At 36.1% G+C, this 72,089-nt stretch overlaps 4 protein-coding genes and 1 pseudogene across 5 annotated transcripts; 2 read left to right on the top strand and 3 right to left on the bottom strand.

Annotated features, from left to right (window-relative positions):
* Positions 1–5,157: 5,157 nt before the first annotated feature.
* On the top strand, positions 5,158–7,069 carry LOC110650004 (NAC domain-containing protein 43). Of its 2 annotated transcripts, XM_021804782.2 has the most exons (4): positions 5,158–5,484; positions 5,593–5,879; positions 5,965–6,543; positions 6,631–7,069. In XM_021804782.2, the coding sequence occupies exons 1-4, from the start codon at positions 5,301–5,303 to the stop codon at positions 6,757–6,759; spliced, it is 1,179 nt and encodes a 392-aa protein (XP_021660474.1). In that variant the 5' UTR covers positions 5,158–5,300; the 3' UTR covers positions 6,760–7,069. The 2 variants fall into 2 exon arrangements, with proteins under 2 accessions (XP_021660474.1, XP_021660473.1); XM_021804781.2 differs by having other exon boundaries at positions 5,159–5,484; positions 5,965–7,069.
* A 32,599-nt stretch (positions 7,070–39,668) lies between these two features.
* Positions 39,669–40,890, bottom strand: LOC110650007 (uncharacterized protein At5g39865-like). Its single transcript, XM_021804784.2, has one exon. The coding sequence runs from the start codon at positions 40,803–40,805 to the stop codon at positions 39,807–39,809; it is 999 nt and encodes a 332-aa protein (XP_021660476.2). The 5' UTR covers positions 40,806–40,890; the 3' UTR covers positions 39,669–39,806.
* Positions 40,891–42,280: 1,390 nt separating this feature from the next.
* On the top strand, positions 42,281–44,717 carry LOC110650008 (protein IQ-DOMAIN 17-like). The gene is made up of 5 exons (XM_021804785.2): positions 42,281–42,638; positions 42,734–42,976; positions 43,065–43,310; positions 43,403–43,540; positions 43,630–44,717. The coding sequence occupies exons 1-5, from the start codon at positions 42,513–42,515 to the stop codon at positions 44,395–44,397; spliced, it is 1,521 nt and encodes a 506-aa protein (XP_021660477.2). The 5' UTR covers positions 42,281–42,512; the 3' UTR covers positions 44,398–44,717.
* Positions 42,300–52,105, bottom strand: LOC110650006 (growth-regulating factor 8-like; annotated as a pseudogene).
* A 7,503-nt stretch (positions 52,106–59,608) lies between these two features.
* LOC110650005 (protein BRANCHLESS TRICHOME) lies at positions 59,609–61,024 on the bottom strand. The gene has a single exon (XM_021804783.2). The coding sequence runs from the start codon at positions 60,847–60,849 to the stop codon at positions 59,866–59,868; it is 984 nt and encodes a 327-aa protein (XP_021660475.2). The 5' UTR covers positions 60,850–61,024; the 3' UTR covers positions 59,609–59,865.
* Positions 61,025–72,089: the final 11,065 nt, after the last annotated feature.

Here is a 72,089-nt window from a genome sequence, read left to right as displayed (position 1 = left end):
TTCATATTACTAAGGAAGGCTTTATCAGTCTATGAATAACACAGTGGAAGAAGTAGGGGCTACCATTGAAGTGGGTAAGGATTTAGGTCTTACTTTTGACGGAGATGATGATTTTCTTATCAACTAATTTGTAAAGCACATAGCTAAGGATTTGAATATTTGCACCAATTAAAGATCTATATGGTTTGTTTCAAATGTTCTCCTATGTGGGATACTAGCCCAGAGGGCAATTTTAGAGGGCCTTTAGTCTGTTGAATCAATCTTTTCTTTTGATTTGCCTTGCTAGTTTGGTTCTTTTTGTTTGGAGTTTCATCCTCGCGTGAAATTGTTTATGATATGTCACAAGTATGAGAGTTATAAATAAGTTGTTGGATTGTTTTTAAAGGTCCAGGTGTTGGTTTTTGGCATGGGATTTTATGACTTAGATAAGTGGTTTTGGTCTGCGTTTAGATGGATTATGTCTTGTTGCTTAGTATGGAAACTGTGTTTGGGTTGAAATCTTGTAGGTGTTTTATTCTGTATCTTTTATTTGTGCTGTACTATTTGTCCCTAGCTGATATCTTTTGTTTCCGCAGTGATTTCTAGTTCACTTGGTCCAAGATCTTATGTTGCTGCCATTAGTTTTCATTTGTTATCTTGGTCATCTTTTGGTGCTTTAACTCTAGATTTTGAACCTCTCTTTGAGTTAAATCCTCAAGTATCTTGCTCATAAAACCCAACAGTCGAGTAGTGCATTTTAATTATAAGCATAGAGATGGTGATTATCAAGGGATTTGTAGGCACAATAAATGATCTATTTGTTATGAGTTCTAAAAATTAAGCGTTTTGATTTTGTTACTTCTCTTAGTTTTGATCTTTGGCATATCTGCTTTTGGAGGTTGTTGAGCTCTTTTAAGTTGGGTGTATTGTGTTTGCGCGCTAGGGGTCAGTTTTTAGAGCTGACATAGAGTATTTATATAGAGTTAATTATATTAATTTATATAAATATTTACTCTTTTAATTAATTTCAATTACATTTTTATAGTTTATTTAGCTAAAAGTTAATTTCTCTCTTTTTAATTTATATTTGTTCTTTTTAGGAAAAATTATAAAGATTGGTGAAAATTGGGCAAAAAATCTCACCTCCAGCCATGAGATTCACATGGTAAGCTGTGGGATTGAATAGATAAGCATGGACTCTTGTGGGATGAGTGTAGGGCACATAGCCAGTCATGAAAATGCATCCTATACTCATGGCTTGTCATGAGATAGTCTTTAAGGGCAATTTCTCACCTAATAGGCTTGTGATACATCACCAAGTGAAGGGAAAGAGTCAAAATTAGAGTTAGTTAGAGATTTTCTGAAAAAAGAAGAGGAAGCGACATTTTTTGAGAGTGCTCTCTTAGCACCCAAACACTCTAGAAATTCATTGTAGAGAAAGAGCAAGAAATTGAAGAGGGTTTTCTTGTAGCATTTAGAGGCTAGAGCAAGGGTTGTTCATCAAGCACACTTAGAATTTATTCATTTTATTCTTTTTCTTTTGTTTCTTTTATTTGAACTCATTTGTTAATTTGATGTTTGTATTTACTTTTATTGATTTTGAGTTGATACTTGAGAAAATGAGTGTCTAAATATTTTAGCTAGGGATTTGATGTAGCTTGACTTGACTTAATCTCTATATTTTGATCTAATTTTCCCTACTTTGCTAATAATTATTATTTTTGAGTTTAATGCTTTTGAGTATATTGGCTAAATACTTGAATGATGTTAGATTTATAATTTATGGTTGGAAAATATGATTATGAGTTTGATTAGATAACAACTATTATAGATTTCAATTAAGAGTGGAAACTAAGATTGGGTCTATGGGATTCTGTTGAAATAGTCTTTTTCTTAATGTTCTGATAAATTGAGTAATTCTCTATTGGGAAATAGGAATTAATTCTTTAATTAGAAAGTTTGATGATGCTCAGAAGGGATTATTAAATGCTTTTGATTATTAAACTTTGCAAGAGTATTTAAAATTGATTATTAGACAAAATTGATTGAGATTAATTATTGGGTCAAGTGAAAACAATATCCCTAGCCATTTTTATTTGAATTTAAACACAATGTTTTCATTGCTTTTATTAGTTAATATCCAATTTTAGTTAATTTTATCCTTAGTTCAATTTTAATTTCTTAAATTTAATCCAAATTGATCGTCTAGATCTTAGTAAAATTAACATAAATTTCGATAATTAAAAACAATTCTCGTGGAAACGATATCTTACTCACTCTTTATTACTTACACGAATCCATGCACTTATGGACACGTATCAAGAGCTCACTTCCTTCTGTTATTCTTGTTCTTCATTCTCTTATTATTAATATTCAACTTATCAAAAAAAAAAAAAAAATAACACATGGATAAAACTAAATTTTATGAAATTCATTATCTCTTAGTTGTTATTTTATGATTGATTTGTCATTTCATGTATGTTTATTCACATGGAACAACCAATTCATATTATAATTTCTCAGTATAGAACATAATGAGAGGCTAGCTATGATTGACGCAAGTAAAAGAGTTGGTTGGTAATTAATCACAGTAAAAACATCTATATATTGTCACTAGAGAGAATTAAAGAGAGTTTGCTAAGTGATGTGAGTTAAAAGAATTAATATGATGCAAATTGTGCTAAGCTTTTTTTAGTTGATAATCTTGGCCATTTAGCCTTTGTTTGGAAGGAAGTTTTGTAAAGTAATAGGAGATTTTTCAAGGTTTAAAAATCTTGAACTTATATTTGGGAGAGTAGAAAGTTTTTAAAGTGTGGATTTTAGAGGTTTTTGAAAACTTTCAAAAACTTCAATTTTCCAATCCACCAAATTGGTGGATTAATAAGGTTTTCTATTTAAAACCTTTTAAAAAACCTTCCCTTCCTCACAAACACTAAAAAACTATGAAGGTTTGAAAACCATGAAAAACTTTATTTTAAAAATTTTTTTTTTTATAAAACCTTACTTTAACTCATCCCCAAAAGAGTATTAGTAATGAGTGATACTTTGATTTTATTGTGCATATAAAACACCTGTGACACTTTTAAGTTTAGGATGACAATTGTTCTTAGTCCTAATCTAATCTATATTGTATTTGATCAATTTTCTTCGATCTTATCTCGTCTCCAATGTTGTGCCGGATGAAGATAGAGAGAAGTTTTTCTGCCCTAAATCTCCAAATCCATCCCAATAATAATATATTTTATTTTTTAAAAAATTAATTATTTTTATATATTTAAATACATAAATATTATAACTTTAAAAAAAATTATGTGTCTATTATTAAGATTATGTTTTAAATATTTATTTCTAACTTATAATTTGTTTTTTTAATGAATGAAATTTATGGTCACCCTTGCCATCCTTATTTAAGTTTCGCAAATTGTTGAATTTCATTCTTATATTTATTGGAGGTTTTTTAATTTAGCTAAGTTTTAACTTTTTATCTAAGTTAATTTAGAAATTTTAATTTAAACTTAATTTAACCTAAAAATTAAAATTTATAGACTAAATTTCTTAATTTAAATAAAAACTTAAGAAATTTAATTTCTTAATTTTTTGACTAAATTAAGCTTATATTAAAACTTTTAAACAAATTTAAATAAAAAATTAAAAATGTATTAAATTAGACTTCCTAATAAATATAGAGGGTGAATTTAGCTTTAACTCATCTAAGTTTTAACCATGGTTCCCGGGAGGAAAAACATATTTATTATACATATATAAGTGCACCATCTTTACCATTGATAGTAAATTTCTATAAATGGTATGCAAATAATAATTAGGTAGCCACTTGCAGCTACCTCCTTCAAGTGTCAAGTTAATATCTGCCTTTTTCCTTGCCAGTTCCCACCAGTTCATGGCAACTGTGCTCTTCAATGTGAAACTACGTCATATAAAGTTTGAAGCTTTAATTTCCTATGCCTATGCATATGCTGATAATGGGACCGTTCACTGCTGTTTGGATTTGCAGTGACCACACAAAGCCTGTAATAGCCTCACATGTGGTATCATTGATCATAGAAAGGCCAAAATGGATTCCAATACTATCTTCCCATTCCCATCAATTGGGGAAATTTTTAACCGGAATGGTCTCTTTTTTTTTGGCTGCTTTCGATCTCCTGATTTATAAGTGCGTCGTTGACGATAATATTGCCGACTTGAGTTTTTAGGAGATTTGTATTAATTTTCTTTTATCAAAATGAAAGATTCAGAACTGTAATTTTAGTATCACTTTTCAATCATATCTATTATATCTCAATTTTGCAGCACGAGTCAATTTCAAAATCAACAGAAGAAATTATTCGATATAATACGCTAAAAGTTAATTGGATACTAATGAAACTGATCGACATTTTAAATATTTAAGAGATTGATTTTTTTTTTTTTCTCTCAGTATCATTTCATGTAGGGCTCCTTAGACACTATGGCAGCTCGTAGATAATGTTAGGGGCCTTAGGGCACGTGCTTATTTCAGTTTCATGTAAAGCATACAGAGATTTGGTGATATGAATTGCTAGAAGCACAGAGGGATATTTTAATTTGTTTTGGTTTCTACAGTTAGGCAAGGTCTTTTGGGTGGCCACATATTCCCGATGCGGTGCCCTACAGTTGGCGAGCAGATCGAATGGTAAATGCGAAAAAAAGAAAATAAAGGGATGGGCTGCACAAAAACTGATAAGTCTCCACATAGTCCATCATCATATGTGGAAGGGCCATGAAAGCTCAGTGCCTCCGACCCCATCATCTCTCCCTTGAGCTTTTGTCGTTGAGGTGGTTGCACAGGTAAAATGAGCGATGAAAGATTCTTTTAGGATAGTGGTGGTTTTAGAGGTTCTTTTCAAATAGATATTAAGGTCATGGGTCGTAGTTGAGATGGAGGCGTGCCCCCCGCTATTACAAATATATATTGTCGCCTCTAACGCATTTATGGGAATTTTTGGACCCCACTGTTAGCACCTATATTGTGGGACCTACATGCCCTACCTCTTTCTCTGTTTGGTCCCCTAGTTTTAGGTGGTTGGCTCTTCTCGAAGGCTTAGACCCCACACTAAGTACACTAATGGCCATGATTCCGTAACTTTTCATGCATATTTGGACCCTTCCCATGTCCTACAACCATTATAAATTATCATGACTGCATTACCCTTTACGCACACCTCCCCCACCTTGACACTTTGTCAATATTGTCTCTCATTTCTTCCATCTCTTTCCCCTATTCCCTTACCTCTATCTATCACCAGCTTTTCTATTTCCTTTTATTCTATTTTTCTTCACATATAATGCCGGAGGACATGAATCTTTCGATAAATGGTCAGTCTCAGGTCCCTCCAGGTTTTAGATTTCATCCCACAGAAGAGGAGCTTCTTCACTACTACCTCAGGAAGAAGGTAGCCTATGAGAAGATAGATCTCGATGTCATTCGTGAGGTTGATCTTAACAAGCTTGAGCCCTGGGATATTCAAGGTACTATCTTAATTTCTCTTGTACATATACCTTATTATTAATACTTAAACATGTGTGAGATTGATGATTAATCAAATTTATTTTATTGCATAAATTGGGATTATGCAGAGAAATGCAAAATAGGATCCACCCCACAGAATGATTGGTACTTCTTCAGTCACAAGGACAAGAAATACCCCACTGGGACCAGAACTAACCGAGCAACAGCAGCCGGATTCTGGAAAGCCACTGGCCGTGATAAGATCATCTATAGCGGCTTTAGAAGAATTGGATTGAGGAAGACTCTAGTGTTTTATAAGGGGCGAGCTCCACATGGACAGAAATCAGATTGGATCATGCATGAGTATAGGCTTGATGATAGCTCTCATGACACCACTGTAAGCCGCCTTCCTCATGTATGCAAATTCTTGTTCTAAGCTTTTCTGTTTTCTTGTCAGTCTTCTCTTGAAAATTATGTTGAAATAGTGTCCCTGAATTCAGGGTTCCAATCCGATAGGAGAAGCAATCCCTGAGGAGGGCTGGGTGGTTTGCCGTGTATTTAGAAAGAAGAACTATCAAAAAGCCCTAGACAGTCCTAAAGGTTCATCAAGCTCGATGGAGTCAAAGACCCATATTCTCAGTTCTGGCAACGATGGCGTTCTTGACCAAATACTTCTCTATATGGGAAGGACTTGCAAGATGGAGAATGAAACATTTAGCCACGTGAATCTCCCCAACAACGGCAACAATAGCAGTATTAGATTTCTCTCAGCTAACAACACCGGCATCAGTGAAGAGCTCCATGAAAGATTTATGCATCTTCCAAGGCTAGATAGCCCAACTCTTCCGACTGTTACGATCAACAGCCCCTCCTTCGATCAAGAGAGCAATTTCAAATCTTGTTATCAGTCGTATGATGAGATGCTCAGAGAGAATAACGAACCTTCCTCCACCACCAACAACCACCACCACCACCAAGGCAATGGCTTTGATATGACCTCAATTCACGAAAAAAACAAACCCGGGCTTAATGACTGGGCTACATTTGATCGTCTGGTGGCATCACAGCTGAATGGTCAGGTAGAGACATCCAAACAACTATCCTGCTTTAGTGACCCAAATGGGAGTTTTGGTCTGTCTCCTGATGATGACATGCATTTATCACAGCTACATGTGCACTCGAATAGATCAAATCAAGCAAATTCTCAGGTCTACAGTTGCGAGAATGATCTATGGAGCTTCACCAAATCATCGTCCCCATCATCATCGGACCCATTATGCCACTTGTCCGTATAACATAAGCGTCAAAATATACCATAACAATGTAGAAGCTCCTAAAGTCTTTTTAGGTATGTATCATACGTTATATCACATATATATATATATATATATATATATATATATATAGTCTTTGTCCATATATATATATATGTGTTTGCATAAATAATAATAATAATAATAAAATCAAGTGACATTTGAGATAGGTTGGTATCATATTGTCAAACATGATTATTTTATTTTCCTTAACTACGATGTCGTCCATGCACAAATTTTTATCCAAGAAATGAATATGCAGCAAGTCTTTGGTGCTGCGACTTGCACTTTCTATCTGCAATTATATCGAAATGGCTAAGGTCTTACCCGAATTGTTAACCATATTGAAAAAGCTTGACAAGCTAATTATGGCTCTATGTTGACTTTAATGTGGGATTGGGGTCACAAATCATAATACCAACTTGGCATGTTAACACTGGGAATGCGTCAATCCAAAAGGATTTGTGGGTGGTGCCCAAGATGACTTGGCCTTTCTGGGGACTCACCTAACCATCGTACCAATAAAGATATGGCAACAGGGGAAAGTTGATCATCTTTTCCAAACTCACAAAACATATAGTACATAATACTACGATATATATATATATATATATAACCATGCTAGAATGTCTTGTCCTCAATGGTGCTTTCCTTCTATTCTTTTCTTTTCTTTTTCTTGGGCACTAAATCACTTTGATATACCTGGACAATCATGGATTTTTGGCATCTTATGAGATTATCTTTCACATGAATCTTGGCAGCTAATGAGACTCTATCTCGGTGATGAATTCTTGGTATGTAATTAATTAAGGAGATTATATATCTGCCTAAATAAAAAATCTTGTGTAGATCAAGTTGAATGGACTGATACCTTTCTCTATAGTTGGTTCCAGCTATAACTTTTTCAATTAATTCTTTCTTTTGCTCATTTTTTCTTAAAAAAAAAAATGAATGGACTGATCAATATGTGGCCTTTTATCACTCTTACAAACACAATTCTCTCCACTCAAGATTTGATAAAAATTTTCAAAAATAATTCAATTAAATCGATGCCTAAATCTAAAAATACACTAAAAATGAAATTATCTACTAATTGGGCTAATTATAGCATAATAATAAAAAAATTATTTTCTAATTTAAGAAATTAGAGATTTAAATTCTATAAATAAATTTACTTCAATTTTTCATATAAAAAGATGAGAGTATTTAAAAATGATGTATCGTAATCTCTTATTAACATTAAAAAGTTTTGTTTTCGTTAGTCAAAATTCTAACAAATTGTTAGAGAGTGGAAAACTGTTTTTTAGTTTATTTGATTCCAAAGAGAGCTTTAATTTGAGATTTTATAGTCTTAAAAGTGATTTTAATAATACACGATATTTTTCATGGAAATAGTTGTATTTGGTCTAATTAGCAAGTATAGATGCAGTTTTAACTAAAATAAAAATAAGTTGTATATAAAGGGTCATAAAGAAAAGATTCATTCATTCATTCATCAGTTCACTATCATAATTAAATATAAATTATAAATGATATTAAAAATTTTGGAAGGAAATGCTATTATGATAACGAAGGACTTCTCTCTCGAACCAAAAGAAGAAAGAAAAGAGAAAATCTCATTCCTTATCACCAAATAAAATTATTCTCATCTTCCATGCTAGAGTACTTCATGTTTAGCTATGTTGGCCTAGGTTACTTCCATCCGTTAATGTACTCTTTTTTTGGGAAAGTATTATTGTTCTGAAATCTTGTACATCTTTAATAGTTTTAAGAAGTTTTTTCGTTATTTATTTATAAAAGGGGATTAAATTCAAATTATAGATTTTTTTTCACTTATCATGTCATGTTTGTTGAGCTTATTAGAGAAATCTATTGACCTGGGTTTAGAATGGCCATGTTCATGCTAAGTTTTACCTTATTATATTAATAAAATAATTTTACTTGTAAAAAAATACGTCATTATTTGTCCTAAAGAAACAGCCCTACACAGCATTACTCCAGTCTCCAGGGTTATATACAAAGAAAGAAATGGATCGCTGCTGTGTAAAATTAAGTTGTCGAAATTATTCGCTTTCCATAATCAAATGGCAAATTTGACCGTGCATTATAGTATAATTATTAATAGTAATATTAGGCCTTAATTAATTAATTAATTAGGTAGCTAGCTAGGTCACTGTGGAGTAGACGAGAATCTTATCATTCTAATTTGATAGTGTTGCAGTCTGCTCAAACCATTCATTGATGGCTCATTTCCCGCAGAAAGTCTGCACATCCCATTATTTAAAAAATATTATCATACACGAATAATGCTCTAAGAATTTAAAACCAAAAATTATTATATAGCTTTGATACAAATAGATTATATTCCTCATCTCTGATTCAATTTACAGCCTGCTGAGAGTTCCAAGTTAAACTTCTCGTCAGTTCTAGTTAGTATAGAAACAAAAAGCTTGCTATTATGTATACATATAGATGATGCATGTATGACGATGGTGGGCAAGGCACGTTTCTATGAAGCTTCCTGCTTATTATTTATTTCCGTCTTTTGAACAAGATTAGACAAAGAAATGACAAACCAAATGAATAATTTCTGTACTAAAATTCATTAAATTTGTTTCTCACCATCTGATGGGACTAATCATTAGTTGTTCTTAAGGCCTAACTTATCAAATTAATTAATCTCCTTTATGGTTTTAATTGTCTGGTCCAATTTTCACTAGTAATTTATGATACCTCCCAATAAGGAGAGAGGTTACAACAACTACTCTTTTAACACATAAGCCATTGACTTATATGAACAATTCCATCACCCATCACATCTCACACACATAGTTATTAGGATGCCATCCAGGAATCGATTCAATCAACAATTAAACTTTGGTTGATTAAATTCATATTAATAAAATTGAAATGAAAATAAATAAAAGAATTCACATTAAACTGCAATTGAACTGTAAAATTTTTATTCAAATGAAAAAATTACGCAATTCTGTCATTAATCAAATTATTGAACCTATTTTTTATTATTATTTATGCAATTTATACGATTTGAGTTTTAATAATATTTTGCAAAGAACAAGGAGAGTGTATATATATATATATATGTGTGTGCAAAAATTTTGGATTGGGGATAATCATTGAATAATTAGATTTGGCTAATCAAACAAGTTTTGGTAGGATTAAACTATCATGTAGGGCTTAATGAATGGTAGGTTGGGTATTATGCATTGAACCAGTTTGGAATTCTCCAGCATACTCATTGGCAAAACGAATGTAACACTTCACAGTACAATTATGCACAAGATAATCAAACACTTACAGCTCACCTTATAGTCTTACTTACAGGCCTTTTTTTAAAAAATAAATAAATAAATAAATAAATCTTCCTCATAATTAAGTGGGGATCTAGCCTTAAGCAGTAATTAAAGGATAAGGACTATACAAAGAAAGAATATTAAAGGTGGGTTTGTGTTAGATGTTTTAGTTGGAAAAAGGAGTGGTACCGAAGGGCCTATATGTGCCTGGCTACCATATACCTTCTAATCTATATGCAGGCATAAGCCTCCAGTCACTTCATTAATTGTATAATTTCAAGAAAATCTTATATAAAATGTCCCGATTGCAAAATAAATCCAAAACATATGCTTTCTCGGACATAATTTTCTTGTGCTTTTTTGTATTCTTTCATATTTATTTACATGCTTGCTAAGTGGTGAGTTTACATCAACGGTCGGTGGGTGAAAGAACTACTCTTTATTAATTGTGAATATCAGAAAATAAGTAACTCCTTAAAATCAATAGAGTGCAAAGAAATTTTACGAATTAAACATGCATTATAAATATTCCAGTCATGTAATGCTTAGCCTCAGACAATCATATCATATTTGAAAAAAGTTGACGCATGTACAAGAAAAGTTGAAGAAGCAAAGCAACTAATTTACTCGGTATCCATGATTGGTATGATTTTATTCAACTTGCTTGTGGTCTATATTACAGTGATTTAGGCTGAAATCTCCCTTTTCAATAGTGTCTTTTATGTATTATTTTCTTATGGATGATCTCATATCTGTTAGAACTGAACTATCAAAGAATGGAACTCAACATAAACCCATTTTTGAATTAGTCGGCTCCATTGTCGTCTATGAATATATTACTTTCAAATTATATATATATATATATGTCCAACATTGTATGCACCAGCAGTACTCTATGATTAGATTTCTGTTTCATTATCTTATCCAATACTCTTTTTCTACTATTTACCTTTACAATTCAATGTAGTTGAATTTAGACCATACGTTTTTCTATTGCAAATGCATACATACAAAAATCATTCTTTACTTTATAGTCGGTGTATGTGAGTAGAGGAAACAACGCTTACATTAGAGGAAAAATTATATAATATGTACTTGATTTTATTATATAAAATACTTAATAATAAATTAGTCAATATTTTTTTATAAATATTTTTTATATTTTTAAGTATTTGAAAAACTTAAACAATAAATTAAAGAAAAACTAAATCATTAGTTTTAAAAAAATTACATTTAAAAAAAAAAAAAAATCATTTCTATGGACTTTAACAATCTTATTATTAAAATAGACTTAGTTTAACATTACAATTAAACAAAAAAAAATTCTATAAAAATAATTTTTTTTTTCTGAACTATCATGGAAAGCACTATTTTTTAGTATTTTCTAAATTTCCATACAGAAGGGACCAGTTATAGCGGACAGCATCAACTAGTGGGCCCATATGCCCATTATGAAGGATTTACCGACCGACCCCACAGAAAATACAGCATCAAAGACTTCTGCTTCACCCCAAAGGCCCAATACCTTTGAATTTGTTTTCCCTTTTTTCTTTTAATTATATATCCGATTCATGTAGTTATTAATTAGAAAAAGTGTTTCAGTTAAAACAATATTTAAAATAAAATTGACTTATATTACCATAAAAACTTGTAAAACAACTAAAAAATAATTTTTTATGATTCATCTGGAAATTAATATTCAAATTGTATTTTATTGGAAATACGAGAGGGGGAAAAAAGAAAGAAGGGGGAATATTGATGTTTAGTAGTATAAGGTTCAAGTGCAATGGGTTTCCTATATAATAAGCAAATACTAAATACATAAATAAAAAAATGTTTGGTGAAAGATAAGTCATAGATAGAGTATTATTGTCCACCATAACTAATTTTGGGTAGCTATGTCGGTAGAAAATAATTTTATTAGCTTTAATCATGATTATCTGGACAATAACCCACATTTACTCCCTTGGCATTTTAATCATTTCTATCAAGAAAATTAAACCTTCCACTAATTGCAGTTAAATGCATGGACGGACATCTTTTATTCACATTAATATAAATAATATTTTTGCTCTTCTTCTTCGAGTGAACAACGAAATTAAACTTGGCTAAGCAGCAGCTAATACTCAATAGTGCAGGATAGTTCAACATTTTTTTTTTTTTTTTTTGAGGGTAGTACAAGGACAGTTCAACGAAGAAATTAATGTAGTTAGGTGTGTAGGGCCAGGTTACAAGGAGAAGGGTAACATCTAGGGGATTGAAATGGACACACCATATTACTGTAATGATTGATATTTGTGGATAAATTGGATGGAGCATACATGGTTAACAATCTTTATTTGAAAGAATTTGATTCTCCAATAGGTTGTTAGGCGATTAAAGGTCAAAAAGCGAGGCACTCTTTTTTTCCCTTCCATGTTTACATTTTACAGGTACTGATAGGCTTTTGGACAGGTGATGTTGTACGATTAAATACTGTTTTACCAAACAAATATTCTGAACCCATCGCTAGGATTGAATGGTAATTCATTCCAGGTAAGTTGATTAAAGGATGAATATCAGACTTGCTGGTTAATGTCAGTTGGTGAACAAAATTAATTGAACAATGTGATCAGACATCTTTTGGCATTCATGCAGCTGCAGCAACAAATTAATTCAAACAATCTATTCATCTACAGGGTATTTCTTTGCAAAATTTCTTGCTTTCAACCTTGTTCTGTCCAATTATTATAATATCAACTGCACAATGATATAATTAATTCTATTGCTCTACTTTGTATCAAAATTTATTTAATAAAATGGTGAACTCTTGCTCAACTAAACTCTACTTCTCACTTTACATGTCCCAATTTATATTATCCTGTAGCACGATGTTCAAAATAAAGAAAAAAAAAATTATTATTATATATTAGAAAAACTCTCTAATTTGTCAAGGTGGGGTATGTTAACATAAATTTATGTCATATAGGGATTGCTTGATCAGTTGTCTTTGCATAAAATTGCGATGGAGGCAGCGGTTAATGGTGGCAAATAAATGCAAATACAACTGCAATCAACATTGCAGAATATGTTCAACAGAAACTACAACACCTTTTCACCAGAAATTAAATATAGTTACAAATTAAGCAAGAGCTGCTCTAAAGTCGATTTTTTTTTTTTTTCAGATGGGAAACAGAAAAACGTCAAGAGGTGTTAAAGAGTCCTGCATCTTAAAAACAGAAGCTTAAGAAAAAGGTCTGTTGAAGTTGAAGTGTTGGCAGAGGCTAAAATGATTTTCAGGATTGGGCTACTTGATTGCCATGGATTTCGGCCCATTTCGTACACATGTGTCAGGTTTTAGTTTGCTTTTCACTTAAATCTGTATAGAGTGTTGTATTATAGGTTATGGAACTCTTATTCTCTAAGTGGTGTGGAACAACAATATATATATATATTTTTTTAATGCTTTCACTTATTTTACAACCTATTACGGAATTTAGCTATTAATAGGATTTGAGGGCCTATTTATTATTACTGTTATATTTTATTATTGCTATTTTAAAATTATTGTTTATGAAGCTACTATTTTAAAAAAATAATTTATATATTTAGTAATAAAATAAAAAATTGCTGTTCATAAAAAAGTTATTTGTTGTATATTTGGTTAAAATTACTGTTTAAATTATTGTTAGAGGCTAAATGATAAAAAAGGACTATTTATAAATATACTATATTAGTTTTATTAACAATTAATCATTTATTTTATTCATATTTTTTTATAATTATATTCAATTTATATAATAAAATGTGTTTTATTTTTAAAAAATTATTATTAATTATATTTTAATAAACATCAATAAAATCTTTTATTGATATTTTGTAAAATAATTATCAAAACTAATATTTCGAGTTGACTCGATTGTGTTGTGTAGCTCGTGATGAAGGCATTGAATTGCAAAAGTATAACCCACAATTTTTATTTAATAAATTAGGAGAACTTAATTTTAAAATTAAAAAAATATCAAAATTTCATAAAATAGACATTTAATTATTAAATCATTAATTTAATAATTAAAATCAAGGTAATAGGATGATAATCAATGTTTGATCAAAATTTCATATCAAATTTTTGCAATGGAGAAATTTTAGACAATGTCCAATAGCAAGTAATAATAATGATTAGTCTCATGTTTCATTGAACTTAATTTTAAAATTAAAAAATTATGAAAATATAGTAAAATAGATATTTAATTATTAAATTATTAATTTAATAATTATAGGATTATAAGCTATATTTGATATTGATGATTTCATATCATTGAATCATGATGATCTAAAATAACATTATCATTGATGATCTCAAATAACGTCATTTTACCTCAACTCATTCCACTGTATATTTATGCAGGTACTGAGCATGAAGAAAGATTGTCATTTTCAGTTTGCTTTTCCACCTCTCAGCAAGATTGCCCAGGCAGCAAATATCATTGTACTGTAATCCCAAATCCACTCAAAGAATGGTACTTTACATTTTACCTTTTCTTTTTTTTCAACATCTATTGTGAAACTAGAAGGGGTCAACATCTACTGTAAAACTATATATTGGATGCTTCTCTCCCACACACATTTAGCAAGAAATGGATCAACACCATTTACTAGAGACTAATTTAGTACTTGAAAACATATATAAAGAAAATTGCTGATGCGATAACATAGAAAACCGATTAAAAACTGCAATCATAAAAAATTAACAATGATCTTTGTTTCAATCCTAACTAGAGGAAAATCAAAGCTACAGTTTAGGGAGATGAAAAAGGTGCATTATGTAAAATATAACTATTATATAGTATCACCATATTTGAATGTACTAATCAGACCCAAACTTGCTCATAAAAATTGAAATTTGAAAATGTATAAGCAGATAGATCTATAAAAATTTGAGCCAAACATGTTCAAACAGGAGCTTGTTAAATCAATAACACCACCGAGACTCAAAATATAGACAACAAGAGCAAATTTTCATTTCCCCTTTTTAGCTCCAAACCTTTGAAAGAAACAATATTGTAATTAGCTCCAATTTAATAAAATTTCAGCTAACACTCCATTCTACCCTAAAAGAAAGTAAATTAAAACATCAAAATCCCACAAATCCATAAGAAGCTTACAAATTCAATCAATTAGTTAAGAATCATGTACCTTTGATAACTTAATAAGAGCGTCTTTGGTAGAAGGAGGAGTCCAGAGCTTCGATTCCACCTCCTTGAGCTATGGCTCAAGCTTGGAGTGCCATTAAACCGTCGTCGTTTCAAACGCTGCTTACTCTTGAACCATCAGCAATTGCTCTTACTTCTTTTCTTCTTCTTCTTCTTCTTCTTCTTCTTCTTCTTATACTTCTTCTCTTATATCGATAGGGTTAGGGCGACAAAGATAAGATGGAAGTTAGGTTTTTCTTTAGCTTTTACAGATAGAGAGTCAAATGGAGATGGCCGTAGCTATGAGAAAGTTGAGACAGTGGAGGTGACGGATACAGGAGAGAGAGTAGATGGGTCTAAACTGAGTTTCTTCCATTAACTAAACAGCTATCAAAACTGCTTATGAACCCAAACTTGCTTCTCAATCTTTGAAACGCAACGCCAATATAGTCCTAAGACTTCAACCTCTGCAACTTTCTCCGTGTTCTTCAAATAACCAGAACTAAAAATTTTTCTTCTTCCACTATTGATACTTGTCTATCAATGTAACGGTCGGGCTCTAACCACTAGAGGAATTGTCCGCTTTAGCCATAAGCCTCACAATTTTGTCCCATAGATAGAATGGAGAACTTCCCAAAAGGTCATCCATCCTAGGATTTCTCTCAAGCGGGCACGCTTAACCCTGGAGTTCTTCCAACTCTTTAGGCCATTCCACCAAAAGGCGCCTCTAGTGATTAGTTTCCCCATTTTATATATCATTACTTTTTGTACCCAAGACCATCTCCGTGCTTTGTTGATGTAGAATTTGCCTAAGGGACCTTTCTCCCCCCCTTTTGAGACTCAGCGTCCTCGCTGAGGTTTGCCCCACCATCACCCAAGAGAACACGCGAGCGGCTCTGATACCAATTGTAACGGTCGGGCTCCAACTACTAGGGGAATTATCCGCTTTTGTCATAAGCCTCACGCTTTTGTCCCATAGGTGGAATGGAGAACTTCCCAGGAGGTCACCCATCCTAGGATTTCTATCAAGCGAGCACGCTTAACCCTGGAGTTCTTCCAACTCTCCAGGTCATTCCACCAAAAGGCGCTTCTAGTGATTAGTTCTCTCATTTTATATATCATTATTTTTTGAACCTAAGACCATCTCCGTGCTTTGTTGATGTGAGATTTGCCTAAGGGACCTCAACTTTGTCACGACCAAAAATTATGAGCCGTGACCGGGGCATAATTTAAGTATTCTTAAATCATGCAAGCCTAATCAAAGTATCTTGAATAAATATATTGTCACTTACTTGTAACACCCCCTACATACATAGTCTTGTGTATTTTACTATTCTGGTGACTGGTGTCGGTCGGACAATTAAGAGGATTAGAATCATGTTTAAGTCATCTAGAAAAGCCCTGAATAAAAATAAATAGCCACTATATGATGATGAAATGAAAATTTAGAAAACAAAATACAATGGGTTAAATGAGCCGAGGGTCACAGCGATGGGTGACCGTACCGGGAAGTGATTGCGAGGTCAGTTATAACCCTATTTTCATACGGAGCATTGTGACACCGCGGGCCTAAGAATTATTACAAAGTTAGGGAAAATGTGAAAATCACAGGAAAAGGTAGAGAACTATATCAAATAATTAGATCAGGGTTCCGAAAGAAATACAGAATTATTGGTAAACCAGATCAGATCGGTGAGGGGCAAATTGGTCAATTCAGTTTTAGAGGTGACTCTTGGCCTAATTGTCCAATAAAATGTCAAAAATTAAAATTTTGAAACATAGAATTAAATTGAAGAAGTTATGGAAGAACAAAAGAAAAGAAATGAAAATTAAAATAATTTATGACATCATCATGATGATGCAACTATGACTTTATCAATAATTATAAATTTAATTCACTAATTTGACTAAGTCAAAATAAGGATAAATACACTTAAATGAAAAAAAAAAATGAAAAGGAGGGTCTTCTTCTTCCTAGCCGTAGCCCTCTCTCATCTCTCTATTTTTATTTTCTCCACCATTGTTAAAGGATAAAAGCTTGAATTTTTTTGGTTCCCTTCCATAAATCCCCCAAATCCCAACATTAAATCTCACCATTAGACATAGATAAACTCTTTGGGAGCAAGAAGGAAGAGAAAAATTAGAGAATTGAAGAACTAGGGAATTCACAAATTGAGGTAAGTGTAACTTCAAGCGTAGATTCTTATCAAATTCATGGATTTAAGTTTAAATGTGATGAAATTTCATTAGAAATAAAGAAAACCATGCTTGAATAATATAAGTGAAAATTCGGCAGCCATGGGGTTAGTAGATGTTGAAGTATTTTAGTTTAATTAATTATGTATGTAAGCTTGATTAAGCATGTAGAGATGATTAGAACACCTTAATTGCAAGAATTGAGGAATTTAGGAAATTAGGGTTCTTGGCTAATGAGGAATTGGAAAAAAAAAACTGTGGATTTTTTAGATTGAGGTAAATTGACCTAATTATGACTCAAAATAGTCAATTGGGGCCAATTAGAGTGTGTTGGAATGGTGAGAAATAAAATAAAATTCGGATTGGTAGGGGTTCAATTCTGGACAGCCATACCAAGGTCCACTTCAGGGATCAAAACTGTAATTCTGCTACTCCAATTGGTGTGAGGCTAATTGGAAATGAAATTAGACACATAATGCCACAATTTTCATGTAGAAACCCTGCCCTGAAAATGACTTAAAGTTAGTGAATAATTAGGTCAAACCCGGAATTAGCACACTGCCACTGTACAAAAATGACCAAATGAACAATGTTTGTTCATTTGGCCATAACTTGGTCTAAGAATGTCCAAATGACCTGATTTTTGAACCATTAGAAAGCTATGATATAGTACTACAACTTTTATGAGGAACACAAGCCCAAATTATTCCCATAACCAAGTCAATTTGTCAACCAAATTTGGTTTCTCAAAACTGCCAGAACCAAGAATTGCCTAGAATTTTTGGGTTGTTACCAATATGGCCAGCCTTAGAAAAATAGGCATAACTTGGGCTATAAAACTCCAAATGGAGTGATTTAAAAAGGAAATTAAAGCTAAGACAATAAGAAACAACTTTGATAAAGGGTACTTAGCCAAATTCCTACAGTAACTAGACCAATGGAATAGTAGAAAATAGTGATCCAAAACTGAAAATTTACAATTTCTCTTAGGAAGCTTTGAATTTGGAATGACAATCAATGCTAATAAATTTGACACTCAAAATGTGGTATGTGGGTGCAATTACAGTTAATAAACCTATTCAGTATGAAAAGTCAATATTTTAACTTGAATAGTGCAATAAATAGTGCCACTATAAACAAAAATGTAGAGGACCCGAATTTATAAACCGTAATGGGTAGGATAAGTCTGCAAAAATGAAATTATTGAAATTAGTTATTAAAAATGATTTGAGAAGGGATACTGAAGCACTTTAAATTTATGTATTTCAGTTGAAAATGGATCTTAAAAAGAAAAATGAAAATTGGAATAAACTAAGTCAACAAAGGGGTTTGTGCACAACTAGTTTTTAATTGATTATGTTTTGCATATTTCATTTGATTAAATGATTTTATTTTCCTTTATGTATTATGTTTAGCAAGTATTGAATTTATTTTAGCAATTATTGAAATTTATTGTGGATTGAATAAAATTGGCTTTAGAAAATTGTGATTGAAAAATGGTTTACATGGGACGTGAACAAATTCTGTTTTGAATTGTGATGGGTATGGAAATTATCAGTCATTGGAATTGGCATTGAAATTGAATTGTATTGTAATTTTATGCTCAAAAAAAGGATAATAAAATTTATGATGTTTTTTTATATCTCACTACAAATGCTTGACATGTTATCACCCGTCCCTCATTTGTTGAGGAGAAACTGGAGTTAGCTTTGTTTTAATTACCATGGTACGTGCACATGCTTAGATCTTCCTCTTATCAAAGGTTAGATCTAAGTTAAGCTTGACCCTTTTCGGAAGTAATTTGTTATGGATGTAATGTGCACGATTCAATCTCCCCGACTATAAAGAGTAAGAATTACTTTGAAGATGGCCCTTACGGATTAGTCTTGCATAAAGTTAGTGAGATTAACAATGGTTTTTGAAAAAATGAGCAATGGTGATTTTAAAATGAGATTTGTGCGTAATTGATTTTCGTGAAATTTACTCTTTATTTTCATAAATTGATGGGATTATTTTAAATGCCTAATTATGATTTGATAAATTGTGATTATTGATCAAGGTCATTTGAACAAATGATTTATATTATTGGCAGCATTTATTTTGATTTTTGGAATTTTGATGAATTTAAGGATTTCCAAATTCTTGTTATAATTTTGTCAATGTATATTGTATTACATTTTAAATTATAGTTGTGCATCATTGAGTTCACCACTCGGCGATAGCTTTATATACTGTCGTAGGTGGAAGTAAGGACAGAGCAGCTGAGTGAGATCACTTGAAGCTGCGCCTTGAAGACACATTGGGACTAGCTTCGGGTATATTATAGGTATACCCTTGTATATTAGATTTTGATGTAATCATGTAATTATATGTACGTAATTTCATTTGAGCAGTTGCATAAATACTTTTGTAATATTATTTTGGAATGTAATCAAATACAAATTACTGTAATATTAGTTTGAGATTTTAATTACTTATAAAGTTTTGTTATACTAATTTTAGTACTTCAATGAATGTAAATATTTAAATTCTTGTATTTTGTGAATGATAACTTATTTCCTTTACATTGAAAATTTGTGAGATTGAAATGAGATGGTTCAGTGTTGGTTTAAATCAAATTGCGTTTGATTGTGAATTGAACTTCTTGTATGAGATTGAATTGGGAGGTGAAATGGATTTTATTGAAGTTGTGGTTGAGAAAACATATTGGGAGTGTTTTTCTTTTCAGGTTTTGAAGAACTGTTTTCTCAAAATATAGCCGACACTCTGCCGAAATTTTAAAAAATTTTCGTAACACCATATTTTAAGCGAGGATTTGATCCACGATCAAAATTTCAATTAAAGGCTTTTTAATAAATATCCAACATTCCGACCACTATAAAAATGATCGTAAATGGTTTTAAAATCTCTTGTAGTATATTTAATGGGTTACGATAAGCGAAGTATGGTAATTTATTAGATATACTACGGGATCATTTACATCTTATGAGGAGTAGGGTGTGACATGTTTAGTGGTATCAAAGCAAGTTTTAATATAAATTTTGAATTGTGAATTTGAAATATTTTTCGGTAAATACAACTGCTCAAATGTTTGATACATATAGTGCATTTACATCATAAATATGAACTAACGGGGAGAAATCTCCTTGTGTTGGTTGTACAGGAAATAGAAAATCCTGTGAAAAGATATGGAAGAGCAAGACGAGACAATAGAACAATCTATGATAGTAGAAGTACAAGGTGAGGCCCTAGCTCCTCAGAGTGTCGAAGGCCCGATTGTACCAACCCCACCTGTACAAATTACCGCACAAATGGCCTAACAAATGGCCACTTTCCTTCAGCAAATGGCTGATAATCTGTCAGTCCAAGCCCAAGTACAAACCCAACCCCCATAAGGGCAGTATGAAATAGAAAAGAGTGAGAAACTTATGGGTTAGAGTTTGAGTAGTAGTTTAGGAAAGAGAAAAGATTTTGAGGGACCCCGAACTCCTAAGTATGACAGAGGCGGATCTTCAAGGAAGAAGCAATCGAGAACCAGTTGGTAAAGTACCAGAAGTTTTTACCCCATCCGTACCTGTGATTTTTGTTGTAACACCCCCGTTGCATAGCCTGGTAGATTTCACTGTTCCGGTGACCGGTGTCGGTCCGGACAATTATTGGGATTAGGGCCACACTTAAGACAATTTAAGAAGCCATAAACACAAATAATTAGTAATGTTTAATTAGTTAACTACAAATAAGAAAAACAGAACATAAGAGGTTAAACGAGCCGAGAGTCACAGCGATGAGTGACCTCCTTGGGAACGACTGCGAAGTCATTTTAAACTCAAATTTCGAACCGTAAAAAGTGACGCTGCGGTCCTTAGGACCCTTATGAACACAGTGGAAAAGAGAAAATCATGAAAAAGAACTGTTAAGTCAGTCAAATAATTAGGTCGTGAGCCTAAGAAATATTGGATTATTTGCAAACCGGGATGAACCGGCGAGGGGCAATTTGGTCAATTGACCCCGAGAGCTGACTCCTGACCTAACTGTCAAATAAAATCGGAGAAAAGAAAATTTCGGAATCGGGAATTAAATTAAAGAACTAATAGAAAAATTAAAAAAAAAAGAAGAGAAAATGAAAAAGTTGAAAAGTTGATGACATCATCATGATGATGTAACTATGACCTCATAATTAATTTTAATTTAATTAACTAATTGACTAAGTCAAATTAAAAACTAAAAACAAAATTGAAAAGCTAATTTTTTTACTTCTTCTTCTTCTTTTTTTCCCTCTTTCCCGTAGCTCTCTCCTCTCCCTCTCATTTCCATGAAAAGCCACCATTAAAGCTTGCATACAAGCTTTAATTCTTCCACTCAATTCTCATAACTCCCCTAAAATACCCTACTAAAGCTTGTTATTACTACTTAAGAAGGAGATTTCAAGGAGAAAGAAGAGCAAAAGTTAGGGTTTTGAAGATTTAAGAAAGGTTAGTGTGTTAACTTGTTATTTTACTTCTTTAAATGCATATGCAATGGTTGACATGAGCTTAGGATTTATGAAATGAAATAAAAACATGGGAGAAGGACCAAATTGAAATTCAGCGTAGTTGAGGGGAGTATGAAATTGAATGGTTTGATGCATTAGAATGAGTTTAAAAGCTTTGATTAGTTGAATGGTTAAGGTTAAGTGCACTAGTTGTGATTTAATGCATGAGATGGAAGAATTAGGGTTTGGAGGCTAGGGTTTATGAACCAAAATTTGGAAAAATGCATAATGGCATGTTTAACCTATTGTGAAATGAAATAATGGTCAATTATGACCAAATAAGTTGTGTGGGAATTGTTGGAATAAAAATCAAATTCGTAGGTCAATGGTCATGCTGCTGGCAGCATGACCAAACCCACTTTGAAGGACCAAAACTCAAATTTTACAAGTCACATTGATATGCCACCAATTGGAGATGAAAATAGACATAAAAGAGCACAATTTTCATGAAGGAACCATGGCCAAAAACTGACCAAAACTTGGTGAAACAATTGACCAAAGTGAATTGATTGCTGGCTGCCACTGCACCAAACTGACCAAATGAACAGTAACTGTTCATTTGGTCATAACTCGAGCTAGGTAGGTCAAATTGATCTGAAATTTTACCAGCAATTAGATATGATATAGACCTAAAACTTTCATGAAGAACACCAACCCAAATTAGGCCATTAACTCATTCAAATCATTGAGCAAAGTTAAATTTACTGTACTGAGATTCTGCAGAATTTTCATTGAGCAGCAATGTTTGGATGGTTATAACTCTCTCTAGAAAACTCGGATTTAGGAGATTCTTGAACCGATGGAAACCTAAGACATAGTACAACATTTCATATGAAGAAAGTGAGACCAAATTATGAACTTAACTTGATCAAATTATTAACCAAAGTTGGACCAAAAATCTGCCAGCACCAAAATCTCAGTATGAACAGTACATGTGAACAGTAAACTTATTTTGGCCATAACTTGAGCTACAAAACTCCGATTGGGGTGATCCAAAAATGAGAATACACTTAAGACAATAAGAAACATTTTCTATGAAGGAAGTTTTGTCAAATTCCAACAGTAGATCGACCAATGGAATAGTGCAACTTCGGAGAACCAAAACCGAAAATTGGCAATTTTGCCAAAATGACCTAAGCTTTAAACAAATGACCAAAACCAACAAGTTTGGTGACCAAAATGTGGTATGTGGGTGAAGTTGGAGTTCCCATACCTATTAAGCCTTAGAAAGTCAATAATTTGACTTGAATAGTGCAGTGAATAGTAATCCGAAACACAAAATTTTGAGAACATCGAATTTAACACGTTAGAGCTAGCTAAATGTGAAGTTAAGTTTATTTTGGATTTATTTTAAGTTTTAGTACTGAAACATTGGAAAATTTCGTGTTTCAGTGGAAAAATACCGGGACAGAACCCGAGGAGTCGAGTCAAGGCCAACAGGCGACTCATTTGAGGTTTGTGCACAACATATACCTTTATAATCATCTTTTGCATATCGTTTTGAATAATGTGAAATATTGAATTATGGCATTCTTATGATGTTTGATTTAAATTGTGAAAGTTATTGTGTATATTTGAAATTAAAATGTTTAGCAAGTTGTTAAGATAAGTTTTGAAACCACAGTATCATGACCATATATTTGAACACCTCACTAGCACGACTAGTGGAGGTAATTAGTTTCGAATTTTGATTCCTTCTCTGGAGAAGTGTTGAGGTGTGCCAGTAGAAGAGGATGTGAATGGATATCCATATATTTGAGCTAGCTAGCCTTGTGATATGATTTCTCTTTAGCTTCTGGCTATTGAGATTCATGTGATTTCTCTTTAGCCTCTGGCTATTAAGATTCTATTTGTTTCGAATGGCGTGATCTAACTGTGGGTTTTATGAAATGTGTTTTGATACTTTGAAATGAACTTGGTTTACATGTAAAATCTCACAATGCATGATTGTATTTAATTTTCATGTTTAGCCAAATTTTTGAATGAATGTGCTTTAAGCTTTGCATAAAGATTATTTTAGTATATTGTGCACCACTGAGTCCTAGTACTCAGCGATAGCTTTTATTGTTGTCGCAGATCTGAGAGACTAGAGGAGCAGCAGATCGAGTGAAGTGCGTGAAGTCATCAGCTTGAAGCCTTCGGGTATAATTTATACCCTAACTGTAAATACTTCTTTTGATGTATATATTGCACATAAATGTATGGACATGTAAAAATGGGTCTTGAGCAGCTTGTACACAAATTTGTATGAAGTTTGTAATAAAGCTTAGTTTATGTTTCTTTTGATATAAATTTGTAAGGTTGTGTATAAATTATTTTGTTTTTAATGAAATATGAATGATATTGATTGACAATATTTTGAGAACTATTGAACTTGTAAATTTTGAGAAATTGACTGAGTTTGATTATGAAACCGAAGTAGTGGTTGAGAAAAACTTTTAGAAGTGCTTTTTACAGGTATTCGAAGAACGGTTTTCTCAAAATACAGAGGAAACTCTGTCAAAATTTTTATAAAATTTGCGGAAAACTAAAATGGCAAAAAATATTAATTAGTTTTAATTTCAACTAAATGTTTTTAATACTTATTAGAAATGCTCACCACTTGTCAAAGATAAGAAAATTGTTTTAAAATCCCTTGTAGGGTACTTAATGAATTATTGGTAGGTGAAGTTCGGTAGTTCATTAGGTATTCTACGGGATCATGTTATGCCTTACAGAAGGGTAAGGTGTGACATGTTTTAGTGGTATCAGAGCAAAATTTTCGAAGTATGTTTTAACATGAGAATTTGTGTCTTTCTTGTTAAGTACAACTGCTCAATGTCCATAATTGTTACATACAATGCATTACATCATGAATATGAACTAACGGAGGGAATCTCCATGTGTTACTTGTTCAGGAGATACCCTAACTTCAGCTTGAAATGGAAGAAGGGGATCGCTCAGTTGAGCAGTCTGTTGAAGCTGAGGCACAAGGGGAAGCCCCAGCTTTACCGAATGTTAGTGGATCAGTAGCACCAGCCCCACAAATGCCACAGTTTCCTGCACAGTTCGCACAGCAGATGGCGGCAATGTTTCAACAAATGGCTGGGGGTATGCCTGTTCAAACTCCACCCCAACCACCTGTGGCACAACCACTGCCTCCAGCCAGACAGTATGACAAGTTATTAAAGTATGGGGCTGCAGAATTTAAGGGTACAGTAGACCCACTCGAGGCAGAGCAATGGCTTGAAAGAATGGACAGAGTATTTAAGAAGCTGCACTGCCAAGATGAATTGAAGTTTGAATATTCTGTGTCGCATCGCAAGGGATGCGTATGATTGGTGGAAGACCATCCCCACGGCTTAGCGAGAACCACGATCTTGACACAGGATGACTTCATCAGAGAGTTCAGACAGAAATACATCCCAGATGCATATGTTGATCAGAAACTGCAAGAATTTTTGAGTTTGAAACAAGGGAACCGATCAGTGGCAGAGTATGAGAGGGAGTTCTCCCGCTTGAGTCACTATGCGGAGAGTCTCCTTACTACCAGTAAGGCAAGGTGCAAGAGATTTGAAACGGGTTTGAAGCCCAGCATACGGATGCAAGTTATAGGATTTCGACACAGCAACTTCTCAGAACTTATGTCCCAAGCACTTGAACTGGAAAGAGTTGAAGCAGAGGCAACCCCAGTGAAGGAAAAAGCTGAGAAATCAGAAAAAGACAAGGGGGAAAAATCAGTTGAACAGAGTTCTGGTACTACCTCTGGAAAGAAAAAGAAGTTTAGTGGACCCAGCAGGGGTCGAGGTGGAAGGTTTGGTAGGGGCCGATTCTCTGGACAGAGACCCCCTAGGTGCAGTCGCAATCGGCGAGGGTTCACATTCTGCCCGCCCCTGTGAAACTTGTGGCAAGATTCATGGGGGGGAGTGTTATTGGGCCACTGGAGCCTGCTTTAACTGCGGAGGCAAGGGCCATATGGCTAAAGACTGTACTAGTGCTTCGAAATATGGTCCAGCTCCTACTACTGCTGAAGGATCTATTCAGAGTCCTGCTCCCAGAGGTTCACAGTCATTTGGCAGAGGAAGAGGCAGAGGTAGAGGCACTGCTTCAGCGATCGAGCACGATTGGTCAATCAGCACAAGGGAGTGCTTCAGCCAGAGTCTACACGATGAGACAGCGAGAAGAGGCTGAGACTTCCGATGTGGTAGCTGGTACATTCTCTATCTCTGGTCAAGATGTATTTGTGTTGTTTGATCCGGGTTCAACTCATTCATATGTTAGTGCTAGCATAGTCAGTTCACTTGCTGTTCCATGTGTGCAAATGGGTTTTGAAGTACTAGTAACTAGTCCGTTAGGACAAGAGGTCCGGGTCAACAGAATTTATAAAGACTGTCCTTTGGTGATCCAAGGACATGTTTTCCTGTCAGACTTGATTGAGATGCCCTTCAAAGAGTATGATATTATCTTAGGCATGAATTGGTTAGCCAGGCATCATGCTATGATTGACTGTAGACTGAAGACAGTCACTTTTGGTCTCCCTCTGTACGGTGATGTGGTAATACACGGGGAGAGGCATTTACTGCCATCAAACATCATTTCGGCTGCACTAGCCAGAAGAATGATCAGAAAGGGGTGTGAAGCATACTTGGCACATGTGATAGACACCCAAGTGGGGAGTCCAGCACTAAGGGACATCCCTACGGTATGTGACTTTCCGGATGTGTTTCCTGATGAATTACCAGGATTACCTCCAGAAAGAGAGGTGCGATTTGAAATTGATGTTATGCTCGTGTGGATCCAATCTCCATAACGCCATATAGAATGGCACCTGCAGAATTGAAAGAGTTGAAAGTGCAGTTGCAAGAATTGCTTGATAAGGGCTTTATCCGCCCTAGTGTGTCACCTTGGGGAGCGCCAGTGTTGTTCGTAAAGAAGAAGGATGGCACTCTCCGGTTATGCATTGATTACCGACAGTTGAATAAGGTGACGATAAAGAATAGATATCCATTGCCCCGCATTGATGACTTGTTTGATCAGTTGAGGGGTGCAGCTATGTTCTCCAAAATTGACCTGAGATCAGGTTATTATCAGCTGAAAGTACAAGAACAAAGTATTCCTAAAACTGCCTTCAGAACCCGCTATGGCCATTATGAATTCCTAGTCATGCCATTCGGGTTAACTAATGCTCCGGCTGCTTTTATGGATCTGATGAACACTATCTTCAGACCATACCTCGACCAGTTTGTAGTGGTATTCATAGATGATATATTGGTCTATTCGAGGAATGCAGAAGAGCATGATAGACATCTGCGGATTGTACTGCAGACTTTGAGGGAGAAACAGCTATATGCCAAATTGTCGAAGTGTGAATTTTGGCTGAAAGAAATATCTTTCTTGGGGCATGTAGTATCAGAAGAGGGCATCAAGGTAGATCCAAGTAAGATTGAAGCTGTCCTTAATTGGAGGCCACCCAGAAATGTCACAGAAATTCGTAGTTTTCTGGGTTTAGCTGGATACTACCGTAGATTTGTGAAGGGATTCTCCATGTTGGCATCTCCATTGACCAAGCTACTTAGAAAAGATGTAAAATTTCAGTGGATGGATAAGTGCCAGCAAAGCTTTGATGAATTGAAGAAATGTTTGACTGAAGCTCCAGTCCTGACTTTACCCACACCGGGTAAAGAATATACAGTTTACAGCGATGCTTCTCACAATGGGTTAGGTTGTGTGTTGATGCAAGATCGAAATGTCATTGCCTATGCATCACGCCAGCTAAAACCACATGAGAGGAATTATCCGACACATGATTTGGAGCTTGCAGCCATTGTGTTTGCTCTTAAGATCTGGAGACATTATTTGTATGGGGAGAAATGTTATATCTACACAGATCATAAGAGTTTAAAGTATTTGGGCACCCAAAAAGAGCTGAATTTGAGACAGAGGAGATGGTTAGAGTTGATAAAAGACTATGATTTTCTGATAGACTATCAGCCAGGGAAAGCTAATGTTGTGGCTGACGCCTTAAGTCGCAAGACTATGGCAAGTCTACGAGTTACTCCTTTGTCTTTGGTACATGAGTTGAGATCATTACATGCCAGTTTAGAGATTAATGATGAGGGGCAGACAGCAGTTGCATGGCATGTACAGCCAGTGTTGATTGATCAGATAAGAATGGCTGCTCAGAATGATAAGAAGTATCAAAAGTTGATGGAAGAAATCCGATAGGGCAAGAAACCAGAATTCTCAATCAGAGATGATGGTCTATTGCTACACCAGGGCAGAATATGTGTTCCTAATGATGTTGATTTGAGGCAGATCATTTTGAAGGAAGCACATGAGTCTCCTTTTGCCATGCACCCTAGTGGCACAAAAATGTATAGAGGGCTAAAGGAGCATTACTGGTGGATGGGTATGAAAAGAGATGTGGCAGAGTTTGTATCCAAATGCCTAACTTGTCAGCAAGTAAAGGCAGAGCATCAAGTACCCGCTGGTTTGTTACATCCACTACCAGTACCAGAATGGAAATGGGAGAGAATAACGATGGATTTTGTGATGGGACTTCCGAGGACACAGAAGAGTCATGATGCAGTTTGGGTCATTGTTGACAGACTGACTAAGTCTGCTCATTTTCTGCCAGTCCGGATGGACTACAGTTTGGACAGATTGGCCAGGTTGTACATTGATGAGATTGTGAGATTGCATGGAGTGCCAGTATCTATCGTGTCAGACAGAGATCCTAGGTTCACTTCTAGATTCTGGGGTAGTCTTCAGAGAGCCCTAGGAACTAGATTGAACTTCAAGATCTTGCATTCCACCCACGCATGATGGCCAATCTGAGAGGGTAATTCAGATCTTAGAGGATATGCTACGGGCTTGTGTGATTGAGTTTGAGGGCAGTTGGGATACACACTTGCCTTTGATTGAGTTTGCTTACAACAACAGCTACCAATCAAGCATTGGGATGCCTCCATATGAAGCTTTGTAAGGCAGGAAATGTAGAACCCCGTTGTGTTGGGATGACGTGGGTGAAAGAAAAATGATTGGACCCGAAATAGTTCAACAGACTGAAGAAAAAATCCGGGTGATCAGAGGTCGACTTAAAGCTGCATCAGACCGTCAAAAGTCCTATGTTGATTTGAAAAGAAGGGATATTGAGTATGCAGTGGGTGAGAAAGTTTTCCTCAAAGTTTCTCCTTGGAAGAGGATTATGAGATTCGGCAGAAAGGGGAAACTGAGTCCTCGTTTTATCGGGCCATATGAGGTTCTGGAAAGAGTGGGTCCTTTGGCATATCGGTTGGCACTACCTCCAGAGTTGGAGAAGATACATAATGTCTTCCATGTGTCTATGTTGAGGAGGTACCGATCAGACCCATCTCATGTACTACCAGTAGAAGAAATAGAAGTGAATCCAGACCTCACATATGAAGAAGAACCCATAAAGATTCTAGCTTATGAGGTGAAGCAGCTACGGAATAAGCAGATACCGTTGGTAAAAGTGCTGTGGAACCATCATTCGGGCCAAGAAGCTACTTGGGAACGAGAGGAGGACATGAGGAGACAACACCCACAGCTGTTCAGAGATTGATACCACGTAAAAATTTCGAGATGAAATTTATTTAAGGGGGGGGAGAATTATAACACCCCCGTTGCATAGCCTGGTAGATTTCACTGTTCCGGTGACCGGTGTCGGTCCGGAAAATTATTGGGATTAGGGCCACACTTAAGACAATTTAAGAAGCCATAAACACAAATAATTAGTAATGTTTAATTAGTTAACTACAAATAAGAAAAACAGAACATAAGAGGTTAAACGAGCCGAGAGTCACAGCGATGAGTGACCTCCTTGGGAACGACTGCGAAGTCATTTTAAACTCAAATTTCGAACCGTAAAAAGTGACGCTGCGGTCCTTAGGACCCTTATGAACACAGTGGAAAAGAGAAAATCATGAAAAAGAACTGTTAAGTCAGTCAAATAATTAGGTCAGGGAGCCGGAAGAAATATTGGATTATTTGCAAACCGGGATGAACCGGCGAGGGGCAATTTGGTCAATTGACCCCGAGAGCTGACTCCTGACCTAACTGTCAAATAAAATCGGAGAAAAGAAAATTTCGGAATCGGGAATTAAATTAAAGAACTAATAGAAAAATTAAAAAAAAAAGAAGAGAAAATGAAAAAGTTGAAAAGTTGATGACATCATCATGATGATGTAACTATGACCTCATAATTAATTTTAATTTAATTAACTAATTGACTAAGTCAAATTAAAAACTAAAAACAAAATTGAAAAGCTAATTTTTTTACTTCTTCTTCTTCTTTTTTTCCCTCTTTCCCGTAGCTCTCTCCTCTCCCTCTCATTTCCATGAAAAGCCACCATTAAAGCTTGCATACAAGCTTTAATTCTTCCACTCAATTCTCATAACTCCCCTAAAATACCCTACTAAAGCTTGTTATTACTACTTAAGAAGGAGATTTCAAGGAGAAAGAAGAGCAAAAGTTAGGGTTTTGAAGATTTAAGAAAGGTTAGTGTGTTAACTTGTTATTTTACTTCTTTAAATGCATATGCAATGGTTGACATGAGCTTAGGATTTATGAAATGAAATAAAAACATGGGAGAAGGACCAAATTGAAATTCAGCGTAGTTGAGGGGAGTATGAAATTGAATGGTTTGATGCATTAGAATGAGTTTAAAAGCTTTGATTAGTTGAATGGTTAAGGTTAAGTGCACTAGTTGTGATTTAATGCATGAGATGGAAGAATTAGGGTTTGGAGGCTAGGGTTTATGAACCAAAATTTGGAAAAATGCATAATGGCATGTTTAACCTATTGTGAAATGAAATAATGGTCAATTATGACCAAATAAGTTGTGTGGGAATTGTTGGAATAAAAATCAAATTCGTAGGTCAATGGTCATGCTGCTGGCAGCATGACCAAACCCACTTTAAAGGACCAAAACTCAAATTTTACAAGTCCCATTGATATGCCACCAATTGGAGATGAAAATAGACATAAAAGAGCACAATTTTCATGAAGGAACCATGGCCAAAAACTGACCAAAACTTGGTGAAACAATTGACCAAAGTGAATTGATTGCTGGCTGCCACTGCACCAAACTGACCAAATGAACAGTAACTGTTCATTTGGTCATAACTCGAGCTAGGTAGGTCAAATTGACCTGAAATTTTACCAGCAATTAGATATGATATAGACCTAAAACTTTCATGAAGAACACCAACCCAAATTAGGCCATTAACTCATTCAAATCATTGAGCAAAGTTAAATTTACTGTACTGAGATTCTGCAGAATTTTCATTGAGCAGCAATGTTTGGATGGTTATAACTCTCTCTAGAAAACTCAGATTTAGGCGATTCTTGAACCGATGGAAACCTAAGACATAGTACAACATTTCATATGAAGAAAGTGAGACCAAATTATGAACTTAACTTGATCAAATTATTAACCAAAGTTGGACCAAAAATCTGCCAGCACCAAAATCTCAGTATGAACAGTACATGTGAACAGTAAACTTATTTTGGCCATAACTTGAGCTACAAAACTCCGATTGGGGTGATCCAAAAATGAGAATACACTTAAGACAATAAGAAACATTTTCTATGAAGGAAGTTTTGTCAAATTCCAACAGTAGATCGACCAATGGAACAGTGCAACTTCGGAGAACCAAAACCGAAAATTGGCAATTTTGCCAAAATGACCTAAGCTTTAAACAAATGACCAAAACCAACAAGTTTGGTGACCAAAATGTGGTATGTGGGTGAAGTTGGAGTTCCCATACCTATTAAGCCTTAGAAAGTCAATAATTTGACTTGAATAGTGCAGTGAATAGTAACCCGAAACACAAAATTTTGAGAATGTCGAATTTAACACGTTAGAGCTAGCTAAATGTGAAGTTAAGTTTATTTTGGATTTATTTTAAGTTTTAGTACTGAAACATTGGAAAATTTCGTGTTTTAGTGGAAAAATACCGGGACAGAACCCGAGGAGTCGAGTCAAGGCCAACAGGCGACTCGTTTGAGGTTTGTGCACAACATATACCTTTATAATCATCTTTTGCATATCGTTTTGAATAATGTGAAATATTGAATTATGGCATTCTTATGATGTTTGATTTAAATTGTGAAAGTTATTGTGTATATTTGAAATTAAAATGTTTAGCAAGTTGTTAAGATAAGTTTTGAAACCACAGTATCATGACCATATATTTGAACACCTCACTAGCACGACTAGTGGAGGTAATTAGTTTCGAATTTTGATTCCTTCTCTGGAGAAGTGTTGAGGTGTGCCAGTAGAAGAGGATGTGAATGGATATCCATATATTTGAGCTAGCTAGCCTTGTGATATGATTTCTCTTTAGCTTCTGGCTATTGAGATTCATGTGATTTCTCTTTAGCCTCTGGCTATTAAGATTCTATTTGTTTCGAATGGCGTGATCTAACTGTGGGTTTTATGAAATGTGTTTTGATACTTTGAAATGAACTTGGTTTACATGTAAAATCTCACAATGCATGATTGTATTTAATTTTCATGTTTAGCCAAATTTTTGAATGAATGTGCTTTAAGCTTTGCATAAAGATTATTTTAGTATATTGTGCACCACTGAGTCCTAGTACTCAGCGATAGCTTTTATTGTTGTCGCAGATACAGAGACTAGAGGAGCAGCAGACTGAGCTGCTGAAGTGCGTGAAGTCATCAGCTTGAAGCCTTCGGGTATAATTTATACCCTAACTGTAAATACTTCTTTTGATGTATATATTGCACATAAATGTATGGACATGTAAAAATGGGTCTTGAGCAGCTTGTACACAAATTTGTATGAAGTTTGTAATAAAGCTTAGTTTATGTTTCTTTTGATATAAATTTGTAAGGTTGTGTATAAATTATTTTGTTTTTAATGAAATATGAATGATATTGATTGACAATATTTTGAGAACTATTGAACTTGTAAATTTTGAGAAATTGACTGAGTTCGATAGATAAAAGAGATGTGGAAATGAAAACTTAAATAGTTGGTGCAAATTTAACAAAGAAACGTTATGAATATCAGTGAGAGTGCTGACTAGAATGGTTAGAGGACCAAAACAGAGTAATATCAAAGTATGGTGGATTTATTAAGAATGATAAGAGGTGTTAAATTTTGACTCGACAATCGAGTCAAAGAAGAAGATAAAACTGAGAAAGGAATTAATTAAAGTTAAGTTAAGTTGTGGAATAGAAAAAGAAATAAATAGAAAAGTAAGTTTGAGGATGATATTGTGGAAAAATATTTATTGTGTTATAAAAACATAGAAGTGCGAACTTTGGAGTAAGTTAACTTAGGACGGTGTTAAGAGCCTAGCCATGGAGCTCAAAAGTATAGAATAAGGGTCAACCTCTGTTATCCCTAATTCAAGTTAAAGTAGGGAGTATGGGAAACTCGTAAGGATGTTAGCTCATGAGACAAAACCAGTAAGAAATAAACAAATACCATTGGGTAAAGTATTATGGACCATTATTCAGACTATGAAGCAACATAGAAATGTGAGAGAGACATGAGAAAACAATATATACGGATGTTTAAGGACTGACAGTGGGCAAATTTTCACGAATGAAATTTCTTTTAAGGGGGGAGAATTGTAACACCCCTACATGCATAGTCCTGTGTATTTTACTGTTCCGGTGACTGGTGTCGGTTCGGATAATTAAGAGGATTAGAACCATGTTTAAGTCATCTAGAAAAGCCCTGAATGAAAAATAAATAGCCACTATATGATGATGAAATAAAAATTCAGAAAACAAAGCACAATGGGTTAAATGAGCCGGGGGTCACAACGATAGGTGACCGTACCGGGAAGTGACTGCGAGGTTAGTTATAATCCTATTTTCATATAGAGCATTGTGACAGCGCGGGCCTAAGAATTATTGCAAAGTTAGGGAAAATGTGAAAATCACAGGAAAAGGTAAAGAACCAGATCAAATAATTAGATCAGGGTTTCGAAAAGAAATATAGAATTATTGATAAACCGGATCAGACCGGTGAGGGGCAAATTGGTCAATTCACCCTTAGAGGTGACTCTTGGCTTAATTGTCCAATAAAATGTGAGAAATTAAAATTGTGAAATATAGAATTAAATTAAAGAAGTTATGGAAAAATAAAAGAAAAGAAATGAAAATTAAAATAATTTATGACATCATCATGATGATGCAACTATGACTTCATAAATAATTATAAATTTAATTAACTAATTTGATTAAGTCAAAAAAAGGATAAATACACTTAAATAATAAAAAAAATTAAAAAGGAGGGTCTTATTCTTGCTAGCCATAGCCCTCTCTCATCTCTCTCTTTTTATTTTCTCCACCATTGTTAAAGGATAAAAGCTTGAATTTCTTTGGTTCCCTTCCATAAATCCCCCAAATCCCAATACTAAATCTCACCCTTAGACCTAGATAAACTCTTTGGGAGTAAGAAGGAAGAGAAAAATTGGAGAATTGATGAACTAGGGAATTCACAAATTGAGGTAAGTGCAACTTCAAGCTTAGATTCTTATCAAATTCATGGATTTAAGTTTAAATGTGATGAAATTTCATTAGAAATAAAAAAAAAACCATGCTTGAATGATGGAAGTGAAAATTAGACAGCCATGGGGTTAGGAGATGTTGAAGTGTTTTAGTTCAATTAATTATGTATGTAAGGTTGATTAAGCATGTAGAGATTATTAGAACACCTTAATTGCAAGAATTGGGGAATTTAGGAAATTAGGGTTCTTGGCCAATGAGGAATTGGAAAAAAAAATTGGAGATTTTTGAGATTGAGGCAAATTGACCTAATTGAGACTTAAAATGGTCAAGTAGGGCCAATTAGGGTGTATTGGAATGGTGATAAATAAAATCGAATTCGGATTGGTAAGGGTCCAATTCTGGACGCCCAGACCAAGGTTCACTTCAGAGATCAAAACTGTAATTCTACTACTCTAATTAGTATGAGACCAATAGGAGATGAAATTAAACACATAATGCCACAATTTTCATGTAGAAACCCTACCCTAAAAATAACTTTAAGTTAGTGAACAATTAGGTCAAACCCGAAATTAGCACACTGCCATTGTACAAAAATGACCAAATGAACAATGTTTGTTCATTTAGACAAAACTTGGTCTAGGAAGGTCCAAATGATCTGATTTTTGAAACATTAGAAAGCTATGACATAGTGCTACAACTTTCATGAAGAACACAAGCCCAAATTCTGCTCATAACCAAGTCAATTTGTCAACCAAAGTTGGTTGCTCAAAACTGTCAGAACCAAGAATTGCCCAGAATTTCTGGGTTGTTATCAATCCGGCCAGCCTTAGAAAAATAGGCACAACTTGGGCTAAAAAACTTCAAATGGAGTGATTCAAAAAGGAAATTAAAGCTAAGACAATAAGAAACAACTTTGATAAAGGGTACTTAGCCAAATTCCTACAGTAACTAGACCAATGAAACAGTAGAAGATAGTGATCCAAAACTGAAAATTTACAATTTCTCTTAGGAACCTTTGAATTTAGAATGGCAATCAATACCAATAAATTTGACATCCAAAATATGGTATGTAGGTGCAATTAGAGTTAATAAACTTATTTAGTATTAAAAGTCAACATTTTGACTTAAATAGTGCAATAAATAGTGTCACTATAAACAAAAATATGGAGGACCCAAATTTATAAACTGTAATGGGTAAGATAAGTCTGTAAAAATGAAATTATTGGAATTAGTTATTGAAAATTATTTGAGAAGGGATACTGAAGCACTTTAAATTTATGTGTTTCAGTTAGAAAGGGATCTTCGAAGGAAAAATAAAAATTGGAGTAAACTAAGTCAACAAAGAGGTTTGTGCAAAATTAATTTTTAATTGATTATGTTTTGCATATTTCATTTGATTAAATGATTTTATTTTTCTTTATGTATTATGTTTAGCAACTATTGAATTTATTTTAGCAATTATTGAAATTTATTGTGGATTGAATAAAATTGGCTTTGAAAAATTGTGATCAAAAAATGGTTTTCATGGGACATGAACGAATTCTGTTTTGAATTGTGATGGGTATGAAAATTATCAGTCATTGAAATTGGCATTGAAATTGAATTGTATTGTGATTTTATGCTCACAAAAAGGATAATGAAATTTATGATGTTGTTTTATATCTCACTACAAATGCTCGACATGTTATTACCCATCCCTCATTTGTTGAGAAAAAACTGGAGTTAGCTTTATTTTGATTACCATGGTACGTGCACATGCTTAGATCTTCCTCTTAACAGAGGTTAGATCTAAGTTAAACTTGGCCCTTTTCGGAAGTAATTTGTTATGGATGTAATGTGCACAATTCGATCTCCCCAACCATCGGGAGTGAGAATCACTTTGAAGATGGCCCTTACGGATTAGTCTTACATAAAGTTAGTGAGATTAAGAATGGTTTTTGGAAAAATAAGCAATGGTGATTTTAAAATGAGATTTGTGCATAATTAATTTTAGTGAAATTTATTCTTTATTTTCATAAATTGATGGGATTATTTTAAATATCTAATTATAATTTGATAAATTGTGATTATTGATAAAGGTTATTTGAACAAATGATTTATATTATTGGTAGCGTTTATTTTGATTTTTAGAATTTTGATGAATTTAAGGATTTCCAAATTCTTGTTATAATTTTGTTAATGTATATTGTATTACATTTTAAATTATAGTTATGCACCACTGAATTCATCACTCAGCGATAGCTTTGTATGCTGTCGCAGGTGGAAGTAAGGATAGAGCAGTTGAGTGAAATCACTTGAAGCTGCGCCTTGAAAACACATTAAGACTAGCTTCGGGTATATTATAGGTATACCCTTGTACATTAGATTTTAATGCAATCATGTAATTATATGTATGTAATTTCATTTGTGCAATTGCATAAATACTTTTGTAATATTATTTTGGAATGTAATCAAATACAAATTACTGTAATATTAGTTTGAGATTTTAATTACTTATAAAGTTTTGTTATACTAATTTTAGTACTTCAATAAATGTAAATATTTAAATTCTTGTATTTTGTGAATGATAACTTATTTCCTTTACATTGAAAATTTGTGAGATTGAAATGAGATGGTTCAGTGTTGGTTTAAATCAAATTGCGTTTGATTGCAAATTGAGCTTCTTGTATGGGATTGAATTGGGAGGTGAAATGGATTTTATTGGAGTTGTGGTTGAGAAAACATATTGGGAGTATTTTTATTTTCAGGTTTTGAAGAACTGTCTTTTCAAAATACAGTCGGCACTCTGCCGAAATTTTGAAAAATTTTCGTAACATCAGATTTCAAGCGAGGATTTGATCCACGATCAAAATTTCAATTAAGGGCTTTTTAATAAATATCCAACGTTCCAACCACTATAAAAATGATCGTAAATGGTTTTAAAATCCCTTGTAGTATATTTAATGGGTTACCGATTGATGAAGTACGGTAATTTATTAGATATACTAAGGGATCATGTTACATCTTACGAGGAGTAGGGTGTGACATTACTAATCCTAAAAAAAATAGACAAAATTCAAATAAACAAAATACTGAATAAACATTATAAATATCCCATAAGTAAACTGCGGAGTCTCTACAGATTTCAAATACAAATTTAAACTATTCAATAAACTAAACTAATTATTAGCCAGAGGAAACATAAATTCGGGCATACTATTAGAACAAGTTAAAGATTGTCCCTCTCCAGAAAATGGACAGAATATTTGAATCAACTGCAGAATTCTACTGATCTGAAACAGATAACAGATAGAGAAAACGTGGTTTGAGCTAATGCTCAGTGGATAATAATTATAGTACATAATGGAATAGGAACAAGCAGACACTTGATTAATTTCACAATAAATTTTTCATTCAATAAAATCATGCTCATGCTATCAAAATCATCAATAAAATAATTTCATAAAACATATATATAAAAGAAGTTCATTCAATAAAATTTTATGATACAGTACACCAGGGTGATGATACCCCACGTCACCAAAAGCCAGATGGTAAGTGCGCTACCAGATATTAGATACCTTCCTCCTCATTCACAGATATCAATGCATATGATACTAATGTAAACCATAAAGTGCAATGATGCATGACTCAATGATGCAACCTAATATCGTGATAGTCCATACGTCGGGGCCAAATAGCAGATACAGATACTAGGCACAGATACCAATTCAAAACAAAAAATCAAATTGTACAAATCAATCAAAATAAAAAAAAAACTTCAGATAGCAAATAATAACTGATAGTGCAATTTCAATAGTTTATTTTAATAATTTCAGAGAGTTAAAAAAATCAAATCAATCTCAAATAAATTCAGTGTAATACATCGATAAATTTTATATTCAGATATTAATCAATATAAAGACATTAAAATCCTATTTTCGAAATTCTAATGGCTCTAATGCAGAGATAATTGATAAAATTAATTATTTAATATAATCGAAATAAAATTCAATAATAAAATAAAACTCTAGAAAATCACATGTAAAATAATTATTAAAATATTGATTTAAAATTTCATTTAGTAATAAATTTAATGCTAAGAAATTTTAAAAGGAACTAAAACGATATCATGTACTATAATTATCACTCACCTGAAACCTCCAAAACAATAGTTATACTCAATGAAAGAGAGACAATTTAGCTGACAAATTGAAAGACGAATCTCCTATATACCCAAAATATCGTAAAAATTTGATCAACTAAATTAATATGACAGACCCATTGAATATATATTGAAAAGAAAAAAAAATTAATATAATAATAATAATAACTTAACAACAATATATATATATCCCACATTAATAATGATCAGCCCAATTCAATACTAATGGTCAAAGAAAGAAAAAAAATATAAATTTCTAGGGTAATTGTAACATTTCGAGCAAAGAAAATAAAATTAAATTCACCTGTTATTGAACAAAGAATGAGAATTTTTACCTTAAAAACAGAATCGAAGGTGATGAATAGAGAAGTAAAAATTTAGAAATTCTTTCCGCATATCAGATTATAAATCGTAAATTTATATATATATGTATAACAATAAATAAAAGATAATGAAAATACCTGTTAAGAGTATTTGGTATAAAAGAAAGTGATAAACAAGTTTTGAGAGCAAAGTATAGCAGAATGGGATGATTATAGTATATATATTTCAAGAATTCTATTAGGTATAGAGTGAGATAAGAGTTATTATTAAACTGAGTTGTTCAGATTACAGATATATATTTAATTTTTAAAATAATATATATATATATATAAGTAAATCATTCAATAAAATATTTTTTTTAAATAAATATATTAAATTATTATTAATTAATTAAAATAAATAAATAGATAAAATATTGAGTTTCCACTGTAAAGAATTTTTTAGTTAGCTGAATTTGCTTCTTCTTGATCAAGCAATTAAGAAGAAATGGGAATTAGGCAGAAGCAACAACCCCCCAAAACAACTTTGATAAATGACTCATCCGGATTCTGGTGATACATTTGCATGAGCTATGAACCTAATTAGATATCACTCGAAAATTATTTTCACATATAATTAGGACACTAACTCGTAAATTATCCTCTGCCCCCTTTTTTTTTGTTAATTTCTTTTTGAGAGTATTTTGGAATGAATCACATTCCATTAGATGGATCAAAATTCGGAACAGAAAATTATCATTTCCTTTCAAATTCTAACAAGTAAATCGTGATAATTTACTTGTCATGACGCAAATAAACGATTTAGCATTTGATTTTACGAAAGCCAACTCGATAAAACACAGGCTAGTCTGCAGTTTCAGGCACAAATGGGGCAAAGCACCAGTCCATTCTCATTGCAATCAGGACATCTGACCACCACCGTCCTCCTTTGCTTCTGCCCTAACCCCTCCTTCACCACCATCACTATCTTAGAGCTTCCATTGCACGAAAAACATGGAAGGAACCTCGCATCCCCACACCCATCACACATACCCCCTCTCTTCTTTGGCAAGCCCTGCAGCAGGTCTCCCATTTTCCCCTCCTCCACTATATTCATCACCTCCTCCACCCCACCTACATACCTTCCCTTCACAAACATCCTTGGCGGCATCGTTGCCTCTCCCTCCATCCCTTTCATCAACTCCCTTAACTCCTCTCTAAACCCGCGATCCATCGACACATCTCTCTCGCAAATTAATACCCCAAATCCTTCAATTGCTGTGCGAACAACATTGCATGCCTCGAATGTCTTTCTTATGCCCCTCAATGTTGTGGTGTAGATCACAACTCTGTTTTCCCCATTTGGCGGACACAATTTCTCGTATCTATCCAGGGAATGCACATTATGTTTGAGGGGGGTGGACCCAGGAGTAGAATTGGCAAAAAAGCTGTCCTTCAAGGGCTTCAAGACATTGGATTCAAGAGTAGGGTTGAAGGCGAAATCGGGACTATAGTTCTCTTTGCTTGTTAAATGAGTCTGGTCTTTCTTGACAATGGGAGAAAAGCGGAAGCTATCATTGTCGAGACCAGACATTAGCTCCCAAGAATTGATGGTTTCAGGGCAATCAGAGTGGAGAGGCCTAGGATCGGACCAGAGAGACTTGGGCTCGCAGAGTGGGCTAGGGAAGATGGAACCGAGGGTGAAACGAATGGGTGGGGTTGGGGGAGTGGTGGCGGAGGACTGAGGAGGTGGGTCAAGATTGAGGAGACCATAGGTAGTGGAGGTGAGGGAGACAATGTGGTGACTGAGCGCTGAGCTGCCGAGTTGAGTGAAGTCGTCATCGTTGTTTAGCAAATTGGAAGATACGCAGCCCATGAGGAGAGCTAGTGTGTGAATCTTCGTCTCCGATTGAATTTGAAATTTGAAGAGAGACAATATGAGAGAGTGAGAGAGAGAGAGAGAGAGAGAGAGAGAGAGAGAAAAGGGGCGGATGAAGGCTTTTTCGGTTGGTTGGAATTTGGGCGCTCAAATTCATTTGAAATTAATTGCAGGGGACGTGGCCTGTTGGTGGTTTATTGAATCCATGCCCATTTTCATTTTCATTTTCATTTTCATTACATGACATGCTTCAAAAACCCAAGGCCCAATCATTGCTTTGGGCCCAGACCAACCTGATGATTAATTTTTAAATTTAATTTAATCTACATAATCAAATTGAAATTTAATTTTTTTTTAAAACAAATTTGAATGTAAATTTTTCATATTAATTAAATATATTCATAATTTAAAAAAAAATTGAATTGAATCCTAATTAATAAGAAAAAGAGGTTTATTCTAATTAATTGAATTAATTTGATTATATAATTTTAATAATTTGTCCATAAAAAAATACTGCACATGTTAAGTCCCAGAAGAATACCATTACAAAAAAGAAATCAAAATTTATCATTGCAAAACTGGTTCAGGAAGAGTGAATATACAAAATTGAATTTACTTGGAAGCTAGAAATAGAATTCTTTCGGGGAAAACAAATTCAAAACCAAGCAAAATAGTCCGCCCGTTATCGATCATCATAATTGGTGGGTAAATGAGGACATGAATCGTTATCCATTCCTCTCAAGCCTCAAGAATAAACACCAACAACGGCCAGCTCCTACAGATCAAAACTTAAATGCTTCATTTCTTGGACCAATTTTAATAAATAATTAAAAAAATTAAGAATTACATTCCAAATAATCCATTTAATTTTAATTTTATTTATTTATTATTATTATTTTTTTTTACTTTAATAAAGGAGAAGTGGAGAGGAGAAACAGTCATGTCCCGCAACCTAAGATACAAATGTATCCTCACCTTCAACAAGGAACATTAGAATAAGTTGCATCCCATTTATATATATCGTTTGTCTTTATCGTTGAAATTCAGACAAGAGAAAGTACAAGGTACAGTAGACGACAGAGTGGGAACAGCTTTGACCAGTTCACCGAGAAATGAAGCCAGACTCTTTCTTCCAACCCACTAAAAAAAAAAAAAATTTTTTTGTTTTTTATATATAGCAAAATATAGTGAAATAAGTTGGTTCTGGTGGCATGGTGGTCTTCGAGGTCTTAAAATATTCGCAAGAATCACAACCTTTCTCTCGCTGCTCATAACACGTGAATGCAATAGCAGAGATACTCAGTTGTTGTTACTTAAATGCATGCTTAATCCTATTTTTAATGGACTTTGGATTCTCTAGTGCTTTTTTTTTTTCTTTTTCCTGAAGGCAAGAACACGCACGGGTGCCCTTCAATATCTCTTTACCTCCCACTTTTATTTTCAAAGTTATTCACGCTTTCTGACTTCTCCATTAGTTTTTTTCTCATGCTACTACAAAACACCTACGCCTTTAGAACATAAATTGGAACTCCTAGATTCTGCACCGACAAATAAATATCACATTCACCACTCCTTTCTTTCATTCATTTCATTCTTTTTCTTTAATTCTAAAGGAATCAATGCAAATACAGTACCCCCTCTACCTCCTCTCTATACCCTCAGTTTTCATGTAATCCCACAAAGTTAAATTTCCTACACCTCTTCATGGGAAAGAAGAGCGGTACCTCATGGTTCACAATAGTGAAAAGAGCATTTAGGTCTCCAACTAAAGAGAATGAGAAAAAGAGTAGCAGAAGAAGAGAAGAACACGACCAACAAGAGGAAGAAAAGGTAATAATAGGTTCAATGACTTGTATGTGCAACTTCAACAATGTTTCTGCATCGATAAATGATTTCTTGGTGCATAAATTTTTGGGTTTTTGCAGATGAGAGAGAAACGAAGATGGCTTTTCAGAAAGCTCAATGGCAATCACGTTCAACAATGTGAAGCAAACACCACGGTAAGTCCTATATCGGATGGTGAGCAGAGGCGTGCAATTAGAGGGGCAGCAGCCGCAGCAGCAACAGCCCAAGCAGCAGTGCAGATGAATAGGCTCACTAGGCCTTCCAGTTTCGTTAGAGAACAGTGGGCTGCTGTGGTCATTCAAACAGCTTTTAGAGGCTACCTAGTAAGGAATGAAGGGATTGCCATCTATATTTTGTACTTTATTTTTCATTTTTAGCTTAATAAATGCTGGTCCTGATTCTTGATCCAAGGCAAGGAGAGCTCTAGGAGCACTTAAAGGGCTAGTTAAGCTTCAAGCTTTAGTGAGAGGACATAATGTTAGAAAGCAAGCAAAATTAACACTAAAGTGCATGCAAGCTTTGGTTCGAGTTCAAGATCGTGTCTGCGACCAACGTGCAAGACTTTCACATGAAGGGAGCAGAAAGTCCATGTTTGTTGAAACCAATGGCCTATGGGAATCTAGATATCTCCAAGACATCCGCAAGAGGAGGTCTACCGTAAGTAATGCTGTCGCAGTTGCATTAATTGATCAATGTTCACATTTTAATTAAGAAAAACTTAATTAGTTATAATGGGCTTTTAATTACAGTCAAGAGATTTAACCTCCATTCAAGATGATTGTGATGACCACCTACATACAAGTGAGGAGATTGAGGTCATGCTGCAAAGTAAAAAGGAAGCTGCTTTGAAACGCCAAAAAGCTCTTGCTTACGCTTTCTCTAGCAAGGTTTGGCTCTCTCCCTATATACACCTGCTTTTGCAGCTTTTAGAAATTACTGATGAGCTAACTCTTGATATCTTCGTATCGAAATAAAGATATGGACTTCTCGAAGAAGCCCGTCAGCAGGGGACGAGAAGGAGCTAGAAGAAGGAACAAGATGGTTTGACCGCTCGATGGCTACGAAGCAAATGGAGAGCAGTAGCAGAATATCAGCTGATAGAAGGGAAGATATAAAAACTGTAGAAATTGACCCTTCTAGGCCTTGCTCTTATTCTACTCCAACTGCTGCTCGAAGATCACAATCTCAAAATCACCAACAAAAACAGACTTCCCCTCTTCTTAGAGCACATCATAATATCCATTTCCACCAATCACCCATCACCCCATCTCCCTGCAAAACCAAACCCCTTCAAGTCCGTTCTGCAAGCCCTCGATGTGCAAAAGAGGAAAAATGCTACTCAGCAGCACTTACACCAAGCCTAGGCTCCAGATACCGCTATGGAATGTGCGCAAGTGGGGTTACTGCCACTGCTGCAATGCCAAACTATATGGCAGCCACTCAATCTGCAAAGGCTCGGGCAAGGTCCCAGAGCGCACCGAGGCACAGGCCATCCACGCCTGATAGAGAACGCGGTGGAACAGCAAAGAAACGCCTGTCATATCCAGCTCCTGAGCCTCATTGTGGCATTAGAATTGATTATAGTAGCTTTAGCCAGAACCTGAGAAGCCCCAGCTTTAAGAGTGTGCAAGGTGGATGTTTTGGAATGGAGCACCGGTCAAACTACTCTACATGCTACACTGAGAGCATTGGTGGTGGGGAAATATCTCCCTGTTCAACTACTGATCTAAGGTGGTTAAAGTAGGCAAATTTTATTGGATATGAATATATTAAACAAACTGGTTAACTAGAATCATTATTGTTTTTATCTATGACTATTTTTATTTATTTATTTATTTTTGCTTTTTCCTCTATTGTCATAACAGTATGATGACCCAAATTCAATGGGGAATTACTTGTGCAATTAACGATGAATAAGCTGAAGGGGAGAGCGAAAAAGGGTCTTGCATTTGTTCTTGCCATGTCAAATAGTCCTAATTAATACTTTTAGGATTTTTTTTGTAGTAACTACCTAAGATTCCAGATCAAGGCATGGAGGGATTTTTTTGGCTATTGCATGCTTATGGTTTTTTTTTTTTTTTTAATTCCTTTTTCCATCGTTATAAACAAAAAGAACCTACACATTAGAAGACTGAACCAAAAACACCAGAGAGTCATCAGGGACCAGTCCAGGCAACGAACTACTCCTCCTGGTTCAACCATTGCAACCTAGATTACTAATGGGACAGAAAATGTGGAGTGGGCGAGATTACCCAACTAAGTAACATTGTTGGCTCAGCTCTAAATCTAGTAATTTAATGACATCGAAGGTACATCAGCTTACGCCTAGCTAGCTATTACAATACAATTAAAAACCATTGTTAGCTTCTTTTGTTTATACTGGCAGTGGTGCCATAGCTGCTGCCATGAGACAATGCCAAATTCGAATCAGCTTTTGCACCGGTTGAAATGCCAAGGCACAAGGCTTCAGCTAATGGTCCACCTGGTGAACCCATCCATGAACCATGGGCCATCCACTGGAGTCTCAGAACATCCACACTGTTAGAATTATGACTCAAAATCTAAGTAGAATTTGGATAGAATTTTTTTTAATTTGAGTGAGAGAAATATTTTCTTAATAGGATACAGGAATATTTCCTATTTAGAGTATAATTCTTATTTTAGTGTTATTTCTAAATTGAGTGAGACATCTAATCATATTAGATTTGAGTATTATAAATAGGAGAATGGTGAAAAAGATTATTTGGCTTTCAGCTTATGGAGTGAGGCTGTCGAGAGGGACCTTGCCAATTGCTGCGGATTTAGTTTTGCTCATTGATGAGGGGTTTTTACTCATTGTTATGGAGAAAGACTTTGGACTAAGATAGAGAAAGGACATAAAATTCAAGAGGAATGGATTCTTGTCCATTAGTCCATTAGTGAGAGGGCTCTTGCCCGTATAGTCGAAGATATCCTTTGTAGTAAATTATTGTAATATTAAATATATTGGTTTATATCTAGAGTAAACTGAGAGAGACTAATTAATATATTAACTATGAGTAGTGTGGGTTCTCTTGGGCGTAATTGGATTTATGGGTAATATAGCTTTGAGTTTGTAATGATGATTTATTATTGATGATAATGGAAGATGACATATCTGTGGATATAGCTCTATGACGTAAATATTGATATTTTGTATGCTTGCCTTATTTATTTACAGTTTACACGCTTTCGCGGTGTACAACACACACCTTCTTTGTCCGATCCAACGATCCCAAAATTGCCCGCTTGTCCATTTTCGTTTTCCTTAGTTTCAGTACCACCACACATTGACAAGGTAAGAGATGAGAGTGGCAGTAGCTTCTCCCTTGAAGAAACACAACACTCGTGGGCAATTCCGCCGCTGCTCTCTCCCGCTGCTGATGACCAAACATCTAAGAAGTGCCGTGTCTCTTGTGCTTGTGTCTGGTTGCTGGGATTTAGCGTTACTTCCAAGGAGGTTATTGATTTGGGGCTTAATAACAAACTCCAATTATCATGTAGGCGATGACCTTGCAGTGAGTGGCTTCCTTTTAAATTCATATACGAATTTGAGTCGAGCTGTCCTTCTCTAAAATCATGTTGGAAATGATACAATTTCTTATCGCCCTTTATGCAGTCTCCCTTCAGATGACACCATTCCCGAATGGAACTACTACCAACAACAACCGTCTCACCCTTCAAGAACCAGTCCAAGCTCCTTCACAACAAGGCATGCTCCATTAATTAATTTATCAGTGGATTATAATGACCAGTAAAGGAAAATAAACTGCTACAAAAAACATAAAGACATTTGGTCAATGACCATAAAATTCAGCATTTCAGTGTAGATAAAATTACCAACTCACTTACCTGGGTTGATCATATGAGGTGGCAGCGGAGACCATGGCAGTGGGGAACATAGATAAATGGCAGTTTGATTGACCGTGAAAGTTTTATTTTTGATTAATCTAGTGTTTGTAATGTTGTTATTGCTGTTGTCGGCCATGGAGTTGGTGTGTAATTCCACAGGCTTTCTTGAACGGAGACGGCTTTTGTGGGAGTGCCTCTCACAATACTTCTGGTCTGGAGCCACATCTCTTGAGCACCTCCATTTCTTCCCATCTGTTCTTTTGCATCTTCATGGCTCCAGATCAGAGTTACACCCCGAAATCCCCAATTCTATTGAACCTTTTGACTCTGGTAAACAAGTGTAATTCATCTTATGATGAGTACGTACTTAATCTAAGGTTTAACAAGAAACAAAACAGAAACCAGAACAATTGGATTTGAACGTGATATTTATTGAAGTAAATGCTAGGCTTTATATAGCCTTTACTACAAACAGAAAAACGAAATATCTGCTAAAACATGCTAAATATAGCAGTAAGAGTATATACTAACTAACAGAAAATAGCTCCTGTAGAATAGGACTTATTGACTCATTCAAACTACCAACAATCCCTCCCTTAAACTCATTCCTCTGTACAGGAATTAGTTCAACACTGAACTGTGCATACACCAAGTTCTTGACGCAGCTTCTGGAAAGCTTCTAACTTGAGTGGTTTCGTCATCACATCTGCAAGTTGTTCTTTGGTGCCACAGAACTGTAATTCAACAATACCTTCTTTAACTAAATCTCTGAGAAAATGGAACCTCACCCTTATGTGCTTGGATCGTCCATGTAAAACAGGATTTTTAGATAACTTGATGGTTGAAGTATTATCACACATCAAAGCAGTCCCTTCTTCCTGTGAATGACCAATTTCTTCTAGTATTCTTCTCATCCAAATGGCTTGACAAGCACAAGCAGCTGCAGCTATGAATTCAGCTTCTGTAGTTGACAAGGTAACAATGGGTTGCTTATAGAAGACCACGCCACGCCTCCTCCACTAAATGTAAAATGCATAACCGGAGGTGCTTTGCTTTGTCATCTATGTCGCCAGCATAGTCACTGTCCGTATAACCAACCAACCTGCTTTCGCCACCTCTTCTGTAAAAAAGTCCATAATTAACAGTCCCCTTTAAATACCTTAGCACCCTTTTTATTGCAGCAAAGTGAAGCTTTGTAGGGTTGGCCATGAACCGACTAATGAAGCTCACAACGAACATAAGATCGGGTCGTGAAGCTGTGAGGTACATCAAGCTTCCCACCATTTGTTTGAATTGCGTTGCATCAACTGACTCGCCTCCCTCATCTCTGCTCAACTTTTGACCAGGAACAATCGGATTACTTACTGGATTATAGTTCTCCATCCCAAATCGTTGTAGAACTTCGCTAGCATACTTCCTTTGGCAAATAAAAATTCCAGCATTCTGTTGAATTATCTCAATGCCAAGAAAAAACCTCATTGGTCCCAAGTCAGTCATGTCAAATTCGTTTTCCATGGAATGTTTAAAATCTGCAAGCAATTTATCATCATCACCAGTATATATGGATCATCTACATATACACTCACAATTAAAATTTTCTCTCCCTTCTTCTTGACAAACAAGGTTTGTTCATTGGAGCTGCTTCTAAAACCTTCTTTGATAAAATAAGACTCAATCCGACTGAACCAGGCCCTGGGTGCCTGTTTTAAACCGTAGAGGGCTTTTCTCAACTTGTACACCATTTTCTCACTTCCTGCTTTCTCGTAACCTTTCGGTTGTTCGATGTACACATCTTCCTCCAGTTCTCCATGCAAGAAGGCTGACTTGACATCCAACTGATACAATTTCCAGCCTCTTTGTGCTGCAAAAGCAATAATCATTCGAACAGTGTCCATTCGAGCCACAAAGCGAAACCTCTGTGTAATCTATTCCGTATTGCTGGGTGTACCCTTTTACGACTAGCCTTGCTTTGTATTTGTCAACCTCTCCATGCTCATTGAATTTTGTCTTATAAATCCACTTCACGCCAACCTTCTTGGCTCCAGCTGGTAAATCCATCAAGTACCAGGTGTGATTCTTCTCAATGGATTTTATCTCATCATCCATGGCCATCCTCCATTTTTGCTTTTCTCGCTTCCTCATAACTGTGGATCGAGAGATCACAAGGTGGGCCATCATGTTTGTTTCATCTTCATCGGACAAGCCCTCACCTGAAACAAAATCAGTTAGTCGTATGGGGGGGCGTCTGGTTCTGCCCTCCCTTGCTCCCAAATCTCTTTCGAGATCGGAAGTGCCCTCTGTTGTTAAAATAACATCAGCATCTCCAGAATTGTTTTGCCCAGCAGAGTGTTCTTCTTCAGTTGTGCTGATGTCATTACCCCATTCTAATTCAAGTAATTGTTTCTCTTGAGAGTCTGTGCTCCAATCCCAAGCCCGATTCTCTTCGAACACCACATCGCGGCTGTAAACAATTTTTTTTGCAATCGGATCATACATCCTGTATCCTTTGGATTCTTGGCTAAATCCAAAGAATACGCAGCTTGTACTCTTTACTTCAAGTTTTGTTCTTTTTGCGTCTGGTATGTGTACATGGCCGACACAACCGAAAACCCTGAAATAATCCACTGAAGGTTTCTCCCCACTCCAAGCTTCCTCGGGAGTCTTGTCTTTTACCGCTAGTGTGGGTGATCTGTTTAAAATATGAAACGCCCATCAGACCGCTTCCGCCAAAAACTTTAGGTATTTGTTTTTCGGTTAAAATTGCCCTCACTAGATTCATCACGGTTTGATTCTTCCGTTCAGCTACTCCGTTTTGTTGTGGAGTATAGGCCATGGTCAGTTGTCGTTTTACTCCCTGCTGCTTGCAGAAATCTGTGAACTCTGTAGAGTTGAACTCCCCTCCTCTATCTGTCCTCAAGCATTTAATTGGAAACCCAATTTCTTTTTCCACAAGCACTTTAAAGCATTTAAAATGGTAGAATGCTTCGCTTTTTCAACAAGAAAAAACACCGTGCTTTCCTTGAAAAATCATCTATAAAACATAACAAGTACCTCTTATGGTCGCAAGTCGGAGTAATCGGTCCACATATATCAGCATGAACAAGGCCCAGCTGTTCTGTTGCTCTCCAATTGCTCCTTTTTGGGATTGGGTTCCGATGTTGCTTTCCCTTTACACATGCTTCACATGGGGACGTTGGTGTTGAGATTTTAGGCAATCCGAAAACCATGTTCTTGTCAGTCAAGGTATGTAAGCCTTTGTAGCTGAGATGCCCATATCGATTGTGCCACAAAATCGATTCATCTGTACTGCCAACTTGAAAACAATTTTCATTAACCACCGTAGTAGGTGTTTCACCGCGTAATAAACATGCGGTTTGCACTCATCACCGATTCGCCATCTTTCCTTTCAGTGGATGATAGAGGCTGCACACTCCGTCTTTAAACAAAATTGCGACACCCTTTTCTTGTAATTGACCTACACTCAGCAAGTTATTTTTCAGTTCAGGGACACAGTACACATCACTTATAGTATAGCATACCCCTTGCAGGAACAGTTTTATAACCCCTTTTCCAGTAACCTTCATTCTTGTGTTATTTCCAAGCTTGACCGAATGGGTGAAATCGGTGTCTAAGCTTGAAAACATCTTCGAGTTACCACACATATGATTCGAACAACCCGAATCTATGAACCAGGCATCACTCCTACTGGTCTCATGGAGTTCGACATACGCCATTAGAAGCAACTCATCTTCTTCCTCCAATTCGGCATAATTGGCTTCCTTGCTTGAATTCGGGCACTCATATTGGAAATGCCCTAAATCATGGCATTTGTAACATTCAACGGTAGCTTGGTTAAACACAGCTCTGCCTCTACCTCGTCCCCGTCCTCTATAGGAGCCTCTTCCTCTGCTGGTCGAGTTTGAGCGGCCTTCAATTTTCAGCACCTGGTCTTCGTCTTCCCTATGCACACGTCGGAATTTTTGTTCGTGAACCACCAAGGTGCTCTGGAGTTCATCAACAGACATGGTTTCAATATCTTTTGACTCTTCAATGGATACACAAACATAAGTGAATTTATCTGTGAGGGTACGCAAAATTTTCTCAATAATTTTGGTATCCGTCATTTCTTCTCCATTACTTCTCATTTTGTTTGCTACCACCATTACCCTTGCAAAATATTCAGTGATAGTCTCATCTCGTTTCATTTCAAGAACCTCAAATTCCTTCAGAATGTCGTTAAGAAGAGATTTCTTCACTTTCAAATTTCCACCAAACTTCTTCTTCAATGAATCCCAGACTATTTTTGCTGTCCGACGATCCAGAATCTGTTCAAAGACTGTCCTATCTATTGCTTGAAATAGATAATGCTTCACTTGATGATCCTTGGTTTTCGCATCGTCAAGTTGGGCCTGCTGTGCCTCTGTCAGTCTCGTTTCCTGCTTTGGTTCTTCAAAACCATTCTCTATCAAGCTCCAAAGACCTTTAGCTCTAAGGAGATTCTCCATCAGCTCACTCCAATGATCGTAGTGACCATCAAAGTGAGGAATTTTGGTCAAGGTCTTATCGTCACTCATCCTCGCGGTGTTTGATCACTCAACTATTGTTGCTTTCACAGGGCCAGTGGGGCTCTGATACCAATTGTGAGGTTTAACAAGAAACAAAACAGAAACCAGAACAATTGGATTTGAACGTGATATTTATTGAAGTAAATGCTAGGCTTTATATAGCCTTTACTACAAACAGAAAAACGAAATATCTGCTAAAACATGCTAAATATAGCAGTAAGAGTATATACTAACTAACAGAAAATAGCTCCTGTAGAATAGGACTTATTGACTCATTCAAACTACCAACACCATATACATTGGAAAAGAATCAAAATTGTCACATAGTTTTTGCGATATTTACCGTGGGATTGTGAGGAAGGTGTGTTTGATTGAGTTTTTGTGATGGGTACAAGTAACTCGGGAGGGACAGGTGCAGAGGCCATCATGAACTTGTAAATCATGGTCTGTGTTTCCAGATCGTGCCACTGAGCTGCTGTGAAAGGGTCTCCCGCATTCACAGATGATGTCATTAATTTCTCCTATAACCAGACAAGCAAGGTTGCTGCAACTTTATATCTCCTCACCCTTTTTTCTCTCTAGTCTGACAAGAATTAAAATTATCATACAAGTCAATAGATAAAGAAAATAGAAGTACTTTACCTGACGGATTGAACGTAAAAGAAGAATTGAGGGGTGCAGGGACTTTGCCCCAGCTACTGCATCGCTAGCACCAGAAGTAGAATTAGAACCAGAACCAGAACCAGAACCAGAACTGACCACATCGTATATATCGCTAAAACAAGCAACACGGTTACTTCTACTATAACACATTGGACCACCACGACCACCATCAAAACCAACATCCCCACCACTAGAAGAAGAAGAAGATGATAATAACAGCTGAGACGCTTCATGACGAGACATCATTCTACAGGAATTTTTAGCTTGCATATTTAAACCCAAAGCAACGTCGCACTCGATAGCTTTAGCTTCTTCCTTTAAACCCACATATGAAACTCCATTTCTTGTTCCCATAACAACATCTACCACCCAACTTAAACTTTCATATCAAAAGAAAGAAAGAAACCCTTAGAACTCACGCCACGCTATGTCTAGCACTTGAAACAAAACCCACTCTAAAAATTTCAACTCTTGCTCTCTATTTGTAGAGAGGGGGAGAAAGGGCGTGAGGCGAAATATCATCCATTAAAATTATATAAAATGCACCAGGTAATGTCCAGAAAAGATGATAGAGTCACAATGATCTTATTTAAGTAGTCACAATGATCTTATTTAAGTACCATCTCCTTAGACAGCAATTCCTACACATGCACTTCATAGAATCTTAATGGAATCAAACCACTAGTAAGTACCGTCTTCCCATAACACTATCACGGTATTAAGGATTTATGTCATGAAAGCATAGATAGACAGGAATCGTCACTCGGGTAATAATCGGGACATATTCAATGTTTCTTCCGAGGGTCATGGATGGCAACTTACTCCTTGCAGAGTTTCCACAACCGTCGTTACCATAGCCCAATGTCTAGGTTCGGGATAGTGGGTACATAAGGGGAAGGTGTTAGGCACCCCTTATGTCTGGTCTAACCTCGTTGATTCGAGTGCTAGTCCTCTACTAATGTTTCTAGAAGTCTTGTTTATTATTCATTTATTAAACTTTATCCTAAAAAATGCAATTCTAATCCTACATACGCAAGTAATTCACAAAAGGGTTGTTGTTTACACGCAATTTTCATGTACAAGTAATTACTATCTATGGGGTTGTTAATTTTTTAAATGATATTTACCAGATGACTAAAATTAATTTATTATTGAGAATTTAATTTACAAATAAATTCAATTTCAAATAACTCTACATTTCTATTTAACCTAATTAATTAATTTTCACCAAGTTGCCCTAAGGATATGCACATGTGTAATTTATTCTAATATCACATAAGGCCCAAACAATCACAACCTAATAAAGATTTCTAAAATGTAAATTTATTTTACAATTATCAAATATTAAATTAAATTTATTTTATATGCCAATATTAGTTTAATTTACAAACATGATTAATTTTAATTTACAAAGTATTTATTTAAATTAATTATATGCAAAAGTCAGTTAAATTAAAAACAAAGTTAATTTTAATTTACCAAATAAAAATTCTATTATTACTACAATTTCATGCCAATGATTATTCGAGGAGTTTACAGCTACTTACTTATTGGTAAATGCAGTTGCCATTGAGGCACGCTACCCTTAAAAAATGGTCTTCTCTTCTAGTATGTCAATGATATCCCTGGCTTACTCCCGTTTAGCTCCACATAAGCTCTACGCGAAAATCCTCTTTGGTACATACCTTAGAGCTACTTACCAATTTTATTTGTAATAAAAAAATAAAGAAACTAAAGAAAATAAAAAAAAATAAAGAAAATATTAATAACAATTTACATTGGATTCTAACTCTAGTCTCCTAAAGGGTTAAAATTTCTAATTAGTTATAACTACCTAATGGTCGAAGTCTTCTAACATGATCCAAACACTTCATAATACTTCTTGAATTAAAAGAACACAGAAAAATAGATCAAATATCAATTAAAACCCAAGAAAATACAAGAATATATAATTTCTAAATTCTGGCAGATTAATGGTAGCAAGAAATCCGATTTTTTAAAAATAGTTAGACATTCCTAAAAATCATAAAAAAATTACAAAAGATAGCCTACATATCATATAAGATCATAAAATTTATAAATCAAACAAAACCCTAGCCGAATGGTCTACATAAATCGTAACTTTTCTAAGTGACAGAATCATACTACTTTTTTGTAAAATTCATAACTCATTAACCACAACAGATATGAATGCAAAATTAATTGGAAAAGATTCATAAGATTCTGAAATTAATTTTAGACACTAGATTTACACAAAAAAATTAAGAAACAAGGGAGATATGGGCTCCATAAGTTGGGTATCCTGCAAATCGGATTTTATATAAACCCTAATTTCAAACAGCCATAACTTACAAAATATTAAAGCTTTTTTAGTGATTCTTTAGCCTAAAATTAATATAATTTTGTTTAGAATATGAATATAATTTTTATAAATTTTTTGCAGATTCAGAAAATAACGAAAAATAATAAAAATACGAGAGACAGAAAACTGAATATGTGCAGAGTTATGTATCCCTTCAAATCAAACATGATTACATGATTTATATGAACATATAAAATAAATTAAAAACAAAGAATATAGAATTAAACATTATATGGCATAGATCTTAAAAAAAAAATTAAAAAAAACTAACCTTTAAGAAATATCGCTAGAAAGAAAGAAGAACTAAAATAATTTTGGTTATTCCTCTCTTTAATTTTTTTTTTTGTCTTCTCCTCCACCTCCTTCCTTTTTTTCCTTTTTTTTCTTTCCCCCTTCTATTTTTTATCAGTGGGGTATTTATAGGATTTTGGGAGAGAGGTGTAATAGGGTTTGGAGTCCTAGTGTGATAAAGTTACAACTTAAACAACTAGGATTGCAGAATTTGGGTGAGACTGAAATATGGATGAGGTGTTTCAACCAATGGGAAGAGAAGGAAAGAGGAAGGCACCAATAGGGAGTGAGGAAGATGTGTGGTAGGGTTTGAAGTCCTAGTGTGATAAGGTTCAGATAACTTAAACAACTGGGATTGAGGAATTTGAGTGAGACTGGGATATGGGTTGAGGTGTTCCAACCAATAGGAAGAAAAGGAAAGGGGGTGGCACCAATAGGGAGTGAGGAAGAGAGTGGGGCCAATGGGGGAGAGAGAGTTTGTATAGGAGAGGGAAAGATAAAAAGATATTTTTTTATTTTAATTTTCAAAAAACAAATTAAATGGGTTCTATTTAAAATTCCTAACTAGGCTTTCTTAGGCCCATGGCGCCCAATTAAGCTCAATTAGGTCCATTTAAGAACTACCCATATTAAATTTAAACAAAACAAAATTTTATTTAAATTAAATTAATTTCCCAAAAAGCATATTATTATTATTATATTCAAGATCATGCCGCGGAATTAATAATTCAGTTCCATGCCTTCAATTATATCTTACAGTTATACAATTTTTCATCATTGGGTTTCCCACAGCCTCAATGCACATACTCATCACATAATAAGGGTTTACAGTTTTCCCCCCACTTTGGCGAAAGTTGAAATCAATGCGAAAGCATTGCTCAAGTTTTGTCAAAGTGAAACTCAAATTTCTAATAACTATGAAACATTGGCTATGGAGATCAAGTATATCTTGCTCGGTCGACATACCCTATGTTATGAGACTAGCTACGGTCTCATAACAGTAATAACTGTGTCATGTGAAAAATGAGTATATCTTGCTCTGTCGATACACTCTTCGTCATGAGACTAGTTATAGACTCATAACAGTGATAACTGTGTCATGTGAAAATTGAGTGCATCTTGCTCTATCGATACACTCTGTGTCATGAGACTAGTTACGGTCTCATGACAATGGCAACTGTGTGATTTGAAATGTTGTGGATTCGTATTTAAGACCGCAGTCTTAAACTACCTACGTATCCCCCTCACTATCCTGAGGAAGAATCAGACCCACTCGTAGTTCGACACTTGAAGCTGTGGTGATGCATGTTATTCTACGCCTTACACACCTACAGGTGACATATTGATGCGTGTTCTTCTACGCCTTATACAACTATGCCATGCGCCCTAAACAATGTCTAAGGACTTACCAAAAAACATATGTCATGAAATGTTGTGCGTTCGTATCTAGGATCGTAGTCCTAAACTACCTACGTATCCCCTTCGCTATCCTGAGGAAGAATCAGACCCCCTCATAGTTCGACACTTGAAACTGTGGTGATGCATGTTATTTTACGCCTTACACACCTATAGGTGACATATTGATGCATGTTCTTTTATGCCTTACACAACTATGTCGTGTACCCTAAACAACGTCTAAGGACTTACCAAAAAATATCTAATTCATGATTCGAAAAAATTGGGATGACTGGGTCTCAAAATTCTCTCTGATTTTTGTGCTTCCTGTATGCTATTTCCTATCATGGGAATGCAAATTTTATTGGAGATTATATAAAAAACATAGTCCTCTAAGGGATCTCTTTTGCAAAAACTTTCTTTTAGCCTCAAAATTTTTGAGAAAAACCATTCACTAAAAAGACTTCCTTAAGGTCACAATACAATTTCCCTCTGATTTTTTTTTTCTTCTCTCCCCCCATGGTTTCTGCCTTAACTCATTTCTCTTCTGTAAACTCTATTCTCTTTGCCCTAACTTTTGCCTGAAATGTCCTTTTGGATTTTCATTTCAGCGGGCTTGCTCTAACTTTTACCTAAGCGGCCCTTTCGGGTTTTCCATCTAGCGAGCTCCTTTTTTTTTTTTTTTTTTTTTTGAAATCAGACAATTACCAGGGCATTCATATCAAGCACCTATCTTGTCATGCTCAGAAGACATAGATTAAATCAAAATAATGCAATTCAATTACTTAATCATTTGATGTATCCCTCAAGACACAAACATTCGCGATCCTAATTAAATAAAACCCATTCCTAGTCAATGCAATAAAAACTTCTTTATTTATTTAGGTACATCATTACTCCCTCTTACATTTAGTTTTGCCAAATTTCTAACCTTCCAAAGTTAGAAATAAGCTTTATAACCTACCGAATTGCCTTTTTAGGTTTTCCATCCAGATCTTCTTTCATCTCTCCTTTTGCCTAGACTGCCTTTTACAGGTTTTCAATCTAGCATTTTTTATTTTCTTTTCTTTTCTTTTTTTTTTCTTTGACCCTTACTTTTGCCTAGACTGCCTTTTGCAGGTTTTCAGCCTAGCGGGCCTGTCTCACACAAAGTACCATTTAAGCCTGTCTGAATTGACTGGTTCTTGAAATTCATTCCCATTCAGGTTTGATATTCTTACAATAGCGAGATCTTTTTGACCATGTATGGACCATCCTAGCTTGGGTTAAACTTTCCTCTTAAATCAAAAGTGACGGGCCGAGCTTGTTTCAAAACCATGTCTCCCTCTTTGATCTTTCTTAGCTTCACCTTCTTATTAAAGGCTCTAGTTATCTTCTTTTGATAAGCCTGCATATGATACAAGCCTCACATCCTCTTTTCATCAATCAAAGCTTGTTCTTCATATCTCTTCTAGGCCCACTCATTTTCTAGGATCTTAGCTTCTAGCATCACTCTTAAGGATTTGACCTATTGCTTAATGGATAGCACTACTTTAGTCCCATACGCTAAAGAGAATGGAGTTGCTCTTGTGGATGTCCTTGTAGTACTACAATAACCTTAAAGAACATAAAGGAGTTTTTCAGGCCAATCCTTATATGTTTCAAATATATATATATTTTTTTCAACTAGAACCTTTCCATTTATATGGGGACCACACATTCCTTCATGTACTTCTTTCATTATTTGCTCAGTCTATTTTTCTATCACACATAAGAGTTTGTAGAATTGGCCCCCAGCTACAGTAGGTTGAGTGGCTCAGCCTAGTTCTTTCTGTCACACAAAGAATTAAAAGAATTTTGGCTATTCCTCTCTTAATTTTTTTTGTCTTCTCCTCCACCTCCTTCCTTTTTTTCCTTTTTTTTTCTTTCCTCCTATTTTTTTATCAGTGAGGTATTTATAGGATTTTGGGAGAGAGGTGTAATAGGGTTTGGAGTCCTAGCGTGATAAAGTTCAGACAACTTAAACAACTAGGATTACAGAATTTGGGTGAGACTGAAATATGGATAAGGTGTTTCGACCAATGGGAAGAGAAAGAAAGAGGAAGGCACCAATAGGGAGTGAGGAAGATGTGTGGTAGGTTTAAAGTCCTAGTGTGATAAGGTTTAAATAACTTAAACAACTGGGATCGAGGAATTTGAGTGAGACTGGTACATGGGTTGAGGTGTTCTAACCAATAGGAAGAGAGGGAAAGGAGGTGGCACCAATATGGAGTGAGGAAGAGAGTGGGGCCAATGGGAGAGAGAGAGTTTATATAGGAGAAGGATAGAGAAGAAGATATTTTCTTATTTTAATTTTCAAAAAACAAATTAAATGGGTCTTATTTAAAATTTCTAACTAGGCTTTCTTATGCCCATGACGCCCAATTAAACTCAATTAGGTCCATTTAAGAACTAACCATATTAAATTTAAACAAAATAAAATTTTATTTAAGTTAAATTAATTTCTCAAAAAGCATATTATTATTATTATTATTATTATTATTATTATTATTATTTTCAAGATCATACCACAAAATTAATAATTCAGTTCCATTCCTTTAATTATATCTTACAATCATATAATTTTTCATCATCGAATTTTCTACGGCCTCAGTACACATACTCATCGTAAAATGAGGGTCCACACTATTCCTTTCTTATATCTATATCTCCAACTGATTGCAGATAGAGCTAAGGTGTAGTGGCGCGCCATTTTTAGCCATGCGGTTTTGCTTTGCTTCCTTTGCTTCCGACAATCGCCACCCTTATATAATGCGGACAAATATCCAACTTTTGGTTCTGTGAAGTTTAACGGTCTTCGATTCTTTGGCCATGTTGTACGTCATGGCTGAATATGATTGGACCAAGCACTTTTGACTTTCGATCTCCTGTACAAACGGTTAATTTTCATTGGCTGTGACTTGTACAGCGTGTCAAAGTCATTTGTTTTGACTGACGGTCTCTGTCGAAATTTGTCTCTTTCCGTCCAACACGCCGTTAACCATGTGAGGGCCGAGGCGTCCCGTTGGGCTTGGGGAGGGGATCATGGGAATTGATGTGGTGCCGTAACTGAATTACCAGCCCCACTCAACGTTTCTCAAAAAATTATTAGGTATAGTTTACATATAGGTACCCCCTCATAATTATATAAAATTTATTTTTTATATTATAAAAATAATTTATTTTATTATGAAAAAAAAATATTATTTTTTAATATTATTAATGTATCGAATAATTAGCTACATTTCTTCTACTAAGTTTAGCATCTCAAAAATTAAATTTGGACCCACTCTTTCGCAAATGTTTCGCAAAAATTATTTTATTTAATTTTAAATTTAATTAATAATATTAATTAAAATTATCTTAAATTATTCATTTTAAACAGGATTTTTATTATTTAAATATATTTAATTTTATATATTTTAACTAATAATCTATATAATTTATATTTTAAAATTTAATAATCTTATAAAATATTTAAATTTTATTTATTTAAAATATAATATTTAAAATTTATTAATATTATTAATATATATATATATATTTTATATCTAATTAATTTTTTTATATAATAAGATGCAGATATACTCAACTTCAATATGGAGGGTTCTAACTTGGAAAATGTTTAGAGAATCATAATAGTATGCGATAAATTATATTACATTAATTCAATAAGTCAATTATAATAAAAATGAATAAAAAATATATCCAATATTTGAATTTAATTATGATCCTGAAAATTTCCAAGTTCATGGAATGGAATAAATTGTGTGGATTTGCCCAGATCTAAGGACTTGAGTTCTTCTAGGACTCAAAACCCATCAACACAAGCTCATGTACATTTTTATTGCTATTTGCAAATTGCAATCCCAAAAGTGCTTACATAGTCCGTGCAATCTTCCAAAACACAACAAAACAAAAACCAGGTACTGGCTACTAACCCTTTTAAGGAAGTAAATCAAGATGAAAACGAGAATGCATTATAAAGAAAAGCAAAACTAAATGAATCAAGCACAGAAAGAAGTGAAGAAGAAGAAAATGATTACTTTCAACTGATAATAACATTATTGGATCTGATGGGGTTCTTTTGTCTCAGCAGAATCCTTAGCTGAGCTTTTTGACACTCCAGCTTTGTTCCCCAGTGCCTACTTTTGGATCCGATTGCTCGAACCACTCGAGGGAATTCCACGAACCCTTTGATCCCTCTCTTTATATGAGGATTCTCAACTGTCACAGATGAAACACTGCTATGATTATCATTACACGATGATTTTTCACTTAGAACTGCTCTTGTTGATTCTCTTGAATCTGCTCCATTATTATCATCACAGGACCGCTCCCCCAGTATCAGTCTGCTAAACTTTCCAGATAAATTATTTGCAGTTGCCTGATCTTCTTGATTCTTATCTTCTTGTTCCATCTTCAAAGTTGGATTCTCATCAGGTTCTGACATTTTACTTCCCTCCAATTCTAATAGTTTTTCTTCAAAGAGAATCTTTGCCTCGGCGAGCTTCATTTGAACCCTTTCTTCTCTTAACACCTCAGCCACTCTTAGCATCTTTCTTTCCTCCTCAATTTCTCTTTTTATGCGATCAATCTCTACTTTATCCGATGAAATTTCTCTAGCAAGTTCTTCACAAACTCTCTCAAGAGCCTCTCTTCCCTTTCTCTCCTCAGCTAGTTCTTTAGCCAATATTTTGTTCATAGTCTCCCCTTTCCTTCGTGCCTTTCTTTCATATTCGAGCTCAGCTTTCAATTCAATGATCTGGGCTCCAGCAATTTCTAGTTCAGTCTCCATGATAGGCCTGAAGAAGGTCAGATCCCAGAAGGAAGGAGCGATCTTACGAGCAGAGAGAGGGTGAAAATGCTTGTTACTTTGGCAATGCCTGTGGTGTGGATGCTGATGATGATTAGTATGGTGAGAATTATAAAATGGATTCTCGTACAATTTCCAGGTTGGGCAAGTGGCGGTGGTGATGGGGTATTGAGGAATGGATTCATTTGCGGAATTTTCTACGCTACCGATCATCATCACCTTCACGTCCTCCACATCTTGTTGTATTGATTTGCAAATGAGCTTTATCTCTTTTGTGCTTTGCTTCTCTTACTTTCCTTCTTCTTTTCCTTTTTGTAATGGGGATTTGCCCTGTGAAGAAAGCAATTTGGGGGTAGGCCCGTTTATCCTTGGTTTCAAGATGTGGATTGTAAAAGCGAAAGATGAGTCACATGCTACTTTTCTTAATTATAACAAGCTACGCCTTCACTGGACCTGGCTCCCGCCTCTCTACATCTATCTCTACCATGTTAATTAGTCATGGAAACAACTTGTAATTATAATTCAAGGGAAATCATTTCGTCAAGCAAAACTCACTTCTGTAAAAGGACCAAAACAGTTTAGTCTAATGAATGAGTTGGGTCCACTAGACCAACTAAGCTCCATCTATTGTCTGAGAATGGGGACGCTCTGTGCCTGGAAAAATTACACTCGTGGAGCAGGAAAAGTTGGTTTATCTCATCAGGTTTTTGCAACCAACATAAATTTGCATCAATTTGTCATAGAATCCCTCCCCAAACCATGTTATGAAGCACTAAATCTTCTAAGACATGGATGTCAACAACGGTGACCCATCCATTAATACACGTATAATTGGTGAAGCAACATAACTAACTAGTCATTCTCCTCATAGAAAACCAAAAAATACTATTCTTTCAACATATAACAATGTACCTCAATTGCTAAGTGGAAAATATATATGTCACATAGAGATTGCTTTTTCAGGCATAATTGATGAGATTCCACTTGACAAATACATGAGATGAGACCCCATCCATTTTAATCATTTTTGTTATCCTACTCAAAAGTGGCCAGTCCTTCGAAAAATTAACAAAAAGGACACCATAGGTTAACATTGGGGTCTCTATGATTATCAATTGATTTTACAGGTTCCACATGGATGTCTTCCATTGTGTTCGCTCCACTTGACTCTGATTGGAGTGGCAAAATCAATCTCCCAATCACTACAGATATGTAAACATACTAATATCAGAAAAACTTCCAGGGAAAAACTTTAATGTCATTAGCTAGTAACACTGATAACTAGTCCTCCAAATTTACTTTTAGGGGTAAATGCTCTAAAATTTAACTTTTTATCATCTGTCTCTTCAAACGTGACATTACTCAAAATCTTCTTATTCGTTTTCTTAGCTTAAAAGGGGCTTCCACTCTGAGTTTTATTAGGCTTTATGGAAAAGAGACATGTGCTTACACATGAAGCATCCTAGAGAAAATGTTGGATTTATGATTTGTCATTTGAGATGGCACCTTTACTCGCATTTTTACGGATAATAAGCTTTGCCTTCTACCTATTGTATGTACTTACTGAAATCCCATATCAAAAGAATATGAAGTAAAAAGATGACATAAAAGTAATTGGATTGTAATATTAACTAAATTAGTTATTTTAATATATAAAACAACTTAATTATATATATAGACTCAAATTAAAATAAATTAAATTATAATTTAATTAACACTCTATCCAAATTTAATATTACTACTACATATATTCATCCTTCATGCAATAACTTAATGTTTGTTGTCGACACCATATTTTGGTCGATCCCCAAAATCAATAAAACTTCGAAACTGACCCCAGTACTAAGTCTCCTTTTGACCTCATTTCCGATCCCTCTTTGATAGACAGTCACATTTCCGATCTCCCCTCAAAGAATTGAATCAATGCTAAGTCCTCACATCAGTCAAATCCTTACCAGTCTATGAAATCGCTCACCGATCTCTCACACTTAGGTTAATAATCATCTTCAGTCATTTCAACATACTCAGACAATCAAGTGTTTAATAATTTAGAGATTTTCCGATCACAATCATTCATTGAACAAAAGAGACCTTCCATTTCATTTCAAAAAAAATTGTACAAGTCATTCGGCTGGGGGATCACCCCCAGCCTGATCTACATTTTGCTCATTTTCTCTCTCATTCTCGGCCTCCTCTTCGCTTTCCTCCTCGCCTCCGGGAGCCAGGTCGGCCATCCAAGAGAAGTCCTCCTCTGGGTAACGCTTTTGGAGCTCGGCTAAGAGATCTTTGTGAGCGTTCACATAAGCTCCGGCTATTCCTGTCACCATCTCTTCATCTTTTGCCTTAAGCTCCTCAGTAAAGTGTGCGACCTGAGCAGCTTCGTTGGCCCGGAGCGCCTGGACTTCTCTAAGGGCCTGATCCCTTTCAGCCAGAACATGAGTCTGTTCGGCCAGCTTATCTTCATAGTACTTCATGCGCCCCTCAATTCGAGATATGTAATCCTGAGCAGATGAGAGTTGGGATCGGAGGGATGCCACTTCTTGACCCTTCTTCTCGACCTCCTTACCCAAGCGGTGCGCCTTTTCCCGAACTATGTGCTGGTTCACCAGGCACTCTACATTCAGACTCATGGAGCGGGTTAGGATGTCGTCAAGATTGTCCGGAGACAGTCTGTCCCGATCCTCCCGAAGGCAGATGGAAGACCCCAAGACTTTGGCAAAATCGGGTTCTCCCGAACAGTCCGGTTGTTCTCTAGAGAAGCGATCAGCACTTGGGCGCCACGAGAAGAAGGCCTCGTAGGAGGTCGAGAACGACCCCCTTCTATGCTTGGAACAGCTGAAGGAGGTGGAAGCGGCTCTTCCTGTTGAGGAGGAGATCGGACAGCTTCAGTGATCGGCGGCCCCGAAGGTTGGGGCGGGCCTCCTTGCGTCTCCCCAGGTTCATGGCCGGGTGTTTGAAGTAGTGCCGAACGCTTCATCTCCTTTATTTTCCGGGAAATCTCTCTCTCCTTCTTTCGCTTCCTGGAACCTTCACCACCCGCCATACCTACACAAAAAAGAGGTCAGTGAGATCGCTAAAGTCCAAAGATCTGAGAAATAGAAAATACCGATGCCAAGATCAGAGAGCTGAAGCCCGCGACTTTCGCCCGTGATCAACTCCATCGTCCAATGATGCAGCTTCGGCGATCCGCATCTAAACAGGAGTACTTTTGAGTGGCAGCTTGATTCTTCAGTTCCATCACTATTAGGTTTTCCTCCTTGTTCAGGGTAATACGCTTCGGAATCAAGGGCCCCTGGTGCCACCAGCTACGAGGGAAGTCCTCAAAGCAGGTCGGATTTTTGCTCCTCAGAATGAAGAAGCGGTTCTTCAAATTCTTAAGGGAGGAGGGCAGATCGGTGAAGAGCCCACAATGAGGCTTCGCCTGAAAGAACCAATGCTCGTCGTCCTTTCGGTGAGTTAGCCTGTGCAGTTCGGCGAACACCTTAGCCGTAGGTCTGATTCCCTTAGCTCGGCACAGGCCTCGGAAGGCTACCAAGATCCGCCACGAGTTAGGGTGAATTTGGGCGATGCACACTCGGTGGAATTTTAGGACCTCTTTGAAGAAGTCGTCCAGAGGGAACCGAAGATCGGCCTTTAACTGTTCCTCGTATACCATCACCATGTCATTCTCTTCAAAGGAGTGATCGGCTCGGTGATCGCCGTGACACCGGATAAGTTCATATGAATCGGGCCCTATGTTGTACTCCTGGCTAAACGACTGCAGATCGGTTTCTTACAAGATCGATGGCAGCTCGTCCATAGGAAGATTCTCCCTCCCTGAGGAAGGTACAAGCCTTGATGGTGCGGTTCGCCCCCGAGCTGGAGCGGAGACCCTAGAAGGTTCTGGTCATGCGCTTGGACCAACCACCTCTACTTCATCAGACGACCATGAAACATGGACGAAAGGTGGGCTTGCCACTCTCTGACCTTCGGCGCCTCTCATTTTTAAGAAAAACAAAGAACTTAAAGCTAAAAGAAGGATTAAAACCCTTACCGGAGCTTGAACGGAGTCGGAAGAACTTGAGAAAATGAGAGAACTTTGAAGTTATGAGCAAGAGACTGAAAATGACATACAGGAGCAAATGGCTAACCCTTTGCCCCTATTTATACTCGTCCGAGCATTTAATGCTCACGATGTCCTAGGCAATGCATCGGTTAACGGGATTCGTCAGCTGTTCTGACATGTCTCTCGAACACTCCAAATTCCATAAAGAGAACGGCTAATTAGAGATCGGCATATTAAGATAAATGTTTCGAATTATGGATCAGTTAAGGGTTGTTCAGTTAGGAACCAGATCAGATAAACACATCAGAGATCGAAAAATAATCTATGCAATAATAACAAGATGAGAATTGACTTTTATTTCCAAAAGATCGGATTACATCATTTGGGCGATCTCTAGGGATCGGAATTATAGAGATCGGAAGATGGGGGATCAGCATGAGAGATCGGAATAGGAGCATGGGAAAGATCGGAAGGCAAAAAGAATAAGACAAATCCCAAATAACCGTCGTCAGAATCAGAGCCGAGGTAGTTAAAGCGTGGCAGACGAGATCTCCACCGCACGCCTAAGAATCGCACTTAATCTTGACAGTGCGTGGTATGTCATGACAGTCCTATACATCCCAATCTCCACCGTTGATTTCACTTGTAAGGACGAACCCGGAGCCCTTGGATCAAGAGAGGAAACGACAAGACTAGCGCCTTTCGCTCTTAGCCCTCAGATCGCTCCGGACAAGAGGATTTGAGACCGTCAGATTGAAAGAAGAAAAGGACAAATATTCTGAAGAATAATCTCAGCCGTTCATTTTGGTTCTCTTTAATTCTCAAGCATCCGATCATGTCCTTCAAAATCTTGACCCTCCATCTCCCTCAAAATAAATCCTGACCCTTCATGGGGAGCACCCGATTCCTATAAATACCTGCATGAAAAACTGTTCAAGGGACGGGCAAAAAGAGAGGTAGTTATTATAGCGGAGGAACTCTGAAACTTCATTCAGTTTGTTACTCTGCTACTTAGAAGTGTTGATTAAAAAGACTTTTGAAACTAGTTTTCTGAAGTGTTTTCTTGAAAAGGATTCTGAATACTGGAACTCTACATTTTCAGTTTGTTCATTATCTGGTCACACTCTCACTTTCAGCCCTTTATCATCTCTGTTTTCATTCCCATTGTCCAAGCTCAACTTCATTTCACTCGGTTTTTATCTTAATCTGATCGCATTTTAGCTAAGCACCCTTCAGTTCACGACGAACATCAACCCTCAGGCTAATCAATCCGCTGCCTTATCACTATTTGTCACCCCGTAGTTATTTCAATAGATTTGGCTCCTTACAGGTAAGAGCTCATATTGTTGTTTTATTAACTATTTACGTTTACTTTTCGCACTTTCTTTGTTCTTCTTACGTATGAGATTTTCTCCAAGTTCATTTTGTGCAAAAGAATCCCAAAGAACGTTACTCTCGAATTATCTCTTTAGTGATCAGTCCATCATTTTATTAATCTTCGTCATTTTCTGAATGCAAGTTTTCTAGCTCTTAGTAGCGTGTAAGTGGTTGGGTAAAACGTAGGTAACTGCAACTTAAGGGTCTCTTTTAAAAGAGAGAACCTGAATAACACGTCAGGAAAATAGCCAAACTATTAGGCTGACGTAAACGGAAATTCGGCAAGATACCACAAAGTGGAATAAAACCAAAGTAAACGAAACAGAATATATCGGATATTAATAGGTATTGGTAAGATGACTACATGGAAGGTCGGTAAATCAAGTCTAATATTCCCCGTTTAGTCACAAGGTATCAAGAAGCCTTATCCCCAGCATCTTTGAATGCCAGAATCCTTAGCTTTAGGCTCTTATGACATGTAGCTAAAATTAAAATTCGGGAGATCGGAAAAGTCCCTTTCAGGCTCCTGTTAATCTAAAAGAGATCGGAGGAGAGTTCTTATCCGGTCTCAACTCAAAATTTTAATAAATATTAAATAGAGATCGGAGGAGAGTTCTTATCCGGTCTCAACTCAAAATTTTAATAACTATTAAATAGAGATCGGAGGAGAGTTCTTATCCGGTCTCAACTCAAAATTTTAAATAGAGATCGGAGGAGAGTTCTTATCCGGTCTCAACTCAAAATTTTAATAAATGTTAAATAGAGATCGGAGGAGAGTTCTTATCCGGTCTATCGGAGGAGAGTTCTTATCCGGTCTCAACTCAGAATTTTAACAAATATTAAAGAGTTCGGAGAAGAGTTCTTATCCGATTCTTAAATTAAATTTTAATAAAATATTCCTTTCAAATAAAATTAAATACAACAGTAACTCACTAAGGTTGTCTCATTTACTTATGTATCTGGGTGATCCAAATTTAGTGAAAAATCAAATGTTGCTTTAGTCAAAAGGATTAACATATCCATCCAAGCCCTCCTAACTAATGCAAAATTAAATCTACTTACCCTTATTAAGGGACGAGGTGGGGTGCCTAACACCTTCCCCACCCGTTTACGGACCCCGAACCTAGAATCTCTGTCTTGAAGTGGTTTCATTTCAATTTATTTTTCACAAATGGTTTTCTTTAGTTTCCCTCAAAACTAAGGTGGCGGCTCCTCACTCTTTCCCACTTCGGTGAGGGTTCGTTCAGGCGACCGCAAAATCCCTTGCGACAGCTTGGTGACTTCGTTGGGGACGTATATATTCGAATTTAACCCCGGTCTAGAGGTCTAAAAAGTAGATTTAATTTTCCAATCAAATTATAGTTAGGTGGGCTCACCCGGCAATGGTTTACGTGTTAATTTTTGTTTATTCCTACTAACTGTTTTGCTTGTTTTGCTTGTTTTATCCCCCTACAGTGATCTCCGTTTCAAAAAAAAAGGAAAAAAGGAAAAATGGGAAGAATAAAATCCCCCTGAATTGGGAAGAGGTAAAGGTGTCCCTTCACACACTGAACACTCACACGATGTCCTCACACACTTTGGTCCTATACCCGGGCTTTCTTACCCTTTTAGGAAAGTAGGAGGGGGTCATGTAGCGGTACCCGTGGGTTTTACCCCGTTAGTATCCGTGAAGGCTTCTGCTCAGATTGAAACTCGTTCTATCCATTGTGATACTCGTGGAATTTTCCCGATAATATCATGGTTATAGAACGGGGCTCTACTGTTACAGTAGGGGTAATTTGGGAACCTGTGGCTTTTAGAAAATTAGACCTTGAGCTAAACTATCACAATAGCTGAAAGCCGTAGTAAGCTACCTTATAAGATAGAACTATCCAATTAGGTAGCACTCATCCGGTATCAGGAGTCTCCCTATGTTAGGACAAAAAGGGGCATACTTACTCTTACCCTGTTCTGCTTTAATTTCCTTTTGTTCATTTTTGTGAGGGTAATCTTGAATTCTACTGAAACACCTACACATTTTCCTACTTTGATAAATGTGTATGTGTCACCCTGCCAACAGTATGATTCAAAATTACCCAAATTTATCTTGCTAACGAGTTTTTCCGCAGGCATCATCAAACCAAGAGTCTGTGAGAAGGATAAGGCATCATTTTTATCATGGCATCCTCGAGTCAGTCGGCAGAAGAAGTTCAGAATGCTAAACTTCGGTCCAAGTCAACTCATACTCCAGTACCCTCGCAAAATAATGTTTCCAAGGCACATGCTAGCTTACTACCCTCATGGGATCTGAATAAAATTGAGGTCAGAATGAACAGCCTCGAGGGTCTGTCTAATGGATGGAGGTCGCTTCCTGATCAGGTCAAGGCACGATTTGAAAGGAAATTCTGGAAAATTGCAACCCTAATGCGAGTCAAGGTCCAAATCCCAGCATTAAAGGCCATGCTGTCAGTTTGGAATCCTAAGTACGGGGTATTCTCTTTCAATGACATTGATACAGTTCCCACTATGGAAGAATATCAGGCATTACTGGAGATTCCTTACTCAACACAGAATCGGATCTACCTACACCTTGAGCATAGGCAGACCTGGAAACGATTAACACATTTGTTGGGTATTCCTTCGGAGGAGGCAAAGTCAAAAGAAACGGTCAAAAGAAATACGCATGGATGGTATTGGACCTACCTCGAGAAGCGGTTAGATCAATTCCTCCAAGAGAAACAGTGGGATCAAGCTTCAGTAGCACTCGCATTGGGAATCTATGGCCTGATTTTGTTCCCGGGACCATTAGGAATCGTAACTGCAAAGACAATGGAAGTATTCGTGCGATGAAAGGCAGGAGGTCAATCCGATACCGGCAATTCTTGCGAAGACCTTATTAACCCTTACCTACTGCAGACAACAGGGTAAAGGGTCCATCAAGTGTTGTTCTCAATTGTTATATCTCTGGATTATCAGTCACATATGCCCTGTGGAGACAAGGGGATTGACTTGGTACCTTAACCAGCCTCCCATCGAGAAGATGACCCGGTTAATAATCAGTTCGAAGAATGAACAGCGATGGCGGAAGCAGTTTTGAGTTTCAATAGCCATGATTATTGTTGGAGGAAGCTGTGGGCGTCAGGCCAATCCGTTTTGATCAGCACGGGAGGAAATCAGTCGGTGTCCCTGATCGGAGTAACCGGATACACAAGTTACACTCCGGCCTTGGTAATGAGGCAGTTTGGCTCAACACAGTCCATAATCGACATTGAAGAATATCACCAAGGTCATTTCTACCATGAGCTCAAGGAAGAAGAAGGGTTGAAAATGGCTCACAAGTCTTGGGAGAACATCACTCTGGTGGAGAGATCGCCTAAAGGCCCAAGCGCCTTGGGCGATTATCTTAAATGGAGAGCTGACAGGGACCGAGAATACTCAACTACAGAATTCGAAGACAGCGATCCGCGCTGAGATGTCCTATTAGAAGAAGGCGATGATCGCTGGTTGACTCGCTACAAAAGGCAAATCTGAGAACTCAAGCTGTAAGAACAAATAAAACAGTTGGAGGACAAACAGCAGATTCTCAAGAGGAAAGTAAGAAGGCTCAGGGAAGAGGCAAGGGCCGAAAAGATAGGTTTTGAAGAGCAAGAGATACGGTGGGAAAAGGAAAAAAACTCTCTCCACACTGTAATGAAAGAAGTAGAAGCACAGAATAATAAGCTTCAGGAAAAAACGAAATACCAAGAGATACTCGTTGAAGAGTATAAACAGGAAAACAAAAAGAAGAAGCTCGAATTAAAAGAACAGACACTACTCATCAACGATATCTTGAAGGAATGTGCTAAGAAAAGGAAAGAGAAAGAAAGACAAGCTGCTCTCTATCAAGAGCTGAAAGAGAATGTTGACCAGCTGGAGAGAACAATAGCACAGGGAAAGCAAGAACTCTTACCTGAATCTGAGTAGGCTCTGAAAGCATTCGATCCCGCCAAACAAGAAGAAAGGTTATATGAGTATCTCAGAAAATGTCATCTCATTATAAAAAACCTCCCAGAGCCTAGGCCGATGTAAAGAACACGGTGTACAAATTATTCAGTTAATGAAATGATTTTTGGACCATTGTTTAGCAAATTTGTGAATGAGTAATATGACTCCCGTAGGAACTCCCTCGCTAGGGTTATATGAAAATTGAATGCGCTATGTGGACAGGTATCATAAACACGCATTCAATCCAGTCATTCACAGTCAGACTATCGAATGATGCCATGATAAAAGTGATGCAGTTATCCTTCAACAGATTTCATTTCTGGCTCTCAAATGCCATCGTATCCTTCGTCTACATTAGGACCCTATTTAATTTTGATCAAAATTCACTAAAAATTTCTTTTTTTGACTCCTTACAGAAAAACAACATTGCTTTGAACAAGGCAAGTCTGACCAAGCACGCGATTCAACCCCAGCGAGTGTACTTAACAAGGTCTCGAACAAGAAAATTAATGGAAGACCAGGAACAAGTATAGAACCTACAGGGGCAAGTGTCTGAACTAAAAGACCAGGTTTCAGAACTTATGAAGCTGATGAGGGAGATGTCCCAAAATAAGCCAGCTTCAGACCTTAACCTACCATTACCTCCCCCACCTCCTACAACGGTTGATTCTCACTACGCTTCAACCTCTTTCACTTTCCAGCCATCAATCCCGGATCCGACGGTCACTGTCAATCCGGTTCCACTAAATAATGAACCTCCCTTCTCTTATTATCCAGCCATCCCGAATGCCGAACCATCCCTTTCGGTCCCGAACCCTCCAATTCATTCTGCCCCTCATTTCCCAGTTGGGGGAGTACCTCACACAATAGGAGGAGAAAGTAAGATGAGAGAAAATGAGAAGTTGTCTGCTCTGGAAGAGAGATTGAGAGCTATAGAGGGCCTGAATATGTATGGCTCAGTTGACGTGGCATCACTAAGATTAGTACCGGATGTGGTGGTGCCGCTCAAATTCAAGGTCCCCGATTTTGACAAGTATACTGGGAATTCGGACCCTCAAATTCATTTGGCCACCTATATTGCCAAGATGTCCTCTATGACAGATGATGACAGACTGTTAATCCACTTCTTTCATGAGAGCCTCTCTGGAGCAGCCCTGAGGTGGTGCGTTCAGTTAGACAGGAGCAGACTGCGCTCCTGGAAGGATTTAGCCGAGGCCTTTTTGAAGCAGTACAAATTTAACTGCGATGTGGCCCCCACAAGGAGGGATCTTCAAAATCTGGTGCAGAAAGACCGGGAAAGCTTCAAGGAGTATGCCCAGAGATGGAGAGAAAAGGCGGCGGAAGTACATCCCCCGGTGACCGATAATGAGCTATGCTCTCTATTTATCGAGACTTTGAAGGCTCCCTACTTCAACTTGATGATTGGAAACACTTCCAACAGCTTCTCTGACATCATCCAGGCGGGTGAGAGAATTGAGGCCAATCTAAGAATGGGACGGTTGCAGGAGTTGGCTGAGAACCCTGCGAAAAAGACTGCCAGCTTTGGCAAGAAGAAGGAGGGTGATGTGCATTCTGTCACCCGTCAAAACAATTATTCCCCATTCCCTCAAAACAATTATCGGCCATATCCTCCCCCTCACGGCCAAACAGTCGCAAATATTCCACCTCCTTTCCCAAATTATCCACACCCACGCCCACAATACCCTTCACCTACAAATTATCAACCGAGACCACCACCTCCTCCTCAACCGAGACCACCACAAAACAACCCAAGACCCTCAAGAAACCCTGATCCACCTCTTCCCCTCCCACTCAGTGAAATATACCGATACCTTGTAGGTATCAACCAAATTGTACCAGTCCCCCTAGACCCAATTCAGCCTCCATATCCCAGGTGGTATGATGCCACTGCCCGTTGTGAGTATCATGGGGGAGCACAAGGGCACTCAACTGACAACTGCGGAGCACTCAGAGGAAGAGTGCACGCTCTAATCCAGAATGGATGGCTAAAAATTGAGGGAAATGGTTCCCTCCCCAATGTTACCTCAAACCCACTGCCTAACCATAATGC

Source organism: Hevea brasiliensis, chromosome 16, assembly GCF_030052815.1.
Source record: "Hevea brasiliensis isolate MT/VB/25A 57/8 chromosome 16, ASM3005281v1, whole genome shotgun sequence".
NCBI classification, from domain to species: domain Eukaryota; kingdom Viridiplantae; phylum Streptophyta; class Magnoliopsida; order Malpighiales; family Euphorbiaceae; genus Hevea; species Hevea brasiliensis.
The sequence above is the reverse complement of the archived record's forward strand: the minus strand, read 5'-3'. Positions and strand labels throughout refer to the sequence as shown.

Excerpts from the sequence above, each read along its gene's own strand:
- LOC110650004 (XM_021804781.2), top strand. The coding sequence starts at position 5,301 with ATGCCGGAGGACATGAATCTTTCGATAAATGGTCAGTCTCAGGTCCCT. Across the intron at positions 5,485-5,592 it reads TGAGCCCTGGGATATTCAAG|AGAAATGCAAAATAGGATCC; the intron begins GTACTATCTTAA and ends GGGATTATGCAG. Across the intron at positions 5,880-5,964 it reads CTGTAAGCCGCCTTCCTCAT|GGTTCCAATCCGATAGGAGA; the intron begins GTATGCAAATTC and ends CCCTGAATTCAG.
- LOC110650007 (XM_021804784.2), bottom strand. The coding sequence starts at position 40,805 with ATGGGCTGCGTATCTTCCAATTTGCTAAACAACGATGACGACTTCACT.
- LOC110650008 (XM_021804785.2), top strand. The coding sequence starts at position 42,513 with ATGGGAAAGAAGAGCGGTACCTCATGGTTCACAATAGTGAAAAGAGCA. Across the intron at positions 42,977-43,064 it reads CAGCTTTTAGAGGCTACCTA|GCAAGGAGAGCTCTAGGAGC; the intron begins GTAAGGAATGAA and ends TCTTGATCCAAG. Across the intron at positions 43,311-43,402 it reads TCCGCAAGAGGAGGTCTACC|TCAAGAGATTTAACCTCCAT; the intron begins GTAAGTAATGCT and ends TTTTAATTACAG.
- LOC110650005 (XM_021804783.2), bottom strand. The coding sequence starts at position 60,849 with ATGATGATCGGTAGCGTAGAAAATTCCGCAAATGAATCCATTCCTCAA.